Here is a 72,089-nt window from a genome sequence, read left to right as displayed (position 1 = left end):
TTTATTATATGCAACCCCCCTCACCCCCATGGATTCATTATATGCAGCCCCCTCCCATCCTCTATGGATTCATTATATGCACCCTGGGCCCCTTTAACCACTTATTGACCTGGCCCTTATTTGTTTTTTCATTTCCATTTTTCACTCCCCACCTTCAAAAATCTGTAACTTTATAATTTTACACGTAAAGAGCTCTGTGATGGCTTGTTTTCTGTGTAACAAATTGCACTTCATAGCGATGATATTTAATATTCCATGTCGTGTACTGGGAAAGAGGAAAAAAATCCAAATGCAGTGAAAAAACACATTTGCTTAGTTTTCTTGTGGGCTTGGATTTTACGTCTTTCACTGTGCGCCCCAAATGACATGTCTACTTTATTCTTTGGGTCGGTACAATCACAGGGACACCACCATTTATATATATTATATATTTTATATATATCATATGTGTAGGTTTTATAATGTTTTCATACATTTACAAAAAATGAAAACCTGTACAAACAATTTTTGGAGGATTTTGCCATCTTCTGGAACCAATAGCTTTTTTATACTTCAGTGTACAGAGCTGTGGGTGGTGTCATTTTGTGCGACCTTTGTTGATCACTTTTTATTGAATTTTTGATATTTTTCAAAATGGCAAAAATGTGCCATTTTCGACTTTAGGCGCTAGCCGAGACCCCTAATTTTACCACCAAAAACTGGAAAAACCTATTGACTCGAGTATAAGCCGAGGGTGTAGTATACAGCCTGCCAGCCCCCTGTAGTATACAACCAGCCTGCCTCCTGTAGCATACACCCTGCCTCAAGTAGTATACAGCCTGCCCCCTAGTAGTATACAGCCTTCCCCATGTAGTATACAGCCTGCCCCCATGTAGTATACAGCCAGCCCCCAGTAGTATACAGCTAGCCAGCCCCATGTAGTATACAGCCAGCCAGTCCCATGTAGTATACAGCCAGCCAGTCCCATGTAGTATACAGCTAGCCAGCCCCATGTAGTATACAGCCAGCTAGTCCCAGGTAGTATACAGCCAGCCTGCCCCCTGTAGTATACAGCCAGCCTGCCCCCTGTAGTATACAGCCAGCCTGCCCCCTGTAGTATACAGCCAGCCTGCCCCCTGTAGCATACAGCCTGCCCCAAGTAGTATACAGCTTGCCCCCAAGTAGTATACAGCCTGCCCCCATGTAGTATACAGCCTGCCCCAATAGTAGTATACAGCCTGCCCCCATGTAGTATACAGCCTGCCCCAATAGTAGTATACAGCCTGCCCCCATGCCCCAATAGTAGTATACAGCCTGCCCCCATGTAGTATACAGCCTGCACCCATGTAGTATACAGCCTTCCCCCATTATGCCAAGTGAATAAAAAAAACAAACTTAATACTCACCCTCCGACGATACTCACCTTTGATGCTCGGCACGGCTCCCGGTCCTCGGCGGTGGCTCCCGGTCCTGGTGGCGGCTTCCGAACCTCGGTGGCAGCTCCTATCTTCTTTCTTCACTGGCGGCTCCCGGTCTCTTTGCTTACTTCGCTAGCCGGCAGTCGCGTCCATGCGATCTGCGGGCGGGCGCACACTATGATGCGGCAGTGTCGCCGCCGATGACGTCATAAGCGGCGACAGCGCCGCATCAAAGTGTGCGTCCGCCGGCAGATCGCATGGACGCGACTGCCGGCTAGCGAAGTAAGCAAAGAGCCCGGGAGCCACCAGTGAAGAAAGAAGAGAGGAGCGGAGCCGCTGCCAAGAATCGGGAGCTGCCGCCGAGGATCCGGACACCGGAGGGTGAGTATTATTATTTTTTTTTCTTAGTTGACTCGTGTATAAGCCGAGGTGAGGTTTTTTCAGCACATTTTTTGTGCTGAAAATCTCGGCTTATACACGAGTATATACGGTACTTTTTTTTGTACTATTCCCTATTTTGTGTACGGAATATATGAAAAATTTACATAATTGGTACAGTTTTCTGGGTTTTTTGTTACAGTATTCACAGAGCGGGTCCAATAATGTTATCGATTTATTTTACACATTGGGGCACATTTACCATTTACTTACTTACTTACATTAGATAGGGATTGTATAGGGAATGTTGGTGTTTAGGGAACTTTTACTTTACTTGTATTGAAAAAACTTTCTTAAGTGTTTTAAATGTTTTTATTTTTTACAGGTTAGCTTGAACAAGGGATCCTTTGATCGCTTGTTCAAGCTCTTATTCATCTAACACAGTGCAATACAGATGTTTTGCACTGTGCTATGTAATACACTAAACATGGCATATTATTATGCCGTTAGGGGCACTTCACAATCCCCTTATACACTGCTCTCTTTCTCTCTGATCTTCTGCCGGAGGCCAGCATCCTGCAGAGGGTGCTGCTTTATGAGAGCTTCTTTCCTGTTGTAATCATACACGGGAGGGGATTCTGAAACCCTTCTTATAGGGAATCGTCACTATAGAAAACTGTCATTCTTCGGAGATCCCTAGAGGATTGTTTATTTCTACTTCTGGGAGAATGTTCTCTAGTCAGAAAAGTAGAGCTTTTTGGGAAAAGGCAACAACATAGAGTTTACAGGAAAAAAAAGAGGCCTTCAAAGAAAAGAACATGGTCCTTACATGGTGGAGGTTCCCTGATGTTTTGGGGTTGCTTTGCTGCCTCTGGCACTGGACTGCTTGACTGTGTGCATGGCATTATGAAGTCTGAAGACTACTAACAAATTTTGCAGCATAATGTAGGGCTCAGTGTGAGAAAGCTGGGTCTCCCTCATGGGTCATGGGTCTTCCAGCAGGACAATGACCCAAAACACACTTCAAAAAGCACTAGAAAATGGTTTGAGAGAAAGCATGGAGACTTCTAAAGTGGTCAAGAGTAAAGAGTCCAGACCTGAATCCCATAGAATCCCTGAGGAGAGATCACAAAATGGTAGTTTGTAGAAGGCACCTTCCAATCTCAGGGACCTGGAGCAGTTTGCCAAAGAAAAATGGTCTAAAATTCCAGCAGAGCATTGTAAGAAACTCATTGATGGTTACCAGAAGCGGTTGTTCACCATTATTTTGTCTAAAGGTTGTGTTACCAAGTATTAGGCTGAGAGGGTGCCGATATTTTTGTCCAGCCCATTTTTGGAGTTTTGTGTAACATGATCAATGATTTGACTTTTTTTTTTTCATTCTCTCTTGTGTTTGTTCATTGTAAGCAAAATAAATTGATATTAATACCAAGGAATTTGTGATTGCAATCATTTTCTGGAAGAAAATGAGGATTATCTGACAGAATTTCAGGGGTGCGAATACTTTTGGCCACCACTGTATATGTCTGTTTATGTTCTCACCTTTTTTATGATAATCCCTTTATTTCTAAGCACTGCCCTTTTTATATTAAAACTTCCCTTTAATAATGACTGCTGGACCTCTAAATTAATTAAGCCAGTGAATGGTATAGTGTATTTGGGCATTGTCTAATGCAAGGTGTCTCATCAGCCTTAAAGGAAACCTGTCATCAGGAATGTGATTTTTAGGTGGTGGCAGTTTCCAATAGCCTATGATTTTAAACATGACATTATCAGCATTCTGAATAATTTAAGTAGTTTATATAAGCTTAAAGGGGTATTCCCATCTGGGCATTTACATTTAATTAAATTAATTTGCCTTATGTAAACATTTCTTCAATTGGAAGTTAATTAAAAAAAAAAGTTCCTGTGTGAAGATAATTTCCTATAAATGGAAATTAGAAACGAGATAGCTTCCTCGGATACAACCACGTCACACTCTGGCAGCGGTGGCCAGACATGTGTTATTGAGCCCTGCCGGACCACCAGGATTCAGCTATCATTACCACAGGACGGCTGTGGGACCTGCAGTAACTCCCAGACATTTCATATACAAAAACTCTCCAGTAGACGTGGCCATATCCGAGGAAGCTATCTCGTTTCTAAGGGACCACATAAATACATTTATGAGAAATTATCTTCACACAGAAAAACTTTTTTAATAACATCTAATTGAAGAAATGTTTATATATGGCAGATTAATGAAATTGAATGACAGCGCCAAGACGAGAATACCCCTTTAATTCACATTACCTGGCTCCTTACCAGCAGCATGTGGCGAGTCCCAGATTCTGTGTGAGCCTGTGTCAGCCTCACCCCTTCCTTTCAAGTGCATTGAGCAGGAGAGGGGAGGGGGATGATGTGGAGGAAAGGAAGAATGCATGAGGAGACACAGACACACACAGGCTGCAGCTTCCCCACCCTCGCTTAAAATGATGAGTGGTATCAGCTAAGGTTTGGAGAACTGAGAGCTGTCAGAGGATAGTCTGGTGTTACCCGACAGCCTCTCATCCTTAATCTAAGATTGTGATCCTAACACTAAAAAATTATTCAAAAGAAAAAACAATGGGAGGGAAAAATAGAAAAGCCTAAAGGTTCATGTGACACTGTTATTGACACCCTTTATATTAAATTTGTATGGAAAAACATTTTGCTTTGCCTATGGTAATTAACTAATGAGAATCACCTTTGATTAATTGTTGTTGACATGAATTAGCCAATGAATGATGACTTCAGTGTTTTAAAAAGACAACATTGTTACTCATGATTAGAGCTAAACGATCAAAACACGTTGATTTTTTATCTTCCTGTAAATATTTTGGGAGATTTTCCCCCTTAATGACCGCGGTATCGTGTTTTTACAGTGGTCATTGAGAGTACTTCTTGTGACGCCTTTCTACATTGGTGCGTCAGAAGTTTGCAGGACTGCTGGGGCTTTTGTTATCACAGCCCAGACCCACCACTAACACTCCACTCGGGATCCAAAAAGTTCTGATCCCAGGTGTTTAGCCCCTTACACGACCACGGTCTAGCATGACTGCAGAGTGTAAGGAGATTCCCCCTGGATCTGATCCATCCTGTGGAAGCTTTGGATGACACGTGCCCAGAGGCTGTTGGGTCCCCTGTATGCCGGGCTCTGCCTCCTGGCAGGATCCGGCTGTAACTAACTGAGCATGCGTTCTGAATATTTGTCAAATTTTTATTTTTTTCAGTATAAAACGCAAAACTTATCATTTACATTTTTCAACTAACATGAAGTTCAATGTGCCACCAGAACACAATCTCAAAATCACCTGGATATGTTAAAGTGTTGGAAGCTATAACCGCTTATAGGGACACATCTAAAAATAATGTCCGGTTATTAAGCTGAAAACAAGCATCAGTGATAAGGGGTTAAATAAAGAAGTCAAATTGTTTTCATCACGTTTCTGGAATGGATTTGTGTTCACACTCAGTTTATTCACTGATGATGCTGGGGAACCAGGTGCTATGTCATCTAACCAATGTTAAATCATCCGTTATTTTTAACGTAATTGAAAGAAATAAACGGGACAACGGAAGTACCACAGATGTGAAAAAATCTATTGTATTTTCGGTGTTATGGCTATTGCCATTTAAAATATACTCTACAAGCAACACAGTCCTTATCAGTGATAATGGTTGATCACTAATAGATAAGTCTCATACCTATTAATGTCAAGTTTTGCCAAGTATGCCATCCAAATATTGCAAAAATGGAAACTTTACATAGCTCTTGATGTGTGTGTGGATTGTAATTCTGCCACTGTATATTGTGCATCCATTTTAAGGTAACACTGCCATCTTGTGTCCAAAAGAATATGTTATTTATTATTAGTTACCATGGACAGATTTCTAGCCACTGGAAGCAAGCAATGAAGCTTTCTATAGAAGGACAGCAAGCAGAGATCTAGAAAACAGTGAGGAATTAAAACACAAAGTATATTGGAAAATTGTATAACTTTTCATTATTCAAATAATATCAATTACTTGCTGAAATGGCTACACCCCTTTAAGAGGAAGAGTTGTGCAATTATGTGGGCACCAACCAAGCAAGCAAGATTTGGTCTGCACTCAAAAACTATGTGAATATAAAGGAAATAGACTTGTATTTACTGAAATAAATGTGTCAGACATACTTCACAGAAAAGGGGTGTGAGTTGGTAGGAATAAGCAAATAACATATGTTCTCGAGTTATAAAAATTATTGAGATTACTAATCCACGGTTATAATTAGTAGTTCTTGTCCCTCATGAACAAAATTTTAGTGTGCGCTGCTGGGCTGCCGCTAATTATTGAGCTTCTCGCTCAACAGCTTTTTTCACCAGGCATTAAAAGGTTTTGCTGACCTAAGCATTTCTAACAAATTTTCATACTTTTTGGTTTAAAGGCTATATCTTCTCTTTTTGTGCAATACGGTAAAATGTTTTGCTGCATTATTTTTCATGATACATAGGGATAGTTTAAAATAATATAGTTAAAGGACCTTTTTTCATTTTTACTTTTTTTTGGGGGGGGGGGGGTTAAAGTTACAAAAACTGTTCTTGTAATGTATATGTACCTTCTATACTCGAGTATAGCCGACTGAAGTATAAGCCGAGGTCCCTAATTTTACCACCAAAAAGTGGGAAAACCTATTGAATCGAGTATAAGCTGAGGGTGGGAAATGCATTGGTAAAGTTTCCCAGTATATAGCCTACCAGCCCCCAGTAGTATATAACCACCCAATAGAGGCATCCAGCCCCCTTTAGTATACAGCCAGCCAGCCGCCAGTTTGCCCAGAATATGCATGTATAATATGTATAGTCCGGGGCAACGGGGAGACTATGGTGATTTTTTTTATTGGGGAAAATAAATGTATATTTTAAAATATTTACTTATATGTAATGTGTTTGTGTGTGTTTTAACTTGATAAGTCCCCCACATCGTGAAAGACCTCTGGGGAACATTTCCACATTTTTTTTTCTTTTTTAAACATTTATTTTCACTCCTAGATTTCACCTGTAACTAGGGCATCTGTAAGTGCCGAAGTTACAGGGTGAAACATATGGGGGCAGATGTGTTATCAGATCTGGTCTGGGTCTGAACTTACCTAGCAGCTCTGATGGCAGCACTGTGCATCAGCGGACTATATTATATTGCGCCTGCCTTTTTTGGGCAGGTGCAATACTGAGAATAATGAAGTGTACCAGATGAAACATGTGAACTTGCTCAGATAGGGGGACAATTCCCATTCTCCACTCATTAACCCCTTTTTTCTCAGCTTGGAGGCCCGAAGCCTCAAACAAAAGTGTTCGCTTGCCTTGATAAAAGCATAGAATTTGCCTTATAGAGTGTTAAGACATAAAAGGGTATAATTGGTAGTCTTAACAGGGAAAAATCAGTTAAAAGACGCGCAACAAACTGCTATTTGCGGTGGCTGGCGGGTTACAAAAGCCTGGGAACTACTTCTTAGAGTCAGAGGAGTGAGAAGGTATAAAGAAATATAAGGGGAGATTTAAATCTGGCATATCCAGCTAAAAGGTGCGCAACAAACCGTTATCTGCGATGGCTCATGTGTTATAGAATCCTGAGAAAAGGTAGCTTAAAGCCTAGCCGAAAGGTGCGCAATTAATTGCTATCTGTTATATCACAAACGGCCTGGGAAACATTGAGGATCCGGGCCTGAAAGGATAGTTTGGCAATGCTAATTATAGTTTTATTTTACCCCACAACCCCTCTTTTTTTTCTCTCCTACCTGGATACCTGGAAGAGGTGGATATGTATCAACGAAGAAGAGTGATTATCCAGGAGAGAATCTATGAAGATATCCCCTGAGAAAAAAGATACAATGAAAAAGTCTGGGACAGAAATGGGGATAGGACAGGAGGATAATCCCCATACAAATATAAATGTGAAAGAACTGGCCAAGGCTGTAGCGCAAGAAATACTGACAACCTGGTACAGTGCAAAATACGGAATTGGAACAGCAGAATATATAAGAATAATTGGACTTCCAGAGTCAGTAGCTACAGAAGAACTTAGAACAATTATATCCAAGGATATCCCGAGGATCTAGGGCCTGGAAAGAGAGATAAGAGTGGAGAGGGCTCATAGGCTGGGACCTAGAAAAATGGGAGAGCCCAAAGGAATTAAGCCCAGAGTAGTGATTGCAAGAATCATGGATTTCCAGGACAAATCTGAGTTTCTGAGATTGTTCACAGAAAGAAAAGATCTGAAGTGGAATAATATTTCCGATTACGCGGCGGAGACCAGCAATTTGGCCTTTTATGTTTGAAGCTGTACAAGAAAGGGGTAAGGTTTCGTCTACAAGTCCCAGCAATTTTGAAATTATTTTGAGAAGATGGAGCTATGAATACCTTTTCACAGTATAAGGAAGAAGATGAATTTTGCAAGAAACATCTGAAAATAGAGTGACATGTGGGAGAGAGAAATATGGTGAAGAAAAGGGAATAAACAGAAGTATATACACTCACCGGCCACTTTATTAGGTACACCATGCTAGTAACGGGCTGGACCCCATTTTGCCTTCAGAACTGCCTCAATTCTTCGTGGCATAGATTCAACAAGGTGCTGGAAGCATTCCTCAGAGATTTTGGTCCATATTGACATGATGGCATCACACAGTTGCCGCAGATTTGTCGGATTGAGATCTGGTGACTGTGGAGGCCATTTGAGTACAGTGAACTCATTGTCATGTTCAAGAAACCAGTCTGAGATGATTCCAGCTTTATGACATGGGCCATTATCCTGCTGAAAGTAGCCATCAAATGTTGGGTACATTGTGGTCATAAAGGGATGGACATGGTCAGCAACAATACTCAGGTAGGCTGTGGCGTTGCAACGATGCTCAATTGGTACCAAGGGGCCCAAAGAGTGCCAAGAAAATATTCCCCATACCATGACACCACCACCACCAGCCTGAAACGTTGATACAAGGCAGGATGGATCCATGCTTTCATGTTGTTGACGCCAAATTCTGACCCTACCATCCGAATGTCGCAGCAGAAATCGAGACTCATCAGACCAGGCAATGTTTTTCCAATCTTCTGCTGCTGTAGCCCATCTGCCTCGACGTTCGACGTACTGTGCATTCAGAGATGCTCTTCTGCCTACCTTGGTTGTAACGGGTGGCGATTTGAGTCACTGTTGCCTTTCTATCAGCTCGAGCCAGTCTGCCCATTCTCCTCTGACCTCTGGCATCAACAAGGCATTTCCGCCCACAGAACTGCCGCTCACTGGATGTTTTTTCTTTTTCAGACCATTCTCTGTAAACCTTAGAGATTGTTGTGTGTGAAAATCCCAGTAGATCAGCAGTTTCTGAAATACTCAGACCAGCCCTTCTGGCACCAACAACCATGCCACGTTCAAAGGCACTCAAATCACCTTTCTTCCCCATACTGATGCTCGGTTTGAACTGCAGGAGATAGTCTTGACCATGTCTACATGCCTAAATGCACTGAGTTGCCGCCATGTGATTGGCTGATTAGAAATTAAGTGTTAACGAGCAGTTGGACAGGTGTACCTAATAAAGTGGCCGGTGAGTGTATATATGTTTTTTTTTGTGTGTGTGGGGGAGGGGATGTAGGAGCTGGAGGAGGAGTGGGAAAGAGATGACGAGGAAGATGGTGGAGCCATTAGGGAAAAAAAAGGTCAAAATAAGAGGTTTATGGGATGGGGGGAGGGGTGAGGAGCTCTGTAACTGGCTTATACAGAAATAGGAAGATGATATCAAGACAAAGATGGGGAGTAATGCTATAGAAAGAAATCAGGAAATTGGATGGGTGGATAAAGCTGTGGGTCTAGGGGTTAGATCAAGAAAGTTCGGGATCATAATAGTGATTAATAAAAGACTCAAAGCGGAGGTCCATTCAGTAGAGTATGGAGAAGAAGGGCGTGCAATGACGGTGCTGTTAAAGGTAGGAGATAGTCAATTCAGGATCTATAACATCTATGACCCAAATGACAGGGGAAGCAACCAGGGTTTTTTCAAAAGGATTTCAGGGTGCATAGCGAGGGGAAAAGTAGATCATAAAATGGTGGGTGGTGACTTTAATAGAGTTGTGGATGAGAGATTAGAAGGGTCTGACTCAAAAAAGAGCAGTAAGAAAAGGTGAGAGGATGCAATAATGTTTAACATGCTACAGTCAGGATTATTGGTCGACCCTTGGAGGATACAAAATAGAAAGGAAAGAATATACCTACTTTTCAGGTTTTCATGAGACATGGTCAAGATTAGACTACGTAGTAATCTCATCTTCATTGATGAAGAATGTTAGATCAACCAACATATTTGATTTAATATTATCTGATTCTGCCCCTGTACAGATTGAGCTACAATTGTGGGAGAGAAATTTATTTTCCCGGGTAGATTATGCAGAGAAAGGGAATTCCAAAACCTGGTCCAGGAGAAGTGGGGTATATATGAGAAGGAAAATGATAAGTTAAAGGAGGAAACAACTGAGAAACAGGTAAACTATTTTTGAGAAATAATGTCATTTGTAGCAAGAAAGAACAAAAGAAAGAAACAACAATATGAAGAAGTAGAAGAAAAGTATAGAGAGGCAACACAGACATACAGACTAAACACCCAATATTGATAAAGGAAAATTTCTACCACTTTGGCAACAAGACAGGGAAAATGTTATCAGGCATGATAAGGAAGTAGAGAGGTGAAGGGAGAATAGAGGGACTATGTAATGAGGAGGGGGAAGATAGTCATAGATAGGGAAGGGATAAATAAGATACTGACAAGATACTATAAAAAAACTGCATGTAGATAGAAAGGAAAACGAATAGGAAATGGGGAATTTCTAGGCAGATTTGGATATTCCTTCTCTATCTAAAGAGCAACAGGCATTCCTATCAGCCCCAATAAACAGTGAAGAAATAGTGGGTATTATTAAAAAAAATCCCGAAAAAAAAAGCACTGGGCCCGGACGGCTTTACTTCAGATTATTACAAACTAGCCGCCCCACAAATCACTGAAACATTAACACAGGTGTTTAATTATATGCATCTGGAAGGGAAGACCCTAATGACATGGAACTTGGCATTTATTAAAGTAATACCAAAGAGAAAAGGGGAAAAAACCGACTCAGCAGCTTTTAGGCCCATTTCATTAATCAATGTAGACACAAAAATATTCTCACAAATATTAGCAAATAGGTTGGCGGAGGTGATGCCCGATCTGATTCATGCCTCTCAAAATGGGTTTGTGAAAAAGAGAAACAGGGTCAAGAATGTGCGCTCGGTAATGGCTGTGCTGTATTGGGCCAGGGCAAAGCCACAGGCCAGGAAACATGCAGCAATTATATCAGTCGATACCGAAAAAGCATTTGACACTGTGTTCTTACCATGGACCAAAAAGGTGATGAACAAGATGGGGATAAATGGGTTGTTTTATAAAGCAATAGATACAATGTATAGCAGTGATGGCTAACCTATGGCACTGGTGCCAGAGGTGGCACTCGGAGCCCTTTCTGTGGGCACTCAGGCCATCACCAGAGATGACTCCAGGTATCTTCCTGCAGTCCCAGATAGCCCAGGACTTGCTGTACACAGATCTATTTTAAAGTGACAGCTCAACCTGGGACTATTTTCTGCTATATTTGTGCCTCAGGTGCTGGTATCAATGAAAACTGTGTCAGAGAAGGGAGTGTTGGCACTTTGCGATAAATAAGCAGGTCTTTGTTGAAGTTTGGGCACTCGGTCTCTAAAAGGTTCGCCATCACTGATGTATAGGGACCCACAGGCACAAGTGGTGACACAAGGGGAAATATCACAAAGATTTAAATTAGAAAAAGGCACCCGTCAAGGTTGCCCACTTTCACTTTTGTTGTTTAATCTCACAATAGAACCGTTAGCAAGGAAAATTCACCAGAAAGGTATATACAGGGGATAACCCTAGGAAAAGGTCACCTGAATATGAGTTTATTTGCAGATGATTTAGTGCTATTTTTGAATAACGTAGAAAGGGATATACAAGGGGTCTTAGACTTTTAAAAGGAATATGAAAAAATATCGGGGTATAAGGTAAACACACACAAAACACAGATAATGTTATTAGATAAAAAAGTAGGCTCAGAATGGAAGCAATAATGGGGATTGAATATAGTTAAATATAAATTTAAATATCTGGGTATATGGTTATGAAGAGAGATCACAGGATTGTATTCATTGAACTAAACTCCCCTTATCAAGAGAATTGCAAAGGATATAAATAAATGGATGGAACTTCCCTAGTCATTATTTGACAGGAAACATTTGATAAAAATGGTGATATTCCCAAGATTGATGTACACCAAGCAGCATCTCCCCCTTTTACTAAAGCATGATGATATAAGAAAAATAACTAGTCTCTTCCAGAAATTCTTATGGAACAGGAAAAAAGTAAGGGTGGCAATGCAGTATATACAGAAACCATGAATAATGGGGGGCCTCTTCTTTCCTAACTTGAGGGAGTATAACATTTCCTGCATAGCTAGATTTCCAGCCCAATGGGATAATGGACGAGAAACACTGGTAAATAGGGAGGTAGAAGAAAGCTTGGTAGAGCCACTGTCACTGAATGTATTTTACATGAGAAAACAGGAAAATTAAACAGGTAAGGGAAAAGTTCAACAGGAAGTAGGTATGAGGCTCCTTAAGGGCTAGAGAGCCACACATAAAGCTATCATATCTGAATTCTTGAGAGAGATGCAGTGGAGAATAGCACTAAGAGCCTACTTGGCTTTTGATGAATCTTTCCTAAATAAATTCCTGGATTACAAAGCAGAATGCCCTTAAAGGGGTTGTCCGAGTTTTCAAAAAAAACTATATGTGGCCGGGAGCGGGCTGACTAAAACAATAAAGCTGTACTTACCTCCCGGTGCCCTCCCGTATCCAGCGCTGCTGTCGCTCCGGTCCGGCCGCCATGTAAACAAACATGGCCGTCGGAGCAGCGCTGGACTCAGTTCCGGCCGGACCCGACAACCTTCCGGCCCCCATACACAATGCTGTGTATAGGGACGGATAGGCGTACCCGGCCACGGCCGGCCGGAAGCTGAGTCCAGCGCTGCTCCGGCGGCCATGTTTGTTTACATGGCGCCCGGACCGGAGCGACAGCAGCGCTGGATACCGGAGGGCACCGGAGGTAAGTACATCTTTATTATTTTAGGCAGCCTGCTCCCGGACACATATATTTTATTTTTTTTTAAACTCGGACAACCCCTTTAATGTGGGAGACTTTAAGCAAATCTTATACATTGCTTATGGTTCTGTCAAGCAGCAGAGAGATTATGGGGGTCAACAATTCAACTTATTGAGTATGCATTGTGGGAAAGAGTGGAAATGGATGTATGGAGAAGCATCTTCCAACACCGTGAGGGCAGGTCTGAAAGAAGAACTGATCTGTTTATATTGTCTGTCAAAAAGGTATTACTGACACATCTACCAACAATGCTAAAGGTGAAAAGAAAGTGGAAAGAATTTCTATATTTTCAATGGTTGGAGAAGAATAGGGAATTTAAAAAGAACAATGGAGGGAAGTGGAAGATAGTCTAGAGACCGATTATTGATAGAATCTTCTCAAAGGAGGAAAACAAAGCAATCTATGGTGAAAACTAATCAGAATCTAAAGACATTGCAGCAGATTCTGGACCCGCACCTGCTGACATCTAAGGTCAGTGCCTGGTCGGGGCGGAGTTAGGGGGCACAACTTTTTTTTCATGCTACCTTAAACATTTTTGCTCTTTTTTTTAACACACATAGGACTAGTTAAAAATTAACAAAGTATAAGTTGTATAAACAGCTTTAACCTAACTACGAGCTACCTCAGGTAGGGTACTGAATATCTTTTCTAAAATTCCCTGTTTTATGTTAAATCTCACCAGATCACCTTTGGAAGTTATGTGAAAATAAACCAAGAAGAGTCAGATTTTGAGATGAGTCAAGTTTACAAGGTGCAGGGGCAGAGTCAGTTCAGACCTCCTTTATTTGTATTATATATATATATATATATATACACACACACACATGTGGGCACATGTTGCATAGTTTTTCGTCTGCCACTTTTTCATGTTTCCTACTTAACCATTGCAATGTAACTTAAGTTTTTTCCCTTTGTGATACATATGATGAGTTGCCTGTTTAGTCTCACTTTTGGGACTTTTTGTGGTGTGTAACTTAGTAAAGTAATTTACCAAAAGTAAGTCTGGGTCTAACATGCTCTGTTTTGCAACTTATTAGGCACAATTTTTCCAAGCCCAAAAGTCGCATAAACATCTGGGCTGCAAAGATAAATACGGCACACTGCATTAAATCCTTGAGGCAGCCAACTTTGGTACACTGCTTGATTCTGCGCCTAAAATGCCGCAAAAAGTCACACACAAAAAAGAAAATGCAATAGGAGTAATACATGTCCCCCACAATGTTATATTAAAGACAAGAATCTCATCTTTCAGATTGAAACAAGCTCACAGAACCACATTCTTCAATATGATGCCAACTGCATGTTTCTTGGTATTATAGAACCAAAGATCATGACGTCTGAAGTGACACTACCCCTGCGGCCCCTTAATATCACACTAAAATATGACTCTTCTGAGATTTCATCTAAAAGAGGGAATTCTAGAAATGACATTTCATACCCTACCTGTGGGGAGTAGTACAAACGGGGTAAAAGCTGGTGACATGTTGTCTTTAATAGGGGATCAGGCATTATTTTGGCATAAAATAACCAAAGGGAAAAAAGTTATACAGAATTTACCTTCTTCAATTCACCTATTTAGTTTTTTCACTCAGATTAGACTGTCCTCACATTACCAAATGGCACTTCACACATTAGAAGAGAACACATCACTGCCCCACGCAAAGAAAAGACACAGATGTCATTTTTAGAAAAACAGAGGAAGTACAAAGAAAGAAACTTTTTTATTTTTCAGGATCAGTAACTTGGATCACAGTTTTTCCACGAGCATGTCCTGCTTCTAACTTCTGGAAGGCTTGAGGGACTTTAGAAAATGGAAATATTTCTTCAATTACAGGACGAATCTATAAAAAGATAAAAACAAAGAAATATAGTTACGGATTTACTGTACAGGCAAATCAATCAAATAGGCTTATATTCTGTTAAAATAAATATTATTTGAAGCTGTTCTACTTCTTTTGCTTGTCTGTATAGGTATAAAACCAAGGATAAGAGCAATGCCAATCCCCAGACAGGTGCTACAAAAAAATCAATTTTAAAGATGAGCTCTCTTAAAGGGAACCTACCACCACAAATCTACCTATAAAGGTAGATTGGGTGGTAGGTGGATCAATGGGACGTGAGGATAGCCCTTTTAAGGGCTAATCCTCACGTCCCTGCACTTTTTTAATAACTTTAATTTGGTATTTATTCAAATTTACTTATGCGGCTACCGGGGCGTGGAGTAGCCGCATATGAGATTACACGAGGCGGCTACTCCACGCCCCGGTAGCCATTTTACCCCTCCTACTCCGCGTAGCTGCGCGCCCTCGTCCGGCGATCCTGCCGTCTGCGCATGCGCAGAAGAACAGGCCCGCGCCTGTTTCGGAGTTGTGACCGCGCAGGCGCGGGCCTGCTCTTCTGCGCATGCGCAGACGGCAGGATCGCCGGACGAGGGCGCGCAGCTACGCGGAGCTGCGCGCCGAAGATGGGTGAGTAGGAGGGGTAAAATGGCTACCGGGGCGTGGAGTAGCCGCCTCATGTAATCTCATATGCGGCTACTCCACGCCCGGTAGCCGCATAAGTAAATTTGAATAAATACCAAATTAAAGTTATTAAAAAAGTGCAGGGACGTGAGGATTAGCCCTTAAAGGGCTATCCTCACGTCCCATTGACCCACCTACCACCCAATCTACCTTTATAGGTAGATTTGTGGTGGTAGGTGCCCTTTAAATACCATCTTTAAAAGGATTTTGCCCAAGAAAGAAAGTTCTCAAATTTTAATCCCCTAGTGATGTTTACACAATAAAGATAATTTTTAGCCCTTTTACTTTACAATTTTACTCAGTTTTATTGCTGCTTTAGCTACTATCACTCAGTGACACTCTCTTAGCACACATTTCATGATTCCTCTGTGCTATGAGATGCTATGTGCTGACAATGTGCTTAGATTAAAATGGTACAAGGTTTAGCTACTCTTTCATTTAGCTTCTGCAGCAAAGGCTTACCGGTAACACCCACGATCGGTGCCAGCACGGCACGCATGGGCGCCGCCATCTTTTCGAGGATCGCCGCTCCCCAATGACGTCACTGTGAGCGGCGAAGACCCGAGGCTACTTCGGGTTAACCCATGCATATTGCACATTGTAATGTATGAGTAGTAAAATACACATATACTGCCATACTGTAGTATGGCAGTATATGATAGGATCGTGCAGACACCCTAGGGTTAAAGTACCCTAGGGAGTCTGAAAAATTCTAAAAATAAAAAAAAGTTTAAAAAAAATTATAATAAAAAACCCTAAAAACTCAAATCACCCCCCTTTCCCTAGAACTGATATAAATAAAATCATAAACACATTAGGTATCGCCGCGTTCGAAAATGCCAGATCTATCAAAATATGATAACGGTTTTTCACTGCGTTTAATCCCGTAACGGAAAAATCGCACGATTTTTGTCGAAAATGGCACGTTTTTTGTCATTTAAAAAAATACTATAAAAAGTGATCACAAGGTCGAACAGTCCTAAAAAACAGAAGATGGCAAAATCCCCCAAAAAATTTTTGTACAGGAGGTTTTAATTTTTTTAAATGTATGAAAACATTATAAAACCTATATAAATTTGGTATCCCCGTAATCGCACAGAGCCAAAGAATAAAGTAGACATGTCATTTGGGGTGCACAGTGAAATCCGTAAGATCCAAGCCCACAAGAAGACGGCACAAATGCGTATTTTTACCAATCTCACTGCATTTGGAATTTTTTTCCCGCTTCCTAGTACACGGCATGGAATATTCAATACCATCTCTATGAAGTGCAATTTGTTACGCAGAAAATAAGCCGTCACACAGCTCTGTACATGGAAAAATAAAAAAAGTTATGGATTTTTGATCATGGGGAGTAAAAAATGAAAAAACAAAAAAGGGCCAGGTCCTGAAAGGGTTAAGGTGCGTACCCGAACCAGGTGTTTCACAATGACCAATCACAGCCATGGCTATTAGGTAGGGTTACCAATTTGCCGGATTGGCTGGATGGCCACCAATATTTCTGGGTTGCATGGGACACAACTGAACTTAGAGTTAGAGATGAGCGGAACCAAACTGACACATCGCGGGCAAATCCTCATAAAATTTCTGCACAAAAATTTTTTTTTTACCCATCTCGCCACTTATCAAAAAAAAAAAAAAAGGTACGTGGCAAGGGCAGGAAAAAAAGGTAGAGTATGACCAAATTTCAAGTTTGCTACAATTGACACCAGTTCCTGACTGAAGTCAGTTGTAGCCAGTCAAGCGGCAAATGGATCCATCTTTCCAGCAGACACTTATATAATGACTGAGAAGACTGTGGCAGAGATTTCTCAGCTGGAAGAGATTCTAGGCAGGAAAGGTGTCAAAGTTGGAGTGCAATCAGTCTGTTTATGTGGCTCTGTAGGAAGGCCCTGTTGAGGGGGACAAAAAGTCTCCAACCCTCTTATAAAAGTAAATGAGCAGAAGGTTTGGTTCCAGACTTTTACTTGAGGTGAGCACCTCCATAAATTCTGTTATGGAAAGGGTGACAATAGTGCCTCTTCATCAGAAGGGGACAGTGTGGGTAGGTAGATAGATTTTAGGAAAGAGTGAATGAGAGGCTGCTCCTGGGGGAGATTTGTGTAGTAGATCCTAAGGGCCTCTAAAAATTGTTCGGTACAGTGGACCATCACGTGGTTGAGTCCCAATAGCCTGTAAACTTTATGGGCTCTGCGAAGTTGAGAAGACCGTGCAGATGTAATTTAAGGAGACATGTGCTTCTGATGTGGAAAAAAAAAAAAAGTGTAAAAGTTCTAACTATCATTTGTTACAAAATTACATAAAAGTGTCTGAGTATTAAAAAAAAAAAAACAACAACCGCTGAGTGGCATTACTAAAGAGAAATAATCAGTTTCTACTACATTATGTGCAAATGCCCCCGACAGCAAATGCATTAATGCAACCAAAAACAGTGGAATGAATGGGCATTCAAGATAAGATTGATAATTGTGGTCATAAATGTCAGTGTAATTCTAAAAATAGTATCATGTCATCCCCTTTACCAGAAAGTGAGTGAAGTATAGAAATGTATACAGTTAACTAGTACATATGTGATTTGGCTTTTTTCACCATAAAAAAGACACGTTAGTACGTTTTATTGATATTACATCATTTCTTGTATTGTCCAAGTAATTCTGCTCTGTTCAGGGCTAAAAGTAGTGATACGAATACCAAAGTGATGATCCCCTCTATCTAGCATTGTACAAATGTGTTATTTGCAATGATCGCCTACATTGTCTGTGTAATCCAGGAGCGGCTGACGTACAGCAGAACAACATAAAACTGAACCTTTGCTGAAATCAACTGAGTCAGTTAAAAGTCCTTCCTGTATTAAGGCCGCAGATGCCTGGTCCTGGGTGAATACACAAAGATCAGGGGAGATTATGGGAATAATAAACCAAAGCCCATTTACAAGAGAACATCAGACTCCTGGCACAGGCCACTTTTGTTATGGTCTGGGAAGAGGGATTAACACGTGGGTCTATTGAGAGCAGGGATTATATATATACTTATGTTTATGCAAAAACACCATGCATGATACAGGGCTTTTACACTTTTTCCATTTCCTCATTCCTCACTGACCATCACAGGCAGGAAATTATTCATTAGTCTCCATTAGAACAATAAATATTTATCATATTATAGTACGGTATAGAATTAAAGGGGTTGGCCACTTTACCTCATGTTTTTTGTAATGTATGTGTGGGGGCAGGATGTTAGGTAATTTACCAATATACAACTATTAAAAGTTTTGCTCAGCTTTCTTGATATGTGAAGTAAAGCCTCCTGTATCTTACCTCATTAACCAGACATTCCTCTCCATAAAATGGCTGCAGATAGAGGGTCATGTGATTTCTAACTGTCCATGATCAATCACCAGTTAGAGATTCATGACCCTCCATCTGCGGCCATTTTATGGACAGGAATGTCTGGCTGATGAGGAAAAATACAGGAGGTATCAAGAAAGAGAAGCAGAACTATTCATAGATGTATGTTGGTAAATTACTTAACATCCTGCCCCCACACACTTACATACAGATTACAAAAACATGAGGTAAAGTGCCAACCCCTTTAAGTCTACGTCAAATGCTACTGCAGAAGTAAGCACTTTTGGTACCCTAAACAAACTACAGGTCCCAAAATCGACCTTTTTAAAATAATTAAACTTAATTAAATACTTACCTAGATGTGCGTTCGATGATGGAAGTGAAGCAGGAGTGTATTCCGGCTTCACTGCACATGCGCCATACCTACAGCTCTTGTGCAGTGAACCCAGCGTGTAATATGCAGCCTTCACTTGCCAGAAGGCGCAGGTGCCAAGGGATTGAGATATGTATAGAGTTTTTTCTTTCATTCAAAATGGTTAAAAATCATACAGGGCAATTTGTGATATTAAACCACCTATCCAAGGACCTGTGAGTGGTTAAGTGTCCCAAATCGGCATGACAGGTTGCCTTTAAAGTAAACCGCTGAAGTTATCCAAAAATAATTTTAGCACAGCTGGATAGAGCAACAAAGATATCTCTATCATGCTTCTGTATAAGCCATAGTTGTAAAATCCTTTACAGCGTCTCCTGAAGAGGAGGAAGGCACTTCCTGGTTGTGACATCAGCTAAGGGCAATGAGGCCAGAGAAGCTTCCCTCACTTCCTAAAATGCCGTCCTTTTCTCTTATGCCCTAGCACTAGCAGCCGAGCTTATCAGGAAACAGAATCTAAGGCTGAAGCATCTCCTTAGCTGTACAACACAGATGTGACAAACCCATACTAACATGCAATACAGTTACAGAGGCCTATACACAGATTATTACACACAAGCCTAGACGGAAGGGGTGGTGTGCAGGGCAGGCTTATGGATGCTGCTAGATTCTTTATTAAATTCAGCAGTGGAGGAGGTCCACTGTGTGTGGGAACATGATGGGCAGACTGAAGATAGAATACAGCTGACATGGACCTCTGCTCAGTAATTCATTATAGGATGCCAACAGCTGAGTTGAGAACTAGCACAGTGGATAGCCCCGCCAATTCACCCTGGAGACCACTGCTTTTACAATTACCCTGGTGGCTTCTCGTGAGTGCTGAGTACTCTTTACCTTTTCTTCAGACAGAGCACATAGTTATGCCCCCTTATTGTTGCTTCAAAATGATCAGAACAAATGGAAACTCAATATTGATTGACAATTTGAATTCATTCACTACTTAGGGCAGTTTCACACTTATTGCTGGGGATAGTACTCCTTACATCATAGTTCACTGAACAGCAGCGTCGACATTTGAGGTCAACAAACAGACACTGACAAAGTTAGCACACCCTTGAAATCTTGTCTTATACCACATCCTTACCACTCTTTACCCTATCCTTAATACATGAATCAGAAGTTATGGCTCCATATTTATGTAAGAGAAGAAAACACAAATTCAAGTGAATAATACCATACAACTAGTAGTATGCATTCAATCAACCCAAATAATACACCAAACCAAAAGTTTAACTATACTTAACACATTTCCCCCCAAACACACAGAGTCTCTGTGCAGAATTCTTACACGGCATGAATGTCTTATTTAATAGAATATACATTTCCCTTTACCAATGCACAAAAGAAAATCAGGACATTATGTTGTTAAAATGAAGCTTAAAGGACATTGACCATCAGAGTGATTGATTGTAGATTCCTATTACTGACTTGCCTGTTTTCAAAACCCGGGCCGGGACCTGCACTTTTTATATCAAGGAGCGGCTGTACATCATAGAAATAGAAGTTTAAAAATATGTAAATAAGCCAGAGGTGCTCCAGAGCGCCTCGAGGCTCCACGGGCTATTAATTTATTCATACCCCCACTTTGCTCTTTGTAGCCTGGCCCTGCCTGTCACAGACTTTCTGCGAGACTGATGGGTGGGGCCAGGCTACAACGTAAAAGGTGGGCGCATGAAGAAATTAACAGCTTGCAGAGCTGGAGCCAGCGCTCCATCTTATTCACATATTTTAATACTTCTATTTCTATGACATAAAGCAGTTGTTTGATATAAAAAGATCAGTTTCCGGCAGGTCAATAATGGGAATCTAATGTCAATTAGTCGGATGGTAGATGTCCTTTAAGTGGAAGTCATACCAATTCACTACCTGCTACATACCTTGCCAGCATCAACAAGCTCTCCTACTTCATCTAGAGCTGGACCACTAGGAGTAAAGAATCCCCATCGATAGTGGATTCCTTTGTAGTAGTGCTAAAACAAAGAAAATGGTAGCATGACATAATCCATGTTGGACATAGAAATAAAAATCTCTAAAACACCTTTTGCATACTCAGCAAAGTTGTACTATGCCTCACAAAACCTTACCCCACTGTACTGTCTAACTAGAAATGGGAACTATTACCTTAAATACTTTTGATGCTAGTGTAACTCCCGTACGCATCATGCCATCTGCTATCCCCAGCTGGTCATTGTTATATAGAAAAGGAGTGACCAGTGTGACATAGGTGGCTCCGGACCAAGGCTTTAGGAACTGAAGAGCCAAGGCTTCATTAGTCCCTCCGATATTATCAAGGATGACATCAAATCTGAAATTTAAATGAGAAAAAGTAAAAAAAAAATACAAGAATTCCACATTTATAAAGAAAATATATAGAAACAGGTAGGCTTTGTTCTTACTTCCTGCCAATGTCTGTAATATTTAAACTCAAAATTGCAGCAGGATCTCTATTGGGTAAATACATTTTCTGACTATAATATCCCTACATTAAATATTATATTTAAAAAAGTAAATGCATCAAAATTCTAAAATGGGACATGTAAACACTATGAACAATATACTCAATGCCATATAAAAGAAAGAAAAGAAAAAAATACTAAAATGAGACTGGAGCCATCAATTTTTCCTTCAGATTCTTAAAAAATCTAAACATGCAAAGAAACGCACCACAGCAGTTTGCACTTTCAAATTCAGTAGGGGTCCCGGGTTGGATCACCACCAGTATTAAAATAATGGGACTCACCCTTTAAACTATTGCTGCATTTTTAGGTTCATGATGCTACAGGATGACCTTAACGCAGTCAAATCATTCAAATTACCAAGCTGAAAGAAGCCATGGGATTTACATGTTGTATGATAATATATCATGGTACCTGCCTATACGCAAGACATGCAAACTAATTGTTTTGCTTTCCACCAGTATTTGTCAGTAAGCTAGACAGTCATATACTCCATGTAACAGGATAAAACATTCTTGTTCAAAAAACTGAACAGTTTATGACCTGTCTTTGTGCAACTTGGTTTTTCCAAGTTTATTAAAAAAAAAAATAAATCTACAGGTGGTCTGAGAAGGGGGGCTGTAAAAAAAAAAAACCACCAACAACTTATTCTTACCTTATACTTGTTGTTGTGCCACCGTTTGTTTACAAAGTAATGCACGCTTGGCTCCGACAACTTCCACCTGCCAAGTGTGCCCACCCAGTGTCTTGGTGCCTAATACACATTGAAACTAATTTTTGCTTCTTATTTTTTCTTCCCCAAAAATCAGATTCGCTCTTAACAATGGATCTATGGTATTTCCCACTGTGACAAATCCTATATTCATATAATGTAGCGGTGCTCTGTGTCCCGTTGTCTGTTAAAGCATTTATAGTCCACAAGAAAGATAGAAATGGAGGCACTCAGTCTTCTGATATTCTTCTTGCTTTATTTACCCATACTTACATACAGGAAATATACAAACTGAAGGGAATGGAGGACGTGTTGGAGCCTAAGATGAGGCAATGGCCCTTTCGCTTCTTCCGGCCTCTATACTATGCGACCCTTTTACGGAACTTCACTATATGTAACGAAGATACTAGTGCCGATGAACTGCTTCTTTTACTTGATTGAGGGGTTGCACACCTATAAAACTTTCATACAGGCTTGGCGTGTTTTCATAGTAACACCTGATGCAACACCAGTAACACCACTTTTAGACCAGCGTCTGCAGTCACATGACGGGGAGTGTCTCTAAAGTATCCGCATGGCCGCGTCTTTGACGACCCGCCGGAAGGCGAGTAAGCAAGTTTTTTTTTTTTTTTTTGACTCGTGTATAAGCAGAGGTGAGGTTTTTCAGCACATTTTTGTGCTGAAAAACTCAGCTCATACATGAGTATATACAATACCTTTTATGCCATGGAGAGAAGTCAAAAGTGAACACAAATCTGTTCATATGCTCTGTCTATTAGCCGTTCAAGGTATCCTTTTTGATTCTCCTGCTTGTCTTCCAAAATCCTGTTGTATCCATTTATACATCTCAATCTTGAGAATTGGCCCTGAGGTATTACTTTTTTCACGTGCTCACGTGAGTTGTACCCTCAGGATACGAGAGACACCCCCTGTCACGTGACTGCAGATGCCGGTCTAAAAGTGGTGATATGCATCAAGTGTTACTATGCAAACACACCACTGTATGAAAGTCTTATAGGTATGTAACCCGTCAATCAAATAAAAGAAGCAGTTCATTGGCACTAGTATTTTACTTAGAGCCACCCTCAACGCATATAGTGAAGTTTGGCAATAGGGTCACCCAGTAAAGAGGCTGGAAGAAGGGCAATTAGCGCAAAAGGGCTGTTGCCTCATCTTACACTCCAACAAGTCCTCCCTTCCCTTCAGTTTGTATATCTCCTGTATGTAAGTATGCATAAATAAAGCAAGAAGAATATCCCAATACTGGCGAGTGGACTATACATTGAAACTAATGATGTATCGGGTGGGCGTGCCAGGTGACTGGAAGTTGGACGGTGGCGCGGGACAACGGCTGCACTGAAGAAGGTACTAGAAGGGCTGGTACCAGCACTGGGCATACCTGGGCACATGCTGGGGCCCAGAGCTGCTGGGGGCCCACATAAGGCTGTACAAAAGGAATCTAGGCTTTATATAAAATAACCATGAGCGGGCTGGTTGGTATGATAAACTAGGGAATATTTTAGGGAACAGGAGACTGTTTTAGTTTCTGAATTATTAATGTCACCACGTGATTTCACTGCAAAGGGGCCCACTGTGGCTCTGTCACCCAAGGGCCTTGGGTACAACATTTTTTTTAAACTCTGTACCAGTAGATATTTTAATAAACTCTGACAACCCCTTTAAAGGGAACCTATCATCAGAAATTGGCCTAATAAATCACTACCAGTATATTGTCAAGCAGATGAGTAGATCATATTTCTTTCATAGTCTAGTTTGGTGGCATCATCCAGAAAATCATTTTGGAAGTGAAATCTAAATTGGTTTTATGAAGTCAAGGAGGCGGAGAGGTTAACACTGAGGTTAACTCCTTGCCTCAGAACAACCACATCATTAACCAGATCTCCTAAAATCCGGCACATGATGCCAATCACAGTTGAGGTGGTGTTCAGAGGCAGAGAAAGCTTGACAGTGTTAAATTCTCCACCTCCCTGACTTTTACAACCATTTGACACTTCAAAGTTGATTTTCTGGATGATGCCACCACACTGGGCCATGAAAGAAAGACAATCTAGAAGCTGCATGACAATATACTGGTAATAGTTTATTAGGCCAATTTCTGATTACAGGTTCCCTTTAACTATTGAGTTATACAAATCTCTCTTAAAATTATTAATAATAATAATAATGAGCAATTGTTTATTAACACTTCTGATGCCTGAATGATCACAAAATAAGGAATAAGTACTCATGGGTAATTCAGTTTCCATAGGTCCTGCATTACTGCCCAACTGAACTCATCAGTGACTACCAAATAACCACTATGTGAGAACTTTAAACTTCTTTTATTTAAGTATGTTAGAATAACATACAAAATAACAAGGGGAGGGGACTAATATAGGCATACATTGTGGACTTATGGGAACTAATTTATCAGTGAGTATTAATTCCTTGTTTCCATGGTGTCCCCAATGATAGCGCAGCTGGAGATGTTCCAAATGATCTCCTAAGGGACAAACCATGGCTTTAAGCCAAAGGGGAGGTCCCCTGCAGAAGAGTCCCAATTGCAATGATGTCTTCTCAAGTAGAGATTATTATTTAGAGTACGGTATTTCTTGATGTCTGATTTTAGCCATCTAGCTATTGCAGCTTTTGAAGGCATCTGACATTTCTTTTTTTCCCTGAGAAGGGGGATATTTGAGCGCTTCTTCCAGCTGTTTGTGACTTGGAGGTAGATCATTACCATTCTTCTATCTAGAAGATACCACATCTCCTCTTTTGGATTATTGCAGAACAATGGAAGAAAAGTTTCTTGTTTTCTATGAATTTTTTTGGTAAAAAAAATTGGGTTCAATTTATGGGTGATGATATCCTGTCACAGGCAGAGGTAATAGCAGTAAGAAATGCAGTCTTTAAATGTAAGGAACTTAAAAGGGGTATTATGGGTATATGAACCCATAATGCTATAAATTAAAGGTTTTTCCACAAACAAAAGTTTGGCCCTATACACGGAATAGGGCTTAACTTGCTGATCATTGGGAGTCTCAGTGCGGAGACCCCCACAGATCCCGAAACGTACCTCCATCAGACCACTCATTATTCCGGTGGTCTAATGGAGCAGACTGCTGTGCATGACCGGGTCTCATTATGTGGATAGGGCCTAACTTTTGTTTGTGGGAAAACCCCTTTAATATGACAAAACTTAAAGGGAACCTGTCATCAGAAAATTGCCTAATAAACCACTAGCAGTATATTGTCAGCAGCTTAGCAGCTTCTAGATCAGTGGTTCTCAGCCTTTCTAATGCTGTGACCCCGCAATACAGTTCCTCATGCTGTGGTGACCCCAAACCATGCAACTCGCATTAAAAACACAGTAAAATTGCAGCTCCGATGGCTTTAGGCGACCCCCGGTTTTGGTCGTTCGACCCCCGCTGGGGTCCCGACCCACAGGTTGAGAACCACTGTTCTAGATGATGTTTCTTTCATGGCCTGGTGTGGTGGCATCATCCAGAAAATCTACTATGAAGTCACGGAGGCGGAGAGTTTAACACTGAAGACAAGCTTTCCTTGCCTTAAAATGCCTTGTTCACTGTAATTGATGGCCCCGTGTCCAGGGACATCATTGATCAGATCTCCTGAAGTCCGGCGCATATGGTCAATCAAATGGGAGGAGGTGTTCAAAGTCAAAGAGAGCTTGACTTCAGGGTTAAACTCTCCACCTCCCGGACTTTACACATCTTACTTCAAAGTTAATTTTCTGGATGATGCCACCAAGCTCGGTCATGAAGGAAACACAATCAAGAAGCTTTTCATCTGCTTGACAACATACTGGTAGTGGTTTATTAGTCCAATTTCTGATGACAGGTTCCCTTTAAGCTCCATTTTGTGGCTTATGACATTAAATCATTTGATTTTATGATTCACAAATTTTTTTGGCCTCTCTAAAGTATGCAGGATTATCATCAAGATGGCCACCACTGGAAACTAGAAGTCTCATGATCCTTTAGTTCACATTAACTCCTCCTACCTCTTATGCTCTGCTCCCAGGGATGATTTAACAGACTGATGTGTGTGAACCCTGCTGAGATTACGTCTCACCAAAACATTGGCCACACTAGATGCACTGCAACCAACCAACTACAGCCAAACTAAGTGATCACATGACCTGCCTAGGTGGGTGCAGAACATGTGATGTTGACATGTGACCACCAGCCATCTTCTTTCCTTCAGATGGATGAAATCAACAAACTTATTTAAGTAGCATTTTCATTCTTAATTTTCAGTGCTCCTCAGTGATATAGTTTCACCTGTTATAACAAGCAGATCAGGTCTCTCCCTCCTGCACTTCCTCCTGCTCCTAGATTACATGGTTGGAAGGATGAGTGAGAGAGCTGTTCTGCTCACCGTAACAGAGTAAAAAGACATCACTGAGGGGCTCTGGAAACAACCCCAAAGCCTTTCAGGGTTATTAGCATAATTTAAAAAGTCACTTTAAGAAAAAAGGAGACTGTGGATAACGTATGAGAAGATCACCACAGTCGCAGTGCCTGGATCTAGGAGTACGTAGTGCATTAAACACTATTAAAAGATTCTAAGAACAGTTTGGCTTCTTTATTAGGAAGAGTGGAGAATAGTGACCGCATTCTGATGGAGAAACCTTGATTAAGACATTTAAGGTTAAGAGAGGAAGAATGTTTCTCTATAGTTGTTTGCTGAAATACGTTTAAGGGAACCGGTCATCAGAAATTGGTCTAATAAACGATTACTAGTATGTTGTCTAGCAGCTTTATACCTTCCAGATGTTTCTTTCATGGCCCTGCAAGGTTCCATCATCCACAAAATCAACTTTAAAATGAGTTGTTAATTTGTTGTATAAAGTCAAGCAGGTGGAGAGTTTAACATGGTCATGCTCTCCCCGTCTCAGAACGCCTCCTCCCCTGCAATTGACATCATGCACAAGACTAATGGAGATCTGGTTAATGATTTTGCTGGGTCCAGGACCATCAATTACAATAATGGTGGTATTCTGAAGACAAGAGAGCTTGAATACACTGTTAAAATCTCTGCCTCCCCGATTTTATACAACCAATTTATACTCAATTCAAAGTAGATTTTCTGGATGATGCCACCACACAGGATCATGAAAGAAGGTATTCAGCTGCTGCACAACATACTGGTAGTGGTTTATTAGGTAAATTTAAGCGGACAGGTTCCCTTTAAAGGCAGTATTGAAATATGGAATCTTTGAGGGAGGGGCGCTCATGAATTTGATTTTGTATCTTTTTTCTTTGATAGGATCCATTTGTTTGAGTGATGTTTGACCATCCATTATGGAAGGACGTGGAGAAGTCCCCCCCCATCCCTGTGTTATTACTTCTTGGAAGTGTTGTTGGTAACTCCATCTTCCTGGTTTACCCATTGCATGGTAATTTCCTTTAGCATTTTTTGGGTCAGGAACAAACTTTTTAGCACCATGTTTGAGTTTAGGAAAACCCTTCTTTTTGCCTTATCAAGGATTTCATCATATTATTCCAAAATTTTCCTGAAAATGGGATACTGCTGGAAGTTAGAGTTCTCCTTATGGAGAGTTTACCAATTAAGGCTGCCTTATAGGTGGATTTCAAAAATCGTGCTGTGTCCTAAAGGTGGTTAAGCAACTGACGGAAGATTTACATTATTGCTGATCATGTCATCTACCACAGGATTTTCTCGCGTAAAGACAGTAGAGAAGACCATGTTAAATAGATTTGCCCTTTCTTCATCTCTATTCATCATGACCACTAAGTTATTCCTCAGAGGAACTAGACTTTAGGGACATTCACATGGCGGTATTCCCGCGCTGGAAAGGAGGAGGAGGTGACCCCTCCCACCTCCATAGTAAACAGCGGCCCATGCTCTATTTTTTCCCGGTGTATGGCACAGAACGGTGCTAGTACCGCCACCGGCCCCATTGCCGTGGGGGGATGTATATGCGGCTGCATTTAATTTCTTAAAAAAGGACTAACCTTCTACTGTATATGAACAGCACAATCATAATAGACGCAAATCCAGTTCCTCCATCTTGTTTGTGAGGCTTCAGGCATTAATGTACATGGACTTTATATGGTTCCCCCCTTTTTTTAGTGCTTTGGCCTCCCTGAAATGAACTTGCTCCACTCGAATATTTTACATTTGAAATCAATAAACATTTATCTTTTATACATAAATATTTCTGTTGTCTACCTGTGTTCTTCATTCCCTCCCTACTATGCTTGTTAACCCCTCCCCCTAGGTATCCCCCATTTAATCTCTTTCATTGTCTTCTCTATATGCATAGTCGTCCCAGCTTCCTGCACATCCTACTTTAAAAGCTCCTCTATTACGGTTTCTTATGGGAAGGGGTTATTTATGTAGATCCATTCTCTAGATTTTAACTAATAAGCCTAATGACAGGTTGCCATAGCACCATACTATGTTGCGCCCACACTGTTTTTAGCCAAGAAATACATAGCTCCTATTCCCAGAAAATGTACTTTGTAAGCCTACCTGGAACCCTGCCTGGTGGTGAATTGAGTCCCAATGGTGTGCGTTATTCACGCTAGGTAGAGCATCTCACACCTCATTTCTGCTCTTCAACCCTCCCTTTGGCAATGCAGAGCAGAGGATGACTCTCAAAGGGAAGTGGGAGGGGGGGGGGGGGAAGGGAGACTGGCAAAAATAGCATACATCCTTGGGACTCGCTGTTCATTCTGGCAGGGTGCCAGGTAGGCTAACAAAGTTAATTTCCAGGGATAGAAACTATGCATTTAGTTAAAAACCGTATGGGCACAAGTTAGTATAGTGGTATTGTCAATAGGCTTATTAGTGGAAATATAATTTGACACATTGGACATGGTAAAGATGAAACTTGTATCCAGTGGTAAATATCATTCTGGTACTTAGATGATTTCTATATGTAATCATTAATGATAGTCTTCTATCCAAGTAACATACTGTACAAAACAAAATCAATCAACTAAAAGACCTATAAACATTTAATTGTAGTATGGACTTACTGATCCCTTGTTTTTAACTGGTCCTCCAAAGGGGCTACTTTATAATCAATGATGTCATCAGCCCCAAGATCTTTCATTAGAGTAAAGGCATTGCCAGAACAAACAGCAGTCACATGAGCACCCCAAGCCTTCAGCAGCTAAAATGGATTAATCAGAGGTTGATGTTAACAAAAAACAATAACATTCATAAAAACCAAAAGTATTTAATAGCATGCAGGGGAGAGCAGCTTTGGCCACTGACAATACATGGAACACTGCAATCCTGGAAATCCAGTAAAATAGGAAAGGCTTTATTTCATCTTCTTTAACCCCTTCCCGCTGCAGCCATTTTTCGTTTTTGCCTTTTCATTTTTCACTCCCCAAATTCAAAAATCTGTAACTTTTTTATTTTTCCATGTAGAGAGCTGTGTGACGGCTTATTTTCTGCGTATCAAATTACACTTCAAAATGGTGGTATTTAATATTCCATGACGTGTACTGGGAAGCGGGACAAAAAAATTCCAAAATGCAGTGAAATTGGCAAAAAAAAACGCATTTGTGCCGTATACTTGTGGGCTTGGATTTTACGGATTTCACTGTGCGCCCCAAATGACATGTCTACTTTATTCTTTGGGTCGGTACGATTACGGGGATACCAAATTTCTATAGGTTTTATAATGTTATCATACATTTAAAAAAATTTACCCCGTGTATCTGTGTATGTGCACACTGCCGTGTTATATGTTTTTAAAGAGGAACCAATAAAGAAACAGAATTTTTTCATCTTTATACTACAAATGTCTCCGGAAGCGCTGGTTTTCCTATTTTCTTCATTTAAAAAAATTTATACCTCCTGTACAAAATTTTTTGGGGAGATTTTGCCATCTTCTGGCGCTAATAACTTTTCCATACTTTGGTCTATGGAGCTGTGGGTAATGCAGTTTTTTTGCGGATTTTGATGACATTTACAATGTTATCATTTTTAGGACTGTACGACCTTTTGATCACTTTTTATACTTTTGTACTTTAACCCTAGGGTGTCTGTACGATCCTATCATATACTGCTATACTACAGTATGGTAGTATATGTGTATTTTACTGCTGATAGCACATTGTAATGAATGGGTTAACCCGGAGTAGACCCGAAGCTACCATGGCGACGGATCGCTGCTCCCTGATGACATCACGGGGAGCGACGATCCTCAGAAAGATGGTGGCGCCGATGCGCCCCCATCTTTTTGAAGCCGCCAGCAGCTTTGCCAGCAGCGATCAGCAGGAAAACACCCACGATCGGTGCCGGCACCGATCGCGGGTGTTACCGGTAAGCCTTTGCTGCAATATGCAGCAAAGACTTACCGGCTATCGGCCCGCGAGCCCTCTCCATGCACCGGGACCCGGCATGTGACGTACTATTACGTCACATGTCGGTAAGGGGTTAAAAGCATAAAAACAGGTGGGTTACAGGCAAGAAAAAAAAAATAAAACGTTTTGGAGTAGTTCCTTACTCATGGTTGAGTTCAGTAGCCTATAGCGATGCACTGTGAGCCAATCACATTGATGTGTATACAAACAGAGAAAAGAAACACTTATTATAGGAATTATCATAAATAAATAAATGAAATGTATACATATTTCTATGTCCTAATAAATGCTTCCCGCATTAGAAGATCCTTTTAATCCTTATAAATTCCTATAATAAGTGTTTCTTTTCTCTTTTGTATAAACATCAATGTGATTGGCTCTTTGATATGCTTGTTTCATGAAGGATATGATGTAATGTTATAGGTGTAACTTTATAGGCTACTTGTGTTTAAAATGTAATCTAAGAGGTGGAAGCAGGCTGAGGGGGACAATGAGAGTTTGGTTTGAGTTGCTACTTGTCATGCGTCAAAATGACACCCTAGTACCGTAATGTTACCCCCTTACTGAGATTTGTATCATGTTACCTTTTGTCCTGTTCCTCATGTATTTTTACTCTATATATGCTTGGTCTCCACATTGTCCGGGTTTAGATTGCTATTCCTTTTTGTTTCACCATTCATCACTGTACTGTATCCTGTGGACACCACTTGTTTTATAGCTTGCAATTAAACGTTTTTTTATTGTCTATATTGTACCAATAAAGATGCAATTATTTTCTACTACAAGTGTCTTATAGCTTTAGTCTTGTCCTCCTTCCCCTTGCTTTGTGGGGTACCCACATTGTGGTTTAAATTTTGGCATTTGGCAGCCATGAGTAAGGAACTTCTTTGAAACGTGTAGGCTGTTTTTTCTTGTAACCCACCAGTTCTTATGCTATTAAAGACGATGAAATAAAGCCTTTTCTATTTTACTGGATGTGCCTTGGCATACTTCTTGGATTTCCAGGATTGAAGTGTCCCCCAGTATTTAATACTGGTTATAAGTTATTGTTGTAGTAAGGCCCCAGATCTTGGCGATAATGGTCTCAGATGGAAGTAAAAAAAAAAAAAGATATGCATTTTCTAAGTCAAGACACAGCTTTAAAGAGAACCTGTCAGGCACATCTAGCCCCCCCCCCCCCCCCCAAATTGAAGGCCGTACCTTATTTACTGTAGTGAGTTGCTTTGTGTGATGATATTAAAATGATTCAGCAGCTCCAGTGAATTATAAAATGACGTTCTCCCACTTTGTATTGTAATGCTGTCATTTGGGTAAGTCGGGTGTTCTTGAGCTGTCCTGAGTCAACACCCTCTTCCTCCCCTGTCCTCTTGTAAACACGCCCCCTGCAGACCCCTGATGTGTACTGCAGCTTAGTAGGAGGTGTGGAGGGGGTGTGTTTACCAGACAGAGAAGGAAGAGATTGTTGCAGCCTGGATCGGGACAGCTCAGGAACACCCGACTGACTAAATTCACAGGTTACGATGCAGAGTAGGGGCTTTATTTTATAAATCACAGGAGCCGCAGACTCATTTCAATATCAACATGCAGAGCAACTCACTACAGTACACTACAGTAAATGAGGTACGACTTTCAATTTGGGGGCTTGATGTGCCTGACAGGTTACCTTTAAAGGAAATCTACCATTAATGGTCCTGGGTAGTTCCCAGCAGCCTGAATATAGCTACCATATATACTTGAGTATAAGCCGACCCGAGTATAAGCCGAGACCCCTAATTTTACGGGCACATTCACATGGCCGTCTCCGGGGACGTACATGCGGCCGCATGTACGTCCCCATAGACAGCAATAGCAGCACGGCGCACATGTGTGGCACCGATCCAGCCCTCACACTGCAAAAAGATAGAGCATGTGGCCTAATCTCTATGGAGGGAGGAGGGGTCACCTCCTCCTCCTCTCCAGCACACGGCGGTATGCCCGCACGGTGGGCATACCGCGTGTGAATGTGCCCTAACACAAAAAAACCTATTGACTCGACTATAAGCCGAGGGTGGGAAATACATTGTGTGTAAATGCTGTATATAGTGTGTGTATAATGTGTATGTACTATACAGTATGTGAGCAAATGTGATGTATACACATATACTGTATGTGTGTATAACTGTATTTATGAGTACAGAAATGTGTGCATACAAGTGTATGTATGTATGTATGTATGTGTGTGTGTGTATGTGTATGGGGACTAGCCTCTCCTAGTTACTCCCCTGGTATGTGCAGTGGCTGGCCAGTTCATAGTCTAGTTTGGACACAGGGTTGGGTCAGTATACAGTCAAGTGTAAATTCTGAAGCTAATCTTTAGTCTAATGTGAATGAACTTCATTAAGATGCAAATACCTGAATGGAGGATGTACCAATTCCCCCTGATGACCCAAGAATTAATACACTAAAACGAAAAAAAATAAATAAAGTTACTCCTATTCTTTACTATGCAATCAAAGATATGACAGCCACGAAACCTTATTTTCCAAAAATAAAGATGATATGTTATCTGTATACATTATTGAACAAAGTAGCTAATGAATGAAGACTTGAATTGTAATGTCATAGATTTTAAAATCCTTGGAAATTAAGTGACAATCTAAGTAAGGCTATATTCACACTGCCGTTGCCCACCCGTACCGTACCGTAGCGGGCAACGGCAGTGTACAGGGAGAGGAGGAGGAGGTGAGCGCAGCTCACCCCCGCCCCTCTCCATAGCAACCTATGGCGCACGGCCCCGTATTACGGGAAAAGATAGGACAGGTCCTATCTTTTTCCCGGGTACGGAACGGTACGGTGCCGTACGTGTGCTGCACCGTACCGCTCCCGTAGGGTGCCGTGCGCCCATAGGAGTGTATGGGGGACGTATATTGGCCGTATATACGTCGGCCGTATATACGTCCTCCATACGTTCGTGTGAATGTAGCCTAAATCCTTACCGTGATGGCAACATACTATTGTAGAACTTCAAATCATTACCATGTTCACATAATATCACATCTAATTTAAGAAGAATTTGAAAGACACTTGCCGCTTTCCTGGACACTTTTCCTTACTCAGACCACAGCTGTTCACAAGAGCTGCCCATGCAGTAAGGGTCACATAGGGTATAGATGCTGCTTCTGTATGACTAAGCGACTTTGGTTTAAAGGATACCTAAAAAGAAATCACACACCACAAATTTATGATTTACACTTTAATCTTAGAGCAGGGATCTATTATATGATGTTGAATAAGTTAAAATTGTTGGCCACACATTTTTTGCAATATGCATGGATATCGGAGATTTTAGCAATATACATCTATTAACAGTTCTTTCTTCACTGTAATGTAAAAAGTACCCCCTTAGTTCAGAAATGCCTTATACCTCATCAGCTGCCATTCCTACCCATAAAATGGATGCAGGTAGAGGATCATGTGATCTCTATCTGTCCATGACCAATCTCCCGTACAGGGGCTTATGATAGTATTCATGAATATACCTTCATAAGGTCCAGGGATGGTCAAGGCCAGTTAGAGATCACAGGACCCTCCATTTGTGGTCATTTTATAGACAGGAATAGCAGCTGATGAGTTAAAAGATAATTCTGAACCAGGAGGCTTACTTTACATTTCAAGACATTTAAGAGATATACAGTATCTTGGTATATTACCTAAATATCCTGCCTCCTGCCACACTTATAAAAAACCATTAGGTAAAGTTTAATGACTGCCCAGTGTTTTTAAATGGTGGGCAGTGCCTGTGCTTGTAACTGACTGTAATAAAGACTTTTTCTGCTCAGTCTTTTCCTTTAATCATACAATTCTGTGGTATAGACATACTGGATTACAAAACTCTGTTCTGCAGGGATTTCACAGTTTATTAGGACATTGTGCTCTGTCACATTAATGTAATAGAACTGACCTGTATGTAGTTCCATGCGGCATAAGAAAGAGAACATGAAGAAATATAGGGAGCATTGTCACTACTAACACACAAACATCCTCTCTCTATAAAGGTTCAAATTGTTCTATGCAGACAGATATAACACAAAGAAAGCAGTAACTTTGTATCTTTACCTCATTCACACTTGCAACAACAAATTCTGCAAATGTACCCTGCTTCCATGGAGGGACCGCTGCCCAAACCTGTCAACAGATTACAACAAAATTTATCTGAATTATCATATATGATAAATATGTTTTATCATGATTGTTGTTAGGGAACAAGCAACATGTGTCATGCAATGTTTACTGACAAAACACATGGGGGGGGGGCATTTATCATAAGCTGATGCTCATTTGCCAATGTATAATAAAGGCCAAGGGCCACACCCCGCGTGTCATAGCAGATACAGCTTAGGCCTCTTGAGGTCTTTGCCAAGCAAAACTACACAAGATTCGACACACCCCACTACGCTGACGGCCGTGCCCCCTCACGTCCCCTCTACGTCCACATGGTGAGGAGGTCACATAGTTGCACAATTATTTCTGGTGTAGAAGCAGTGTGCTTTTCAAAGCATTTTGGTATAAACACATCTTCAAACGGGAGAGGCTCCACCCCACTGGGATTGAATTGCACATGGAGAGTGTCCATAATTCAAATGAAGAGGGTCAACACAACTTTAGGATGAATTTCATTGTGTTATAGGGGCGGAGTCCTAGTGCAAGATGTAATAATGGGCCATAGCTGTCACACGAAAATGGAGAGGAAAAAATATATATATATATTGGAATTGATAAGGCCAGGATTTTGGGAGGGGGGGGGGGGGTTTGTATTTTGGTTTTTCACTTCCCTTCTTCCACAAGCCATATTTTTTTTTATTTATCTGTGTACAAAGCTGTAGGAGGACACATTCAGGATCTAGTGGTATCATTTAATTTTTTGTGGCATGTAACGGAAAGCTGGAAAATAATTCCAAATGTGGTGTAATTGGCAAAAAAACCCCACAATTGCGCCAATTTCTGAAGGCCTTTATTTACTCTCCTTTATTCTTTTGGCTCAGTACAATCACAGAGGTAGAATTATATATATTTTTTAATGTCTTAATACTTTAAATAAAAAAAACTTTAAAGAACTGTAGTGTTGCAATATTCTGACACCTGTAACTTTTTCATATGTATACAGAGCTGGGTCTGAGTCGTCAATCTTTGTGGGATGATGTTCTCAATTATACCATTTGTACAACTGTACAAATCTTTTTATCAATGTTTTGATATTTTAAAAGAGGATATTGTGGGACATGATTTTTTTTTTTTAAATGATTAATTCCTGTTTGCAACTTGGGTATTCTTTTCTTTAGTCAACTTTTGTGAGCGGACTTCACATGCCGATGAGAAACAAGCTGCAAACAATGGACCTTGGATCCTTTGTCCTTAGCTGAGAAAACTAAAGTTCACGTGAAAATAAGGTTGGCCCAGGGGTTTTATTAAATAGCTCAGATGAGAATACCCTATTTATATTTCTATGCATCTCATTCTCTGGTGGAATAGTAAACTGTTGACCCTAGCTCTCATTAATATACTGGCCTGATCTCCAGGTTTGAAGTATTTCACATCAAGTCCACATTCCATGATAGTTCCTGAAACATCTCTGCCCAAAATCAAAGGAAATTCACTGCCTGACGTCTTGATATGTAGTGGATCCCGACTCATTTTCAGACTTTTTGCTCCATATCCACCTTGAAAATAATGGGGAATAAGTTAGGCTTCTGCTCTAAATCATGTGAAAACAGATACCAGATTAAAGTGTGTATAGAGTTAAAAGAACATCATGAGGGCCACTTACTTCTCATGTTCACATCAATAGGATTTAGACTTGCAGCGTGGACTTTAATGATCACTTCATTTGGATAATGTATGATAGGAAAGAGCACGTTCTCATTGTAACGTAAAACATCATTGCTCCCATATTTGTCAATGACCCATGCTGGCATCACCGTCCTCCTGGGACATGAGGAATGGATGCCCCTTTCTTTACCAACACCTGCTAGTATACTGCCTCTACCCAGGTGTAGAGCAGATCTCCTGCACACGATATGCATGATGCTCAATACAGCATACAAAGCTACACAGTTACAGACACAGTCCTATCGCGACATTCATAGCCACACCAAGTCTACACTATGCTTCATGTCACTGAATCGGGAGTAAGAAAACTCAGGGAGGACACCAAGTCACTGGCGGACTGTGAAGCGGCGCAATGCACACAGCCGTCACACTTGTGACACTCCGCCACCAGCCTCTTACTATACATCCAAGTCTTGTCCCCTCTATGTCCTCTGAGCACTTCCGCGTTCCGAGCCTCACTCCTGTGTAATCCAATAACCGCAGGGGATACTGAACCAGCTACCAATCAGACACTCTGTAGCTTGTTGTTTCTATTTGCCAACCAACACATGTCAGCGCCCTGTAGTATCCCGGTTCCCCTGCTAAATCGGGATATCTGGAGTCTGAGGAATGCTGGGGATCAGTCTGCGGGAGGTAAGTGTAAGACTTGTGGTCTAGGTGCTCTATGTACTAAGATATTACACATTATGTTTCAGAGCATCTTATAGTACATTGTTATAAAGCTCATAGAGCAGTGCAGAAATGTCACCAATCTCAAAATAATACCACAAAGTGCAAAACAATAAAGCAAGATCATCAATATTATAGAAGAGTAAGTAGTGCTTTCTATAGTGCTTTGGGGTGTAAAAGAAAGCACTATAGAGGGTCAGGCCAGGCAGGACATGCGACATGTATTTTCATCTCTTCCTGACCCGTCCCTGTCTCTATTTCTAATAAATTTACCCTGTACTTGACAGGGAGCCGATAGCTCAATGAACCCCGCCCCATTGCCACTAACTCCGCCCCTGAACGGAGACTCCCTACATTAGATTTAGCAGAGAACCTTTCAGGAGCTAGATCACCTCAGCTCTTTTTAGTGAAAAGAGCCTAATGATACATCTCACTGAAAAGAGCAGAGCTATCACTACAGGATGCATATTTGTCCCGCAGCTCCACCCATTAGTGAAAATAGAACACCTGTTCTCTGCATCATTCGGGGTCCAGTTCTGCTGAGTTTGACTGGATGGCTAGGTCAAGGAAGAGTTGTGGTCATCCCATACTTCTTCCATTTAAAGATTATGGAAGCCACTGTGCTCTTAGAAACCTTGAGTGCTGCAGAAATGCTTTTGTAACCTTGGCCAGATCTGTGCCTTACCACAATTCTGCCTCTGCGCTCCTTGGGCAGTATTTTAGACCTAATGATCCTCATCTGCTCTGGCATGCACTGTGAGGCGTTTTATAGACAGATGTCTGCCTTTTCAAATCAAGTCCAATCAGTTTAATTAAACACAGCTGGACTCCAATGAAGGAGTAGAACCATCTCTAGGAGGAGCAGAAGGAAATGGACAGCATGTGAGTGTCACAATATAGGGTTTGAATACTTCTGACCTTGTGATATATGTCATATTTCAGTTTTTCTTGTTTAATGAATTAGCAAAAATATCTACAATTCTGTTTTTTACTGTCAAGATGGGGTACAGGGTGTACATTAATGAGCAAAAAAAACTTTTTTGATCTTGCCAATTGGCTGCAACGAAACAAAGAGTGAAAAGTAACTTAAAGGGGTCAGAATACTTTCTGTACCCACTGTATATGTTAATCTGCATGTAGTAGATTTTTTTCCTTGTTCACACGTTCCGCTCGCGTCGCGTTCATACCGTGGCGCTAGCATACAGGGGCCATGGCTTGGGGATCGCATATACGTTTCCAGAGAAACACATGCGATCGGGTTATCAATCGCATGCGTTTCCCGGGAAACGAATATGTGATTGGCCCGAGTCCTGCCCACTGTGCGCTAGCACCGGGTTATGAACACGACGCTAGCGGAACGTGTGAACGCGCCCTCAAAGGAATCTGTCACCAGGGACCTCATTTTCACTAAATACAGGTTGCAAAAGCCCATTTACTGCTGCATTGCAAATATTCTGCTTTCTCTAAGCATTTGCATTACAATATAATTGTGTTTAGTCCCAGAGGTTGGCTTTGGTTTGGCTACAAAAAAAAAAAAAAAAAGACTTGTCTGTGCTGAAGACTCCTCAGGTCGTAGCCTCCACCTTTGTGTTCCTTTACAGCTCCTCCTCCTGCTCCTTCACAGAGCTCACAGCCTGGAGAGCTTACATCAGTGGGGGAGGAAGGCATATTTGCAATGCAGCTATAATCATCTTCTGCAACCTGTCTTTACTATAAATGAGGTCCCCTGGTGACAGGTTCCCTTTAAACAACACCTTTCAATAAACTTTGCATATCTTAATAGTACAGTGTGTTTACATCAGGAATTTCTGGACGTTATATGATCTGTATGGTGCATGTTAGCACCTCCTGTATTTTTCAGTCTCTGAGCTATTAGGTGAACATAAGCTTCTCTCACTCCTTCCCCCACCCCTCTCTATAGACTACTTTTATTTCAATCTAAAACTTCTGTGACCATCTAATTTGATCTAGAAACGAGGTAGCATAAGCAAAGCCAAGTAAGGGGAGATAGAGGAATTTTCCTGTGATCAGATATATTACAAAGTTTCTCATATTTACTTGGACTTTAAATTTATTTACCATTCAAGATTTTTGTCTTTAAATTGGGAAACATTTAACCTTGTTTTACACAGGCAGCTGCTGCCTTCAGGCTTGGACAACTTACCCCTACCGAGTTATGTCGGAAGTGTCTAGCTTTCATACGTGAAACCTCATTTCTCAATGCTTACATAACTGTAACTGAAGATGTTGCACTAAAACAAGCAGCAGAAGCAGACTTGCGCTTTGATCAAGGTAGGGTGTCATAGCAGTTTTTTCTTCTACTTATTGTTATTTCAGAGCTGAAAGAATACACAATTTATAGAAACTGTTATGCAAAATATTTAGAGGGAACCTGTCATCAGAATTTCACATTTTATCTTAATGACAGGTTCCTTGGGCTTTTTATACTAATTACCAATCTTCTTTTAAAATTAACATTCTTAGTTCCATTCAGTTTAATGTGTCATTATCATTATCTTCTCACACTTTTCACAGTTCTCCCTGCCTAATATAGACATGAGCTGAATGAGATTTGTTTGCAGCACAGGGTCAGCTCATGTCTGCATAAGGATAGGGGGGTAGGAGGGTGCAGGAAGGAGGGGGAGGGAGAGCTTTTAGAAGTATGATGATACACCTCCGTGACTTGATCCTCTTTGCTGGCAGGGAGCCAGGTATGATTTTATATACATTTAAAACTAATTTGGCCTAAGCGTTTTAATTATTAAAATCTTTTAAATCAAATATTATTCTATTTGAGGCTGATTATTCTGGCATGTGGCAACTATAAATAATTTTGGTAATCCAAATTGACCTATAACAGGAATGATTTATTCTGATTTCATGTCATCAGAAAAAAAATGCATGTGTCTTTTTATACAGTGTAATTAAACTTTTGGTTTCAACTGTATCTGAGACATATCCAAGTATACTGTACATATTATTCCTGAACAGTACAACATTAACCCCTTCACGACCGCCGTTATAAATATATAACAGGCATGCTGCAGGGTGCCGCCATCTTTAAATGGTGGGCAGTGCCCTCCGTGAGTCACCCATAGATGTCATTAGTAATTCTATATTACAGTCTGTCTGAGATAGACTGTAATATATAAGCAGTTTATCTGCAATATACTGCAATACAGTTGTATTGCAGTATATTGTATAAGTGATCAGACTCCCTGGGGTTCAAGTACCCTAGGGGAGTTGAAATAATAGTAAAAATAAGTTAAAAAACTTTGTTTCCCTAGAACACATAAAAATAAACATATTGGCTATCGCCGCATCCCAAAATGTCCAATCTATTAAAATATAAAAACAATTATTCCCAGCAGTGAAACCTGTAATGGTGAATAGCGCCTAAATGTTCATATCACCACTTTTTTGCCATTTTGCCACCAATAAAAAATTAAATAAAAAGTGATCTAAAGGTCATATAGTTTTGAAATGGTATGAATGAAAAACCTCATCCCATCCCCCAAACAATGACACCTTACACAGCTCCATATACTGAAGTGTGAAAAAAAAAGTAACGATCGACAGAATATGGCGATGCAAGGCATTTTCTTTATAAATACAAAGTTTTTGAATTTTTTAACGGTATTGAGACATAACTTAATTAGCTAAATTTTGTATCACTGTTATTGTACTGATCCACAGAATAAATAAGAGATGTCATATTGACTGAACATTGAAAGCCGTACAAATAAAACACATCAGAATATGTCACAACTGAGGGGTTTGTTTTGCCAATTCTACCACCATTTTATTCCATCTTCCCAGTACATGGCACAGAATATTAAATGGTGCGACTAGGAAATAAAATTTGTATTGCATATAACAAGCCAAAATAGCCAAAAGCTTTGTAAATGAAAAAAATCAAAATGGCTTGTTGAAGGAGAGGAGGAAAAACAAATGCAAAATAACAAAAAAAACCTTGGCGTTGAAAAGGGTTAATAAACACCTCTTGCCAGTATCTTTGAAGTCTATGAAAGTTCCACATCAAATGGATCGAACCAGCCCTGGATTCCTGACATCTTGAACAAATGTCATCTGCCCAATAGCCCATTTTAACTGCAGTTTTGTGGAGAACTCCGTGTATCATATATAACCTTGGTATAGTGGTTGGTCTGTGAAACCGGACTCTGCGGGACTGACCACTGTAGTCTGAAACTACTCTAACGTCTCTCTGTTTTTGTGTCTGTTTTTTTTTTGCCTTTTAAAAATGCGCTAATCAGAAAAAGAACTACCGGCACTTTTAGTTTTGGGAGTATACCTGCTTCATGTATATTCCTTCTTTCTTCAGGACGCTTCATCATGCATTTAATAATTTTCTTTAACCTATAGGTAAGCCCCTTGGGGTTTTGGACGGAATTCCTTTTGCCATCAAAGACAATTTTAGCACCAAAAATATAGAAACAACATGTGCATCACAAATGCTAAAAGGTAAATATATATTTTTAAAGTTATACATATTCCTATAAATATAAAAATGTATACTTGTATGACTATGTTTACACTTCTGTTCAGCACTACTATCATCTTGTTATCAAGAATAATGTACCATGTAATGTTATTCTTGCAGTCAACACAATAAAAACCCCCCATGAAAGTACAACAGAGCCTTTTACAAGTCTATGGTAGCTGATATTCATATGGCCTCCGGATGTGTTCACATTTCTGCACCTAAATTATATTTAGGCAGGCAATTCCAGCACAGTGGAGAGGAATTTCTCCCAATCATATTTGCGTTTACAGTGAAACAAATGTGATCAGGAATGTGCACCACGTGTTTTGTATTGTTCACATGCGAGAAACTTCTCCACACTGTGCATGAATTAAATTAATAAATGTAATTCCAGCGCAGCGTGTGAACATAACCACTGGGATCCTAGCCCTTAGCCAACTAAATCTAGCCTCACTAACCCTAAGCTACTGACCCACTAACATATACAGTGCCCTCCATAATAAAAGGGTTTTGGGGGTGTGAAAACAAGAAGGTAGTTGTACTATGGCGCTGCAGCCCAGGGCTTTGTGCAGCAGTGATTTCACAGCCAAAGTGGCAGGCGCTGCAGGTCCTTACACTTATACAGGCCGCAGACAGAGGCTACACAGGGAGTGCACTGTGGTCATGACATCACTGCTGACTATCTGTATACATACAGAGACGAGGATGATGGAGGCATAGCCATAGCCCGGTGCACCAGAGGGGGTTTTTACAGCCTCCCCACTGGTAAAAAAATAAACAAGGCTGGACAACCCTTTAAGCATGAAGGCTGTGTGTATATACACACTCAATTCACAACACTGAGCTTGGTTTTTGTTCTGTTTTCATGTGTGTGTATGTGTATGTAATATATACACAGATATGTGCATACTGTAAGTACATGAAAACAGAACAAAAACCAAGCCTAGTGTAGTGTATTGAGTGGAGAATTGTGAGCTAATATGTAATACCAACACTTACCAGAGGAATTCTCTTTCATCTTCTTATCTAGAGCAGTGGTGGAGAACCTATGGCGCGGGTACCACTGGTGGCACTCTGAGCCCCCTATATGGGCACCATTGCCATCACCCCAGGGTACAGTTTGCCAGACAGGACTCAAGGCCTCTTGCAGTCCCAGGACCCCAGAAGGAAGCTGCAATGATAATCAAAACTTTTTCTCCTTCTTTCTACTGTACTGCACTCAGTGTCTAAAAGGTTTGCCATCACTGATCTAGAGGATATGTCAGTTTCTTCCTGTCATAATTCACCTCTGAAGATTTAGTACAACTTTATTCTCCTCACCTGAGCTCCTCCACTTTCTCCATTACATTCAGTGAAGATTCAATGTCACAAAATGGTCATAGAGCGAGCAATTATATCCCCTTATCAGTCACGTGATATTCATAGCAGTCTTATGGCTTCTGTCGCAAAAGGAAGCCACAATAAAGGTGTGAACAGTCTGATATATGAATATAAATGTAACTGACCACCTTGTTTGTTATTGTTCTTTTTTCCTAAGGTTACATTCCCCCTTATAATGCTACAGTTGTCCAGAGACTTCTAGATCAAGGAGCAGTACTTATGGGAAAAACAAATCTGGATGAATTTGCTATGGGGTAATTTATTACCATATAACATGACAGTCTGGCTTTTTCGCTAAAATTGTATCTGGATTGTAACTCAATAGTTAAAGGTAACCTGACAGCAGAAATTGACCTAAAAAACCACTACCAGTATGTTGCCAAGCAGCTTAAAACTCTCCATATTGTGTTTTTTTTCTGACTCTGTCTGTAGGCATCATCCAGAAATCTAGTTTGAAGTGAGATGTAAACTGGCTGTATAAAGCCAAGGAGTCTGAGATTTTAACACTGAAGTCCAGTTCTCAGAAAGCTCAGAAAGCCACACTGTTGATTGAGCCAATTGATGGTCCTGTAGAGACATCGCTAACCAGATCTCCTGAAGGCCGATGCATGATTTCTATCATAGTGGTGGAGGTATTTCGAGCTTCAGTTTTAAATTCTCCTCCTCCTTGATTTTATACAACCAGTTTACCGTATATACTCGAGTACAAGCCGTGTTTTTCAGCACAATTTTTGTGCTGAAAATTCCTCACTTGGCTTATACTCAGGTATATAAAAAAAATAAACTGAGAACTCACCATTCCAACACCCCGGTGCTCCTCTTCTTTCATTTGCTGCTGCTGACATCATAGTTTTTATGCTGGCATGGCCTTGCACCCTGACGTGGACCGGCAGCGGCATACATAAATAAAGAAGAAGAGCAACTCGGGCGTCCGAATGGTGAGTACTCACTTTATTTTTTTATGTGCTGGCTGGCTATATACTAAAGGGGCTGGCTGGTTATATACAACAGGGGGCTCGCTATAAACAGAGAAATAAGATAGAGTCTAAAATTTCTTGTAATCAACTGTACTGTTTAAGTTGGATAATTAAACACACAAACTTCCCCACCAACCCACAAACTTTGTTTTGTGAATTTGTTGTCCATGTCTAGGATCAGCTAGTTCACCTCACATATTCAGGGTGCGGTCACACGTCGCGTTTAACGAACGCGTTTAAAAACGCATAGCAATAGCTGAAGAGATATTTGCCTAGTTAAACAGCTGTCAACAGTTGTGTTTACTAAATCTCGTTAACGCATGTGTTTGTTAACTCAATGTTAACAGATGCGTTACCACAAGCAATAACATTTGCGTTTTGTAAACACAAGTGTTAACAGACGTTTAATTCTCTCTTCAGCTGTTGCAATGCGTTTTCAAACGCGACGTGTGACCGTACCCTGAAGCAGACATCAGCAAGTGATTTATCATTGTAAGTGACAGGGTTATTATGCTATCATTAGACTGTGAATCAGTGTTGTATGTAATTTTAGCTGTTTATCTGTACCATCGATCTTGCTGTAAATTGCTTTTCTATCACAATAGGGTTAAATTTTGTTAGTTTACTATGCTATATTTAGGTGAGCAGCGTGTCAATGCTAATGGGTTTTCATGCACCTGCATTCTGGCATTGATGACTAAAAAGGCATCTGCTACGTAGGTTCATGAATGGATAATAATTTACTTAAGTACACTGTGACCACAGTCTACATGATTGCTCTCAGAAACAAGGAGATTTGATACTTGCCATTCAAATCCCCAGGACTCTAGAATAGCAAACGGAACTAGCTTATCTTGTTCCATGTGAAAGCAGACTTATTAATACTTTATTAGAAATACTCTCTCTGCTGGGAAAGGTAACACATACTTCTTCCATGCTGTACAAAAGATTTCAAGCCGGTCACAAGTGTTCTCCTTTGACAAAACATGATGTTAACTGTGATCTAATCAGTGACAATTAGTTCATTAGACTTGTGGCTGGTTAATATATTTTAGTTTTATATTAATGCTATTTTGACTCTGTGCACGCTGTATTCACACGTTGCATCTTTTGGGCTCAGATGATATACATTCCACTGCGTCTTGCGGCCTATACGGAGTGTGAGAGGAAAAAACGCCTGTACGGCAATGACATTTATATAGACATTAATGCGACCAGTGATTCATAGTTACATTTATATATGACATATATGGTTTTTAGCACTTTTTATTTATTGCGTGACCTTTACATCATCATTAATGAGCTCAAGAACGCAACAAACTTTCCATTCACCCAGGACCGTTTCTAGCTTTTTTGCTACCTGAGGTGAAAAGTGAAATTAAAGTGAATAAAAGTGAAATTTTATCACAGTAGCCAAAAAGCCACAACAAGATGTGAATGTAACCTTAGATACATCTATTACTTTGCTTGCATCAATTTATTTCAACCTATCTTATATATTAGGGTGTGTCTGGCTAATTCCTGGGCCCATCATATTGGTTTGGTAAGAAAATAAAGCAATGCAAGCACGGCAATGTATAGGGCCAAGCTTCAGTTTGTAAGCATGGACCTATATGTTATGTTGTTGCCCATTTAGCTAGTATGGAAGGACATATATTTGTAAAATCTCTACCGTCTGGGTTATAAATTTATATACACATGCATACACACGGTACAGAATCTAATAATCCATACTCCATGTATATACTCACCTTTCTCTGTTGAGCAGGAAGACCTGGCAGATGTCTTCTCCCCCTCACCCAGTCATGGAGGACATCCGTGACAGAGCAGTAGGGGAAGAACACACACAGACTGGACCTGAAATTTTCTTTCTTCACATATACTCTTCTTCCTTGGACCTGTGCTCCTCCCTCTCTCTCCCAGATGTTCTGATAAGATTAATGTTATGAATGTTTGATGATGAATTATCACCAGTCCACTTTATACCACTCAACCAGGTACTAATCCAGGACAGACAACCCAGGTTCTTTTTACAAAGACATAGCTTACTTTATTGGATTTCAGGCCCAGAGACGCCACACATTGACTATGGTGTTAATATATATTGACCAAGCATCCCCCCATAGCAATCCTTCCACCCTTCTAACTACACCTTATCCAGTCTTCTCTTCTTAGACCATTTTCTTCCCATTGACTAACAAGTGGAGGATATCTTACTGGATGCAACAGAGATAACTGAAGATCCTATAGATAATTAGTGAGCACTGTTATTATAGTGACCATTGAACAAACTTCTTGTCTTGTGAAGGGCGCAGGTTAGGCAGTCATCTCTACGCAGACGATAGCCATATACAACTAGATAGGAGGATTTCCTTAGTATAACAGCATGTAAGAAATCAGCTGCCACTTAATTCTTTCTGTCTATTGATTAGGTTTGTCTACACGTAACATTTGCACATGTAACCCTAAGTCTAAAGCATTTTTTTAAAGAGATACTTGTAATATCTGATCTTTTCTGCTCTCATCTACACATAAAATTGGAAAAAACACAGCATCTTAGGTATATTACGTATAAGACAAAAAAATCTTTATTGGAAAAAAGTAATATAACATAATGGACCAGCAACAATACAATATAAAAACAACAGAGAGTGCCACATAATAGTAAGTTTATAAAACCAATGGAACGAATGAAGACTGGTAAGTATAACACGAAAGTATAACACGCTGGGGTGTACAGCGTGTGCCTTTTCACTGGTATAGGTAACATTATTGATTTCGTGTGAGGGATATTATTCCTCTGTATGTAACTCCTACTTAGGTTGTGATTGTCAATAGGTTATACTTACCAGTCTTCATTCGTTCCATTGGTTTTATAAACTTACTATTATGTGGCACTCTCTGTTGTTTTTATATTGTATTGTTGCTGGTCCATTATGTTATATTACTTTTTTCCAATAAAGATTTTTTTGTCTTATACGTAATATACCTAAGATGCTGTGTTTTTTCCAATTTTTTGGTGATATAATTTAATATAACGGGGGGGTCTTGTATGATCTATGCCCACACCACCCGTTTCATTACTTTGGTTTTGTCTCATCTACACATGTAACAGCATACATTGAAGTTAGCATAAATAACCGTTTATTGTTAACCAAAGCAATAGATGTCACCAGTTTTAATAGAACATCCTTCTACGTCAGATCAATGCATACAAGAGTTAAAATAATATAATATATATGCCTACACCAGACAGCTCCACTATTTAGGAGCAGAGCTCCTTCGCTGACAAGGCATGGGAGGCTGGAGTGGAACACAGCTAGGAAACTTACCGTAACTTAGCTTTACACCCTCCAACACTGTAGCGCTCTAGGCAGTTGCATGCCTTGCCTGGTCCTAGAGTCGGCCCTGCCTAAGGATAGGTGATTAAGTCTTGGAATAACCATATGACAATGGACATCGCTCTCTCTGTACATGTGTCTGATGGTCAGAAGTTACTGAGCAGAAATGTATGTAATGACTGGACCATAATAAAGTGGCAGATCTCTGACACTGGTATAAGTTGTGTCAAGAGGAGTTTGCTGTCATGTAAACAGTTAATTCTGGTTAAAAAAAAAAAGCTTTCAAATGCAAACATTCACCATATGTATCACGGATGATCCAGTCACAGTCTATGATTCCACACTTTGGAAGCCCTAAACCAAATTTGGAACTCCTCTCTATTCAGCAATCTTGTAAAGCTGCTTCCATTGTCACGGGTGGTCCCGCGACCCATATCGCGGGTCGCGGGCTCACCCGTGCCCCCCGAGCCTCGCAGGCGCGGTGCCGGCGCGACTCACCTCTCCCCGCTCCGGAATCGCTGCCAGGTTCCGGCCGCGCGCGTCCCCGTCTCCCAGGGCGCGCGCGCGGTATCTTCAGGAAATTTAAAGGGCCAGTGCACCGCTAATTGGTGCACTGGCTGATCACTTCCCCTTTAAAAACTCTGCACCTCCCTCACACTCTTGCCGGATCTTTGTGCCTCATAGCCTTAGAGAAAGCTCTGTTGCGATTTGCCTGCGTTCCAGTGTCTTCTGCGTTCCTGTGTTTTCCGCGTGCCTGACTCCTACCGTGTTCCTGTGTTACCTGACTACCTTCGTGTTCCCGTGTACCAGTGTCCCTCCGTATTGCTGTCGTGTATTCTGTGTTCCCGTACCCTTCTGCTTGGACCTCCTGTTGCTGACCCCGGTTTGGACCCTGACGTTGCATCTCTGCCGCCTGCCCTGACCCTGTGCCTGGACTGTGACCTCGAGCCTGACTGTTGTTTCTGTACCTCAACCTTGGCCGCCACTGCAGACAAGTCACGCCTGAGGAACGACCTGGTGGTACCACGCCGCAGCTTGTCTAACCCGCTTTGCGGCGGGCTCTGGTGAAAACCGGGTACCACTTAGACTCCGGTCCCAGGTAGTGGCTTGAGCCATCGTCTGCAGTGGTCCAGCGGATCCACAACCCGCAAGCCTGACAGTAAGATCCGGCCATGGATCCCGCCGAGGTTTCGCCTCCCAGCAAGCCAGACCTTGCCACTATTGTAATGCACCAATCCCGGCAGATTGCTGCACAGCGTGATCAATTGGAGCAAGTCACCGCCATGCTGCAACAACTGCTAGCTAACCAGCAACAGGTTCCTGAGGCTGCTATTGCAACTCCTTCTGCACCGACTGCTCTACCTGCTGTTGAACCCAGAATGCGGCTGTCCATGCCCACCAAGTATGATGGCGATTCCAAGATGTGCAGGAGCTTTATAACTCAGTGCTCTCTGCACATAGAACTTATGCCAAGCCAATTTATCACGGAGCGTGCCAAGGTGGCGTTTATAATCAGCCTTCTCTCTGGGAAAGCTCTGGCCTGGGCTACTCCCCTTTGGGACCGGAACGACCCAGTCACGGCTTCCCTTGCGGCCTTTCTGTTTGAATTCCGGTCTGTATTCGAGGAACCGGCTCGGGCCTCCTCCGCTGAGTCTGCCTTGCTGAATTTACGTCAGGGGACTTCCTCCGTCGGAGAGTACGCCGTTCAGTTCCGCACCTTGGCGTCAGAACTCTCCTGGAACGACGAGGCTTTGTCGGCAGCTTTTAAGAAGGGTCTATCTTCTCAGGTTAAGGACGCACTGGCCGCTCGTGACCTGCCATCCTCTCTGAGTGGCCTCATCTCTCTGGCCACCCGAATTGATGTGCGGTTCAGAGAGCGTGCTGAAGAGTCACGTTTTGAACAACTTCCACTCCGTCCACGACGCCCTCCTCGCCTAGCTCCTACCTTCCAAAGACCATTCCAGCCTTCGGTCACACTACCTGCAGAGGAGTCTATGGAAGTGGACAGAGCCAAATTGTCACCGCAGGAGCGTACCAGAAGACGCCAAGGAAACCTCTGCCTCTACTGTGCTAGTCCTGAGCATTTCCTTGGGTCTTGTCCCATTCGACCCCAACGTCCGGGAAATGCCAGCACCTAGGGTTCTTGGGAGAAGCGTCCCTAGGTGTGAGCAGTGCTTCTCCACGCTTGTTGATTCCGGTGCTTCTCAGTATTGGTACCGGCAACCAGACCCAAGTTTCCGCCTTCCTGGACTCTGGCTCCGCGGGGAACTTCATGGATGCCGCACTGGTTTCCCGGTATCGCTTTCCAGTGGTCCTACTTGACAAGCCGCTGGTTATTTCCTCAGTTAGCGGACAAGTCCTCTCTGATCCGGTGCGATATCGCACTAAGCCTTTAACTATGCAAGTCGGTGCTCTACACAAGGAGAAGTTGTCCTTCCTGGTGCTACCTCGCTCTACTTCGTCTCTTCTGCTAGGTCTTCCATGGTTGCAGAGCCACGCACCAGTTCTTGATTGGAGGACGGGAGAAGTTCTTCGTTGGGGTCCGGATTGTCGGTCTCGTTGCTTAGAAGTTCCTCACCCTGTACCTGACTTGCCAACTACCTTGGGCGACAAGTCTCTGAAGAACCTTCCTGCGTGCTACCGAGACTATGCTGACGTTTTTTCTGTGAAGCAAGCGGAGGTTTTGCCTCCACACCGTGCCTATGACTGCCCCATCGACTTGCTACCGGGTACGTCTCCTCCTCGAGGACGAGTGTATCCATTATCAGTACCTGAGACCGAAGCCATGTCTGCCTACATAAAGGAAAATTTGGAGAAAGGATTCATCCGGAAGTCTTCTTCCCCCGCTGGAGCTGGTTTCTTCTTTGTATCCAAGAAGGATGGGTCCCTCCGTCCGTGCATTGATTACCGCGGCCTCAATAAAGTCACGATAAAAAACCGCTATCCCTTGCCTCTCATCACCGAACTCTTTGACCGCCTACGGGGTGCCAAGGTTTTCACCAAGCTGGATCTGCGAGGGGCATACAACCTCATTCGTATTCGGGAAGGCGATGAGTGGAAGACAGCTTTCAATACTCGTGACGGACATTTTGAGTATTTGGTAATGCCCTTTGGTCTCTGCAATGCTCCGGCGGTATTCCAGGAGTTTGTTAATGATATTTTTAGAGACCTGCTCTACTCCTGTGTTATTGTCTACTTGGACGACATTTTGGTGTATTCTTCAGATCTTTCTTCTCACCAAAACCACGTCCGGCAGGTTCTCAGACGCTTAAGGACTAATCATTTATACGCCAAACTCGAGAAATGTCAATTTCACCAGAGCAGTCTTCCGTTTTTGGGATACGTCATTTCTGGCCAGGGACTCCAGATGGATCCTTCTAAATTGGCAGCCGTACTTCAGTGGCCAGTGGGACTGCGTGCTGTTCAGAGATTTCTGGGCTTCGCCAATTACTATAGACAGTTTATTCCGCACTTCTCTTCACTTGTGGCCCCTATTGTGGCATTGACTAAGAAGAATGCCAATCCTAGACAATGGTCTCCAGCTGCTGAGGAAGCCTTTACTAAGTTAAAATCTGCCTTTGCCTCTGCGCCAGTACTTACAAGACCAGATACAGAGAAACCTTTTCAGTTGGAGGTTGATGCTTCATCCGTCGGTGCTGGTGCAGTTCTTACCCAGAAGGGGCCCAAGGGCCGTACCTTCACCTGCGGGTTCTTCTCGAAGACATTCTCTCCTGCCGAGAAGAATTATTCCATTGGAGATCGGGAACTGTTGGCCATAAAGTTGGCTTTGGAGGAGTGGCGCTATCTCCTGGAGGGGGCTCGTCACCCGGTTCACATTTATACCGACCACAAGAACCTCCTATACCTTCAGACCGCTCAGCGACTGAATCCTCGTCAAGCCCGTTGGTCTCTTTTTTTCTCCCGATTTGATTTCTTAATTCATTTCCGTCCTGCGGAGAAGAACGTTAAGGCAGATGCGCTCTCCCGTGCTTCGGATGTGGTTGGAGAAGACCCTGTGCCCAGTCATATTGTGCCTCCAGAACGTCTGGTCCTTGCAGCTCCAGTGGACCTTAGGCAGCTTCCACCAGGCAAGACATACGTCAGACCTGCCCTTCGTAAGAGGATCCTGATATGGGGACATTGCTCTCGTGTGGCTGGACACCCTGGAGTGCAGCGTTCCATAGCCCTTATTTCCCGTTATTATTGGTGGCCAGACCTGGCCAAAGATGTGCGGGATTTTGTGGGTTCCTGCACCTCCTGTGCCCGAAATAAGTCGTCACGCCTTAAACCTGCCGGTCTCCTGATGCCGTTGCCTATACCCAGCCGCCCGTGGACTCATGTGGCAATGGACTTCGTCACTGACCTGCCTTCATCCTCGGGGAATACTGTCATCTGGGTGGTAACCGACCGGTTCTCGAAGATGTCCCATTTTGTCTCCTTGCCAGGTTTGCCATCTGCTCCGCGTCTTGCCAGCCTGTTCTTCTCCCACATCTTTCGGCTGCATGGACTCCCATTGCACATTGTTTCGGACCGTGGGGTCCAGTTTGTCTCCCGTTTCTGGCGATCCCTGTGTAACCATCTTCAGGTGAAATTGGACTTCTCGTCAGCATATCATCCTCAGTCGAATGGACAGGTAGAGAGAGTCAATCAAACCCTTGGCTGCTACCTTCGACACTTCGTCTCGGCCCGCCAAGATGACTGGTCTTCCTTGTTGCCATGGGCGGAGTTCTCGTATAATTCCCTGAACTCTGAAGCTTCTGGTTCTACTCCCTTCTTCATCGTTTATGGACAACATCCACGCCCTCCTCTCCCTCTGCATGTGTCCACGGAGGTTCCTGCTGTTGACGAGTTGGTACGAGACCTTAAGACCATTTGGGAACAAACTCGCCTTGCGTTGAAGCAGGCTTCCGCCCGTACCAAACTCCAAGCGGATAAGAAACGCAGGACATCTCCTGTTTTTTCTCCTGGGGACAAGGTCTGGTTGTCAGCTAAATACATCCGGTTAAAGATTCCTGGATACAAGCTTGGTCCACGGTTCTTAGGTCCTTTCGAGGTTATATCCCGCATCAATCCGGTGTCTTACAAGCTGCGCCTTCCTTCCACCATGCGCATCCCGAACTCCTTCCATGTCTCTCTACTCAAGCCTGTTATTCTGAACCGCTTCTCCCGGCAAGTACCTCCTCCTGCTCCAGTGGCCGACTCCTCAGATATTTATGTGGTAAAGGAGATCCTCGACATGAAGACCGTAAAGGGTAAGCGGTTCTTCTTGGTTGACTGGAAGGGGTTCGGGCCTGAGGAGAGATCTTGGGAGCCTGAAGACAACATCTTGGACCATGATTTACTACAGAGATTTTTACAACCCAAGAAGAGGGGGAGGCCGAAGGGGGGGGGTACTGTCACGGGTGGTCCCGCGACCCATATCGCGGGTCGCGGGCTCACCCGTGCCCCCCGAGCCTCGCAGGCGCGGTGCCGGCGCGACTCACCTCTCCCCGCTCCGGAATCGCTGCCAGGTTCCGGCCGCGCGCGTCCCCGTCTCCCAGGGCGCGCGCGCGGTATCTTCAGGAAATTTAAAGGGCCAGTGCACCGCTAATTGGTGCACTGGCTGATCACTTCCCCTTTAAAAACTCTGCACCTCCCTCACACTCTTGCCGGATCTTTGTGCCTCATAGCCTTAGAGAAAGCTCTGTTGCGATTTGCCTGCGTTCCAGTGTCTTCTGCGTTCCTGTGTTTTCCGCGTGCCTGACTCCTACCGTGTTCCTGTGTTACCTGACTACCTTCGTGTTCCCGTGTACCAGTGTCCCTCCGTATTGCTGTCGTGTATTCTGTGTTCCCGTACCCTTCTGCTTGGACCTCCTGTTGCTGACCCCGGTTTGGACCCTGACGTTGCATCTCTGCCGCCTGCCCTGACCCTGTGCCTGGACTGTGACCTCGAGCCTGACTGTTGTTTCTGTACCTCAACCTTGGCCGCCACTGCAGACAAGTCACGCCTGAGGAACGACCTGGTGGTACCACGCCGCAGCTTGTCTAACCCGCTTTGCGGCGGGCTCTGGTGAAAACCGGGTACCACTTAGACTCCGGTCCCAGGTAGTGGCTTGAGCCATCGTCTGCAGTGGTCCAGCGGATCCACAACCCGCAAACCTGACATCCATACAATGGATATAGTCTTCTTGTTTCCTATTTTCTGGAGTACCACGCTCTGGGTTAGTGGAAGTTCCAGAAAAGAAACCCATTTATCAGATATTTACATTATATACTATTAATATGTCAATATATTCAGTATATCACACCCTATTTCAGTGATGGCGAACCTTTTAGAAACCTAGTTCCCACACTACAACCAAACCCACTTATTTAAATGCAAAGTGTCAACATGGCAATTTAGGTAGCAACAAGTTGCAACCTGTCTTGTCACTGCTTTTAATTGTATCGGCATCCTGAGGACACCAATACAGTTGAAAGAAAGAGGAGAAATTTCGATTATCATTGTAGCTTCCTTCCAGAGTCCGCTGAACAGGAAGAACTGCGGGGCCCAGAGTAGGAGCTCCAATAATAACGCACCCTTGTCTGCACTTCCTTTCTCATCCTTTAGTCACAGGCAGCTAAGGATGTGTACCTTTAAAATAGCACTGATCACAGCACATCCTGGATAGCCAGGGACGGCAGGCGGAGGTTTTGAGTCCTGTCTGGAAACCCTGTGCAGGGGTGATGGACTGGGTGCCCACAGAAAGTGCTCCGAGTGCCATCTTTGGCACCCATGCCAGAGGTTCGCCACCACTGGCCTATTTCATTGCGTTGTATTTTATTGTTTTCGTAATGTTTGTATCTAAAAATGAATAAATATAAATGTTATGGATACAGTGGGTTGTAAAGGTAATCTCTCCCTCAAACTTTTACTCATTGTAACCCTTAAGAACGCAGGTTTATTTTGCTCATTTCTCGCTCTCCACCTTCAAAAATCCATAACTTTTTCACTTTTCCGTGTACAGGGCTGTGTGAGGGCTTATTTTGTGCGTAACAAATTTTACTTTTGTGTGATGTTATTTATTATTCCATGCCATGTACTGGGAAGCTGGAAAATTTTTGCCATCCTCTGATGTTAATAACTTTTTCATACTTTGGTGAAATGAGACAATGTTTTTATTGCTACCATTTTGAGGACGGTCCGACATTTTGATCACTTTTTATTACATTTTTTTATGTTATGTAAAATGGTGTAATGGGCGCCATTTTCCGCAATGGAGGACATCGCCAGCAATAACCGTTATTATATTTTGATACATCGGGAATTTTGGGATGTGGTGATACCTAATGTGTTTGATGTTTATTATGTTTTATATCAGTTCTAGGGAAAGGGGGGGGTGATTTGAATTTTTTATATTTTATAAATTTTTTAGATTTTCTAAACTTTTGTTTAATTTTTTCCACTGTTTCTTAGACCATCTAGGGTACTTTAACCCAAGGTGGTCTGATCGTTCCTACCATATATTGCAGTATTTGTCATTTTAAATAAAGTTTTACCAATCTCTACAAAACAGGTTTATTCCTACCAAGAGAGGAGAGCGGCAACTACTGCGCTGTATCTCAACAAAACAAACATCAGTTGTTACCTGACAGTAGTTTTATCCCTATGTATGTGGAAACCTGACTCTAGTCATTTATGACTTAGAATCTTAAGTTACATGTGCTTTGTTTCCTATAGATCTGGCAGCACTGATAGTATATTTGGACCAGTGAAAAATCCATGGAGCTATTCAAAGCAATTCAGAGAGAAGAGAAAAGCCTGTTTTCCTGACAGTAATGAAAGTTCTGATTGGGTGATAACTGGAGGAAGTTCAGGAGGCAGCGCTGCTTCTGTGTCAGCTGGCACATGCTACGTGTGAGTGACTGACTATAATGACAATGCCTTCCTTTGTTCACTGAGCTCTAACCTTTGTTTACAGGGAAAGCTTTTCAACAAGAATGGAAAAAGGTTGCATTGTAATCATAACCTTCATCATTCTGTTCAGCATCCAAGGACATCTTCTATATTTTTTTCTTTTTGTTCATATTGTGCAAATATTTTAGTTCTACTATTCACTAATACAGTGACATTGCTGTAATGGGAACATATGACACTGAAGATGCAGTCCAATCTACAGGGTTCATGTTGCAGGTGTTTACCTTATACCTACAGTTTTCTTTTATAACTCATTTATTAGGAACAATTTAAAGAGAACTGGTCACCAGGTTTTATCCCACTAAACTACTAGCACCCTCATGTAGGTCATGAAATGTCCTTTCTGGAATTCCCTCTTCTATGTGAAATCTGAATCATATACCTATTAAAAAGAAACTCTCCCAAAGTCAGGCAAATATGACTCTTCTCACCTCATTTTCTCATGAGATGAGTAGAAGATGATATCATCTGTTCTATAGTACCTAGAAACAGCCTGTGGTCCTATGAGCTACATAACCAGAGATGCAGACAGCAAAAGACATAGTTGGAAATGCCAGTTTACCTCCAGTTTCCACCTATTTTTAACTGCCTTTATCTCCCCTTCTGTAGCTCCCAATACCGTAATCTTGAGATCCTTAACTTTAAGGATGACCACTAAACTTGACTTATCTCATGTGAAAATGGGATGAGAAAGAGTCTCATTTGCCTGACTTTAGGGGAGATTTATTTTATATGTTCACATGGTGATTTTCTGTATAAAAAGGGAATTTTAGAAAGGACATTTCATACTCTCCCTAAGGGGACTAGTAGTTTAGTGGGGTAAAACCTAGTGACAGGTTCCCTTTACAGTAATTTACCAGAAGTTTGACAGTAGGCCCTTATTACACAAGGGCAGATCATCAAATCCAACATAAAATGATTTAAAAAATACCAACAAAAAAAGCCAGGCAATAGAAAAAAGAAATGCCACAATATTCAATTTACAAGGGTAAATTGAAGGGAGGAGGGGAAGACAGTGCCATGTGGCTGGCATTGGAGTGTAGAATATAAAAATATGACCTATAAGGCATAGATTTTATGGAAAAAAATCTCTTCAATTAGACCAAATATTGGTAGTCATATATTTTAGATGTCGTCGCTACGTCAAAAAGATTCAAGGCCCCGTGCCCTGTAATTTTGGGCTTAGGTCTGAATGTCCCAGGTCAACCCTTGCTCCTCTCACCTCTATCTGCACCCTCTGTACACTGAAAGCATTGATTACTGTAATGCACCGCTAATGAGAACAAGAGACACGGTGATGTTTTGTTTTTGATTTTTTTTAATTATACAGTGTGAGGGGAAAGCACAGAGGAGGGGACTTTAGAGTGGAGGATATTATTTACTGGGGCTGTAGAGGACATTATTTTTCTGGGATGTCACTTAGTGGGGACTGTGGGCATGTTACTTAGTGGGTGTTGCGGGGGACATTGCTTTCTGGGGGCTGTGGGTGACATTACTGGATGTGGGCGCTGTGGGGGACATTACTTGCTGTGGAGACTGTGGGAGACATTGCTAGCTGTGGGGTCCTTAAATTAGAGGGGAGACTTATTTATTTTTGGGGCACTATTCAGTATGTGGCACTACTCAGTTCTCCCCCTCCTGAGTAATCCACTCCTCCATTATCTTTTAGACAGGGTCTCCCCTCCGTAATCTGTTATACAGGGTCTATCCCCTACTCGGGAATCTGTTAGATGTGGTCTTTTGCCTCCTTAGGAATCTGTTATACAGGGATTTTCTCTCCTCAATAATTTGTTAGGCAGGATCAAAGCCCTCCTAAGTAGTTCATTAAACAGAGTCTACAACCTCCCTCTGTAATCCATGTAATCTACAGCACCCTCTCAGGCAGTAATCAATGTATTATATAGCCACCCCTCCTTAGAAATTCCGTTAAAGAGGGTCTCCCCCCTCTTCAGCTGGACAGGTCCGCTCCCCCCCCCCTCTGCAATTCATGTAATATACAGCATACCCCTCAGCAGTAATCCTTGTAATATACAGCAACCCCCTCCACTGTTAGACAGGGTTTCCCTCCTCCTTAGTAATCTGTTAGGCAAGCTCTCCCCCTCCTCAGTAATCCGATAGACAGGGTTTCCCCTCTTCTCAGTAATCCGTTAGACAGGGTCTCCCCCACATCAGTAATCCATTAGACAGGTTCTCCTCCCCACATTTGGTAATCCATTAGACAGGCTCCCACCCTTACACAGCACAACCTTACCATACAGATTTGTACAAGCTGCTCAAGAAACACACCCTATAGTCTTGCCCCTTCCACAGTGACTGATCACATGATGGTGACATCATCAAACGTCCCTGATGAAGATGTGAGGGCCAGGCTGGTTTCTCGGAGACTAAACTATGCTTAGCTGCTGTAGTGAAGAGTGAAATGTGATGGGAGGAAAGGCTTCTGAGGCACATACACTCTGTCAGTGCCAGGACCTGATCATCTTTGGAGCCAATGGAGCTCCTTGTTGTGGCCCTAACGGAATTGCAGGGCTCGATGCTGGTGCTCCATGAGTGCCAATGATAATATGGCCCTGTCCACATTCGGAGGAATTATACAGGGCATTTTACAGTGTAGGGCTTAGAATGGCTAACACATCACAGCACATAATGACTTGGAGAATTCAAATATCCTATTAGCATGTCTGCTTTGTATGTAGCACACGTTTTGCATTTACGTCTGCACATGCAAATAAAGAAATGCTACGTGAAGTTTGGTTTTCATATGCAGTTGACTTTTACTCTTGGTTCAGAAAAAAAGATGATTTAATACATAATTTTGCTACTGTGGTTTGATTGTTATATCTCTTTAGGGTTTCCAGCAAACAACACTTCGTCTGAAATCACATGTTGCGTTTACAATGTGTTAACACAGTGGGGCACATTTAATAAGCTCTGTGTGCCAGTTTTCTGTTGGACTTTGCACATTCTTACTAGTGCACAGGTTAAGAAGGGTCCGCATCACATATGCGTCGCACGCAAACCTTTTGTGTCACGGCTGCAATATTTTTCATGCGACTCAAATTTATGCAATAAAGGGGAAGTACCAGTGCTCAGTCGGACAGTGCGCCAGATTTAACATGCAAAGTCTGACAGAAATGCATTGCACGTCCTATGTTATGTCTGGGAAGCTTTTTACCCCTCCCTTTGCCTACTGTAATTTCAAGGCATCAGAAAAAATTTCATCATACATTTAAAGGGGGAAAGTGCAGCCCAGAGGGGATCTGGTAATGCCTCCCCGAGCCCTTCTTGCTCATTATCATGATTTTAAAAGTTGATTTTAGAAGAAAGGAGACCATGGATAACAAATGTAAGAAAGTTATCACTGTCACTGTGCCTGGATCTATGAGTAAGTGCCCTAGTGTATCATGCTTTATTTTCATGGTAGATTTTTTTTAAAGTGTAACTCCAGTTTCATAATGATTTTTACCAAATTGTCATATATGATTTCGCCATCTAAGGCAAACCCAATGATGCCCATATTGTGCTCCTATTGTCCTATTCTTTCCAGAGTTATGTAATTTTCCGTTCTGTAGCTACTTGTCAGAAATCTTCCTCAGTAACAGTGAACAAAGACTAACCTTTAAGACTACCCTCTTCCCCTATTTGCCCAGAAACTGGGTCAAATTTAGACTGTCCAAGCTCCCATGATGCCTTGCCTTTTCTTATTTAGAAATATTAGATGTATATAAAATCAGGACAACTATAGGCGTATGGAAGTCTTGAAAGTTTTAATGATATTGATATTCAATGCATGAGACTTCTCCAGTTTTTTTCCCTTTAAATTAAAAGCTTTTGTTATGTAGGACAACTTTGCTTATTATCTTGATTACCTATGTCAAGAAAGCTCTTTTCTTTCCCTCCCAGGTTAGTCTACTCCTGCGGTAGCTGTGTCTCTGGCTGTGCTGATTTCAGTGTTCCCTATTAGTCCCTCCATCCCAGTGATAAGCTCTTCTGTAACAACCCTTCCGCACCTTCTGCTCTATAGACACTATCAGGGAAGCTGTTATCCCTTAGTGCTCACACACCACAGACCAAAGGCTTCATGTAACCTTTGCACTGCTGGTTTCTGAATTTATAGCTATATAACTTAATGAGAAAACACATGGCATGATGGTAACTGTGGGAAACTTCAATTTGACTTGTTTCTATACAGATAAAGGAAGAGGTTAGTATCCACTCACTTCACTGCTGATGAGGGGCATTTCTGATAAGTAGCTTCAGAACAGAAAATGCCATAGCTCTGGAAAGAAATGGAAGAGCAGCAAAATATGGGCCTCATTTTGTTATGGGAATCACATGACAATTTAGTAAAAATCATTATGAAATCAAAGTTCCGCTTAAAATATACATAAAATGCTATGGTATTTGAAGATACTTGCTAAAAGTCTTTACTATTTATAGGGCACTGGGATCAGACACAGGAGGCTCCACACGTAATCCAGCATGTCATTGTGGTATTGTGGGATTAAAACCAACCTATGGGCTTGTATCTCGCCATGGACTCATCCCGTTGGTGAACTCCATGGATGTACCTGGTATTTTAGCAAGATGTGTGGATGATGCAGCAACTGTACTAGGTAACAGAAAAATATATTTAGCTATGAACTACACAAACTATTTTTTACTTTGGATTAACCAACATCATTGTTTTAGGTGTAATTGCTGGTCATGATCCACAGGACGCAACAACGATCCAAGACCACATTCTGCCGTTTACCCTTCCAGATGTAATAGATCTGAGTAAGCTCTGTGTAGGAATTCCAAAGGTAATGCCCAACTAATTAATGTCAACCTTGAATGCAATTAGCCCCTGCAATGCTGAATATCTTTGCTATACATGTACTGTATCTGATAAAATGAGTACACCCCTCACATCTTTGGAATTTTCGTATATTTTTTGATGCACAACATAATATATACAATGTAAAGTAGAGGCACAGCCATTAATGTCTAAACTGCTGGCAACAAAAGTCAGGATACCCCAAGCGAAAATGTGCCAAGTTGTGTCCAAAGTGTCAATGTTTTATGTGGCCACCTTTATTTTCCAGCAATGCCTTACTTCTCTTTGGCATATAGTTCACTAGAGCTCCACAGATTGCCACTGAAATCCTGTCCCTCATCTCTATCACAACATCAGAGAGTTGGTGGATGTTTGAAACCTTGAACTCCTCCACTTTTGGTTTGAGGATGCCTCACAGATGCTCAATAGGGTTTAAGTCTGGAGACATGCTTGACCAGTCTAGCACATTTACCCTCAGTTTCTTTAGCAAAGTAGTAGACATCTTGGAGGTGTGTTTGAGGTTGTTGTGTCAGAATGCTTCCCTGTAGCCCAGTTTCTGAAGGGAAGGGATCCTACTTTGCTTCAGTATGAAACCCAAAACCGGAAGCACTCCTACAGCCCATACCATGATACTTCCACCACTGTGCTTGACAGTAGGTAAGTCACTGTGTAACTCGCATTATAATTCATATGCGATTCTGCCTCTGAAAACAAACAGAACAATGCATCTATTGTGTTACTTTTTATAATTTGCTTTATTAATAGCAGGTGTACAGATAAATGCCAGGAACACAGTCCTCATCAAATCAGTAAACATACATGAGTAGAAATGTACGTAATAAAGACTATGGGGCACAATTACTAAGAATGTAGGAAACTGCTCTGCCTGTGTATAATGCTCGGTGCTCCAGATTCATTAAGAACGTGCACCAGAAATCATGAATCTGTCGCTTCCCGACACTGGCCTGACAGTTCACCAACTTTTTTGTGGTGCACATTAAATCTGGCGCATGGTCCAACTGAGCACCGGAACGCCTCCTAATTTGTGTCACATGGTGCCTAGTGCAGCTCTATATGAATAAAGAAGAGCAATAGCTAAGAATTACAGTAAAGAGCGGTTGTATGTTGATACCAAGATATCACAGTGGTGAAGGATGAGCAAAGGGAGGTCCAAGACTATAGAGCAGTGACGGCGAACCTTTTAGTGGTCGAGTGCCCAAACTGCAACCCAAACCACCCCCCTTATTTATCCCGAAGTGCCAACCAAAAATGAAAGCAGTAACTTATTGTTCTTCAAAAACTTTTGATCATATTGGCCTCCTAAGGACAAGATGGAAAATTTGCATCATTTAAGCTTCTTTCCAGTGTCCCTCTGTACACAGAGAATTGTAGAGCCAGCTGAAGGTCCTCCAAAGATAATTCGGCCCTGTCTACTCCTTCTCCCTCTTCCTACAGTCCCAAGTAGCGAAGTAAGTATCGCTTTAATATATGACTGAAAGCAGCATCTTTTAAGTTGCTTGAGACTGCAGGAAGCAGTCCTTTGTCAGTCCGGTGTGCTGGTGCGATAGCCTGGGTGCCTACAGAAAGGGCTCTGAGTGCCGCCTCTGGCACTCGTGCCATAGGTTCGCCACCACTGCTATAGAGTCTCCACAAATTAAAGAGATAAAGCACTGTAGTTCCTGCTAAAATGGGTTAAGAAACCGACATGACCAAAACATATGAAGGAAGGTTCCCTCATCCTTTCTGCATCTCCAGCATGTGGTTGGGTCCTGTGGGAAGATGGTATGTAACCTGGTTGGAAATCTCTGTACCATCTGGCCATGAGTTGATACCCTGTTTCCGGATAATGAGAGCTAACAAATGGTCCCCTACTTAAGAACACCTGACTTACAAACTGACCTCTGGATGTTGGTCATTTACTGTACTTTAGCCTTAGGCTACAATGAACAGCTTTAACAGTTATCAGAGGTGTCTACAATTAAGCTTTATTAATAATCATGGTTCTTATGACAACCCAACATTTTTAAAACCTATTGTCACATAGACCAAAAATTTTTTGTCTGTGGTTACAATTATAAAATATACAGTTCCGACCTACTTACAAATTCAACTTAAGAACAAACCTACAGAACCTATCTTGTACGTAACCCAGGGATTGCCTGTATTGTGGCATAATTTAAAGATCTGTGGTTTTTGCCAAATTAGCAGCAGTGAAGTCAGTGGAGACTAACCTCTTCCTATCTTTGCCCTAAAGTTGAGTCAATAAGCTTCCTTCACTTCCCGTGATGCTTTGTGTTCTTTCATATAGTAACTCCAGTGTAGTGATAAGCCTAATGAATCATCGGGCTCAGTTCACTATAAAGACCTAGCTTTTTTGGCTCCTGAACGGCTCTCTATGTAATAACATAGGGAGAGGTTTGCAGGCAGCCAGCCATCCCCACTCCACTTTTAACCTAAAATGGGTGTGGCCTGGAAATAAGGGGCAAAGTTATTCAGAATATCCACTTCATTCGCAAACAACCCATCCAATGAGCACTGCATATTGTGTATATACTGTACACAATCTATGTAGTGACAAACCTGGCATGAAGAAGCATGGATCATGGAATAAGTAGTATAAAATATACTGTTAGGTTGTTTAGATTGTGAGCCCCATGGGGACAGGGAACAATTTGACATGCTTTGTGCAGCACTGCGTAATCTGTAGGCGCTATATAAATAAGGAATTATTATTATTATAAACCAGCAACTAAACCGTTACAAGAAGTATAAATTCTGTGCTGTTTGGGCATTAAGGGTTAACAACTTCTGCTGTGAAGATAGTCTCCATAAAGACAAGGCTGTGAGGTGGAATCTGCAGAGGAGTGTATGACACAGTTTGAGCAGCAGAGACAGAGAAAGCTCTTCAGAATCACAAACTGGGATCGAGGGACTCAAAGGGAACAGGGGAGATTTTGTACCTCACTTTGCATGAGACTTCCGCATGCATATATCTGCATTCACTCAGCTCTCCCACTAGCTATATACATCATCAGCACATAACCTGCCCCTTTCACCAAAGTGAGCAGGAAGCACACAACACGGTCTAACAGGACAGCCAAGGGAGACAGCTATGCAGAAACAAGCTAAACTAAGGAGGATAGCAAAGAAATAGCTGGATATAGGTAATGAAAGTAATAGGAAGACTTCTCCTACATTGCAAGAGCTATTGATTTGTGAAAAAAGAATCATCTGAGTTACACTTTAAAGTTTATGGGTCCAGCAAAAAAGAAAAAGTCAGCAGTGATGCCAGTAAGCATGTGAATCCTGAAGTGAGTGATTGGCTACAGTGGGCATGTATTAGGATGCCACATTATCACCAACAGCTTGGAAACAAAGACTAGCTTTACTGGGTCAGGAGGGGAATGGAAAGTTGAGTTTGTTTTTAATTACATGTGCACATTCTTATGCAAGTTCTAAAACGGGAATACATGTTCTCTTGTTATAACTTTATTGTAGCTAGGAACTCAAGTATTCACAAAAGATTGGTAGGTGGAGAGAGTAAACATGAATGTAACCACTAAAGACCATCTCAAAAGTCTTCAGAATGGCTGCATACCCCAAGGTCACATTGGGAGCATAAAGTGCAAATAAATTCAGCATTAGCTAAAGGTCTGCACCTAGTGTGCTCCAGTCCGCTGTGTGACTTTGTTATTATACATGTTTTTACCCACTAATTCTGTGAAAAATTCTTGTATTGAACCCTGTTAATTTTTGAACCCTGTAATTTGGTTCCTCTAATATGCAATGTTTGGTCATTTTTGACATTTCCTTTGTATTTTGTTATTTCTTTTTATACAGGAGTATCATGCTCCTGGTTTATCTTCAGAAATACTTTCCATCTGGACAAAAGCTGCAGATATGATGGAGAAAGCAGGAGCCAAGGTGGTTGAGGTTTCAATGCCTCACACACGTTACTCTATTGTTTGTTACCATGTCTTGTGCACAGCTGAAGTAGCTTCAAACATGGCCCGATTTGATGGACTAGAATATGGTAAAAAAAATAGCTGTCTTGTTCACAGTTGTGTAGTACAAATTTCTTACACTTTTATGTCTTGATTATCTATTACTTAATTTGTGTTGTTTGCCACATTACCTGCTAAATATGACCTGTATACTACAACTACATGTATTATAATTGCTGCTTTATCATTTGATGAGCTTTTGGAACTAAAAAGTCACAAAACATTCCCAAGAAGTCTAGTCTACATATAGGGAAAACCTGCCACCTGATGCTCATCTATTCATAACCCCTCACATCCTAGAAATACATCTTTTATTTGTTTTTATCTTCTACTTCTTATTTAGATAAATGTCCTTTGTCTATTATGTTTGTGTTTTTTATTTTAACATATTTAATTTCTGCTGTACAGGTCATAGAGCTGATATCAAAGACTCAACAGAAGCCATGTATTCTGCAACTAGAAGAGGAGGATTTAATGATGTTGTAAGGGGAAGAATATTATCCGGAAACTTTTTCCTACTTAAACAGTAGGTCATTGTGTTTTTACTCTCTTCTACTAGTCCCTTTTTTTATGTACATAAGCAGCTTAACACTCACTACAAACTGAACCTCGGGACTGCCTTTACTTTAAGTTGTGTTTTTGTACTTGACTACAATCATCTTTAGATTCCTATTTTACAATATATAAAACCCTTTTTTATAATCTGGAGTGCAATCATGACAGTACATAGTGCTAAATATGTGCAAAGTAAGCTTAAAGGACCCCTGTCATCAGGTTTCTGTAACGAATTCTGTCGCCACTACCTGTTACAGCAGCTCACAATGATTCCATCCCAGTCTTTATCTAGCTGAGCTATATTAATCATTCTAAAATCATCTTTTGATTATTATGCAAATGAGGCAGAGCATATGGAGAGAGATCGTTCATCTCCAATCATTTGCATACATTTTAGGACCTGATAATTTAAATTTACAGGCATGTAAAGGGATAATGGAAGGATAAGGGCAATGCTTTCTGGCAGCTTATGAAAATATATTTCGTTTTGGGGAGTTTATTTGCCTGACAGGTTCTCTTTAAACATATAAAGAAGATTCTATGTACTGTAACTATGTCGATAAAGGGGTTAAAGGGGATCTTTGAGCAGTTTTTGTATTTCAGAACTGCAGACCATGTTAAGTAACCTACTTGGAGAGCTATATACCTTTGTCAGTCCTCATTCTGCTATAATCTTGGCTTTCTGCAATTGAACTGATCCACAGCAACTTCTCTCTGACTTAGCTGTGTAGTAGGGCAGTGAGGTTAAAGCACAATAGTGTGAGGACATGGCCACAGCATTTCTTGCAGTCCTGCTGCTATTAACACTAGGGAGAATTTTTTATTAAGACTGGCACATCTCCTGGCTGGTATACAATGCATGATAAAAGCCCTCCACTATCTGCAGTTTTAGAACATAAGATCTTCTGATCAATCTCCTTTAACCCCTTTATTCAATTCCTGAAATGCTATAAAATGCTATTACTGTAGTAGTTGTTTTATTGCAATTATCAGTGTATCCCTATAACATTTTTTTTCTTGTGTCCCTCGTGTTGTTGCAAACCCCTGCTGGGATGGGCTCTGGACAGATCTGGGTAGATTTATCAATCTGTTTACAACAAATTCTGTCGTAAATAACTGCCTGTGCCATATTTATCAAAGGTTTTAGATCATTTGCAGATTTTACACGTGGAGAATCTGCAGCGCAATACAGTACCATTGAAATGAATGTGATTTGGGAAAAAATGTAGACTGCCTTTTTTCTGTGCAGAAATTGTTGCTTAGTGGGGAAAATAAAATAATGATCATGTTCATAACAATCTGCACCGTGTGCAGATAGCCTTACAGTATGCTACACAATGGGCACCATTTATAATTCTGATACCTGCTGTGACAAACCTTGCTTTGCATAAATGATTGCTTCACAACGATCCACACATCCGTTTACTTCACTTTACAAGTACTCTGCTCGCTCGCACCCTTATTATGAATGTTATTTAAATAGAAATAACCAAAGTAGACCTTTTATTGTGCATATTGCTTATTCATTCCTATTCACTCCTAACTATTCCAGCCAATAGTTCAGGACCACATGTTTGCTTTGTCAAAAATCAGGAAATACTGATAATTGCTCACAGTGACAGTGGCGGTAGCTGGGCACCAAATACTGGCCAATAAAATTAGGTTTTTTGCACCTGTGGGATTAAAATTCTATAAGCTTTAATACATTCTGCAAACAATGTAGGTTTCAAAATAGGAGGTTTCCATTGTTTTGATACTTGGGCTCTCCCAAAACATCAAGGTTTCTGAAAATTAGCTCAGCCAAATCGATCTTCTAAAAGCTCAATGGCAATCTTTCCCTTATGTGCCTTAATGATTAAAATCTCTTTTCCTAAAAAAGCACTGTGTTTTTTTAAAGTAAAGGATCTGGCTTCCTCGAAATGAAGAGACAATAAGTAATTAGCAGGTTTTATGTCTGTTTGGAGCAACATATTATACATAATAACCATTGTGCAAAAAGATATTCAAATATTCAGAAAGATCCTGGCACAAAGCAAATACTGCAACTAAAATAAAAATGGTTTTAAATTGGTAGTACTTATTAACAAACATGTTTGTAATTTTTCTTACATGGGGAAAGTGGGATCTTCTATACATCATCAATAAATCTCCTGATGGTCCCCCAAAAATCCATCTACATTGAATATTAGACTGGAGAAAGAAACAGAAATTAGACTATAAACTGTTTTATCTTATACTGCATACAAGTGCAGTAAAACTGGGTAAAGAGAGGTAGTGGAGCAGAACATCTTAGGATAGACATCTGGAGGTAGACACCTTATTGGACAGACTAAACACCACAGATCGGATGTCCTACCTGGAAGAGCCTATTTACTCGGGCTGTATAATGACACAACATTGCAAACAAGATTATAAATCAGCAACTATAGTCTGTCAAGGTTTGCCAAGTAAAAACAATCTGGCGGTGATGCTCGGGGAAATAAGAAGGCAGGTATGTGTGGCACATTGATACTGAGACACCTTCTTATTGTCCATCAGTTGAACCAGCTGATATTATTTTTCTAAGAGGCATAAGACACCAGCTAAAATATATCAATAATTAGAAAGTTATATTTCTAGACTTCCCATGGTGTTTTTACAGCTCTTTCTTCATGCGCTCAATACTTTTTCTTTGTGTCATTTCTCATTATAATGCAAAATGTATTTATAGACTTCTTAGCTTTTTTTTTGGTGGATTGGACTTGATGTTACCAACATCCGGTGAGAATTTTATGTCAATACTGTACCCTTTACTTACTATTTATTTCACCATCTGTATATGTAATTTATATATTACCTGCTTTATTTTCTTCTGTAAGGAACTATGAAAAATATTTCCTGAAGGCTCAGAAAGTGCGACGCTTGATAGCAGATGATTTTGTGAATGCATTCAAATCTGGAGTGGATATTTTACTTACTCCAACCACCCTAGGAGATGCCGCTCCTTACTTAGATTTCATCCAGGAGGATAACAGAACCCGCAGTGCCCAGGAGGATGTCTTTACACAATGTGCCAACATGGCTGGTAAGCATTCTTTTAAGCTCCTATAGACATGGTAGTATTGAATTACCATTGGTAAAATCAAATTTTTGGTGTTTGAATATAAATGATTTCTAGAATAGGCCATTGATGTCACTTTGTTGATATAAAGTGCTGTGCGTTGTATTGCAGCTCAGTCTAGGTTTAAAGAAGTGGCAGTAACAATTGCACAATGACCACACCATCTTCAAGCAGCTGATCATGAAGGTGCTGGAAGTCGGGAAAAAAAAACCCCCTCCGATCTAATGTGAAGGGCCTTTGATGTTTAAGTCTTGGACAACCCCATTTATAACTCTTAGATGAAACTGCAACTACAGGCAATGAGTAAAGCAAAGTTGCAAGCCATACTCGTAAGGCACCCAGCACAGCAAATGAAATTTAGAACTCTTTTATAATTGCAAAAAGAGGGTAGTTTAGACTCCCTACCAAATCCGCCAAGGTCAGAAATAACACATATAGCACAAAACGGATGACCTATATAAAACTTTATTTTTAAGTAACCTACTATAATAAAAAATGTAAAATATAATATTGACCCCTAGGGGGTACTAAAAAAGCCAACCGGTGAAGAAAAGTTAAGGGGGTATTCCGGGAATATGAACGTCTGACACAAAAACCCATGATGATAGAAATAAATGAGTACAACAATACTAATTTTCATTAGTCACAAAAAGGGGCTTAAATAGTTTGGTTTTATGATTTACAAAAGTTATGGCCTCTCTAAACTTGGTGGAGTTATCACTAAGATGGCCGCCACTGGAAACTACAAGTTCCATGATCCTTTAGTTCTCAGTAACTCCTCCTCCCTCTCTGCTCCCAGTGATGATCTAACAGACTGTGCTGCTCTGTTACCATAGTAATGATGTGTAACTGCCATCCCTGCACATCACCACAACACTGGCCATACTGGATGCACTGCAACCAACCGACTACAGCCAAACATAGTGGTGATCACATGACCTGCCCATGCAGGTGCAGGACATGTGATGCAGACATGTGACCAGCGGCCATCTTCTGTCCTGTGTCTGCTCTGCAACGGACCACGCGGAGGAAATTAACGGACTGATTAAAGGGCCAGTAGCATTTTAATTCTTCATTACAATCTATGTCACCAGCATTTTCTGCTAAGGGGAGCAAAATTTTAAATAACAACTAACTACACATTAGCTTATATTTTGAGTACCCATTTGTATATGAATTATCCTTATTCCTGGAATACCCCTTTTAATCAAGTGCTCCTCTGAAAGGAGCAATATATAAATATTCCTTTTACCTTGATGTGTATAGCAAAAATAAGGTATTAATGGCTGCACACCTGTCCATGTTGGATGTGGGCATCTGTTGTATGTGCCTCAGAGATATACGTTCTTCAGGTATGGACATCAGGTATTAACCTCAGTTTTAGTCCATGTAATGCAGGGGAGGTCCCTAGACAGATAAAGGTAGTCAGTTAAAGCATAGAATAGGCAGGTCAAACCCAGTCAAAACCCTACATGACATGTTTCGCCTATGGACATAGGCTCATCAGGGGCAAAATAGACCAGTGAATTCTGCTTCTGGCCTAGCAACAATGGGGCACATTTACTTACCCGGTCCAGTCGCGATCCCCCGGCGTGTTGTCGGGTCTACCAGGATTCGGGTCTGCCAGGATTCACAAAGGTCCGTGCGCCCGATATCCAGCTGGTGTTGCTGCTGCGCCGAGGTCCGCCAGAGTTCACTTTGTTTGTCCCGGTTCATGTAAGTGCTGATCTTACGACACAAATTCTTTTTTTAAATTCCAGGGCTTTTTCTGAATCCGTCGGACAACCGACGGCCACACCCCCGATTTCTGTCACGTGAAAGCCAGCACCGATGCAACAAAATCCGATCGCGTGCGCCAAAATCCCGGGGAAATGTGGTGCAAAACGGAAATCGTCGGGAAACCCGACGAAGGTGTGAGATTCGGACCCTTAGTAAATGAGCCCCAATGTGTTTATCAAGAGGAGGTAGGTGAAACAATGTAAAATCTCGTACAGGTTATTGGCTGTGGCCAAACAGAGAATGTCCATTCCGGGGTAATACCGATTCGGACCTAGCGCCCTGATGGATCCTCGCCCTAATAAGGCACCATTGTATCCGGCATGGTGCCGAGTGTGGATAACTACAGGAGGCACTTAGTTGCCCTAGTACTAAGTTCCTCCTGCAGTGATCCACTGACACACTCGGCACCACGACGGATACACTGGCGCCTTATTATGGTGAGAATCCATCATGGAGCTAGGTCCGAATCGGTATTACCCCGGAATGGACATTCTCTGTTTGGCCACAGCCAATAACCTGTATTGATTTTACATTGTTTCATCTGCCTCCTCTTCTTAAACACATTGTTGCTAGTCCAGAAGCAGGATTCACTGGTCTATTTTGCCCCTGATGAGCCTATGTCTATAGGCGAAACATGTCATGTAGGGTTTTGACCGGGTTTGACCTAAAAACCTATGTACCTGCCTATTCTATGCTTTAATTGACTACCTTTATCTGTCCAGGGAACTTACCTGTATTTATTGGTAGCTACTATCTGAAATTGTTTAATTGCACCCCCCTCCTCATCCCTTTTAACTAATGACAGTGGGCCCATATTAGGGAGAGGTTCCAGACTGGTGGCAGCAGGTTAGGGCTGCGGCTCCATGTTGTGGTAATTAGGGTGGAATAGGAAACCTATTCCCCTTGCTGTTAGGGATCTATGGGGCAAGCTTGCACTCAACAAACAAATTAATGCTTCCCAATTTTTTTACTATTACCTACCCCTGCCTTCCACTTACATTCCTTCCTCATGGACAAGGACTCAAACTGAGGTCAATACCTGATGTCCATACCTGAAGAACGTATATCTCCGATGCACATACAATAGATGCCAACATCCAAAATGGACAGGTATGCGCCATTTATACCTTATTTTTGCTATGTACATCGAGGTAAAAGGAATATTTGTATATTGCTCCTTTCAGAGGACCACTTGATTAACTTTTAAAAGTTTCCACTTTTAGTACCCCCTAGGGGTCAATATTATATTTTACAATTTTTATTATAGTACGGTAGGTTAATTAAAAGCTAAGTTTTATATAGATCATTCATCTTTTATAATTGTTTGGAAGTCAACTTTCAAATTGCTTTAAAATATTTTATTTGCAATAAACCTTTTAATATTTTGTTTTCTTCTTTTACAAGGAGTTCCTGCTATAACAGTTCCTGCAGGTCTCTCAAGTCGAGGACTGCCACTTGGCCTGCAATTCATCGGGCAAGCTTTTTGTGAACAACAGCTCCTTAGTGTTGCTAAATGGTTTGAAAAGCAGACTAACTTTTGCCCCTTGGTGCTTCACAAAACTCATGACAATGGACATATAGATAAAAGACAAAGTAAATCTGCTTCTTCATTGTAGTCAATAAAAATATGTGGTCACAACTATGGCGCTAAATTTGTTTGTTACTGCTTTTTGTAATAGTTTGACAAAAATTGCTATCTACATTGCAAAATTGACAGTGTCCACAAGATGGAATTTTGAGAAGTTTTCAGGAATTACATTTTTCTGCATTATCATTTGCCATTGCTGCATACCCCTGCTTCTTCACCTCACTTTAGCACAGGCCATATAATCTAATATATAAAGAGTATGTGTGTGTGTGTGTGTACGTGTGTATGTATGAATTCCTGCTAAAGGAATCTGCACCGTCCTATTTACAATCACCAAATTTTGCACAGTTGTTGCCTATTACTTAGGGAACGTCATAGACTAGGTTTTGAGCTGAAATGTTTACCCCGCGCTTTCCAAAATCCACTTATTACCCACCATATACAGGAACCATTTTCTGCTGCTGCTAGAGCAGTTAGAAGCTGAGCCGTGATTGCTTGCTGTTCTCCCACAGGTCATTAATAGCTCTGAGCTGTGATTGGTTACTATAGGCAATGAGTAGAAGACAAATTATGTGTGAGGTAACAGGGGGGAGATAGGGGGAGATTTATCAGAAATGTCTAAGGTAAAACTGTTACATTGAGACCAATGAGAGATCAGCTGTAATTTTATAAACAGCTGTTCAAAAAGGAAACTCTGATTGCTTGCCATG

At 41.5% G+C, this 72,089-nt stretch overlaps 2 protein-coding genes across 4 annotated transcripts; one reads left to right on the top strand and one right to left on the bottom strand.

Moving 5' to 3' along the window:
* Positions 1-14,725: 14,725 nt before the first annotated feature.
* RTN4IP1 (reticulon 4 interacting protein 1) lies at positions 14,726-38,160 on the bottom strand. 2 transcript variants are annotated; one of them, XM_072141861.1, is made up of 9 exons: positions 38,082-38,160; positions 36,407-36,558; positions 34,958-35,026; positions 33,930-34,054; positions 33,254-33,302; positions 29,522-29,658; positions 21,444-21,627; positions 21,200-21,292; positions 14,726-14,864 (listed from the first exon to the last, which is right to left on the bottom strand). In XM_072141861.1, exons 2-9 carry the CDS (start codon positions 36,530-36,532, stop codon positions 14,745-14,747), a joined length of 903 nt encoding a protein of 300 aa, XP_071997962.1. In that variant the 5' UTR covers positions 36,533-36,558; positions 38,082-38,160; the 3' UTR covers positions 14,726-14,744. The 2 variants fall into 2 exon arrangements, with proteins under 2 accessions (XP_071997962.1, XP_071997961.1); XM_072141860.1 differs by lacking the exon at positions 38,082-38,160 and adding an exon at positions 36,666-37,202.
* Positions 37,203-71,432, top strand: QRSL1 (glutaminyl-tRNA amidotransferase subunit QRSL1). 2 transcript variants are annotated; one of them, XR_011854189.1, is made up of 12 exons: positions 37,203-37,360; positions 39,529-39,688; positions 41,780-41,878; positions 43,438-43,534; positions 55,298-55,474; positions 59,975-60,150; positions 60,227-60,339; positions 64,194-64,386; positions 64,766-64,883; positions 67,771-67,976; positions 70,810-70,901; positions 71,196-71,333. XR_011854189.1 is itself a non-coding variant. In XM_072141859.1 (11 exons), the coding sequence occupies exons 1-11, from the start codon at positions 37,337-37,339 to the stop codon at positions 71,405-71,407; spliced, it is 1,575 nt and encodes a 524-aa protein (XP_071997960.1). In that variant the 5' UTR covers positions 37,203-37,336; the 3' UTR covers positions 71,408-71,432. The 2 variants fall into 2 exon arrangements, 1 of the variants encoding a protein (XP_071997960.1); XM_072141859.1 differs by lacking the exon at positions 70,810-70,901 and having other exon boundaries at positions 71,196-71,432.
* The last annotated feature ends 657 nt before the right edge of the window (positions 71,433-72,089 follow it).

The sequence above is a fragment of the Engystomops pustulosus genome, chromosome 3 (genome assembly GCF_040894005.1).
Source record: "Engystomops pustulosus chromosome 3, aEngPut4.maternal, whole genome shotgun sequence".
NCBI lineage: Eukaryota > Metazoa > Chordata > Amphibia > Anura > Leptodactylidae > Engystomops > Engystomops pustulosus.
This window is presented reverse-complemented; position numbering and strand designations above follow the sequence as displayed.

Coding starts and splice junctions, on each gene's coding strand:
- RTN4IP1 (XM_072141860.1), bottom strand. CDS start 36,921: ATGCATATCGTGTGCAGGAGATCTGCTCTACACCTGGGTAGAGGCAGT. Junction 34,055..34,957: donor TTGTTGCAAGTGTGAATGAG/GTAAAGATACAA, acceptor ATTTCTTTTTAG/GTATCCTTTAAACCAAAGTC. Junction 21,293..21,443: donor TAGCATCAAAAGTATTTAAG/GTAATAGTTCCC, acceptor TCTTTGTTTTAG/CACTACTACAAAGGAATCCA.
- QRSL1 (XM_072141859.1), top strand. CDS start 37,337: ATGCTGGGGATCAGTCTGCGGGAG. Junction 43,535..55,297: donor CTGGATGAATTTGCTATGGG/GTAATTTATTAC, acceptor TGTTTCCTATAG/ATCTGGCAGCACTGATAGTA. Junction 55,475..59,974: donor TCAGCTGGCACATGCTACGT/GTGAGTGACTGA, acceptor TACTATTTATAG/GGCACTGGGATCAGACACAG.